Source organism: Salvelinus fontinalis, chromosome 17 (assembly GCF_029448725.1).
Source record: "Salvelinus fontinalis isolate EN_2023a chromosome 17, ASM2944872v1, whole genome shotgun sequence".
Taxonomy (NCBI): Eukaryota; Metazoa; Chordata; class Actinopteri; order Salmoniformes; family Salmonidae; genus Salvelinus; species Salvelinus fontinalis.
Window position 1 is genome coordinate 12018721 of NC_074681.1, and position 72089 is coordinate 12090809.

Sequence of the window (72089 nt, forward strand, 5' to 3'; positions counted from 1 at the left end):
AGGAAGCTTTGTCATATGCTAAGCTTACTGTGCACATAAAAGGGTGATGCATACTCCTACAAATACATGTATGTGTGAAACCCTACAGTGTTGCTATGGTCCTAGTAGAACAAAAGCTTGTCAATTCTCTGACAAAGTAGGCTGGATCTGATTACCTAATTCTGACCACACGTTTACTGTAGCATTTGTTACAGGCTAGGCTAAGGATTGTGTAGTGATACAATAGAGAGCCTTTTGTCATATTGTTGCAGTGGCCTACTACACTGAGACAGCGTGTGCACGCACAACCATTCAGATACATGGATGCCACCTAGTGGTTTAAAACATCCACTGGCAAAACCAGATGTGTTGGGGAAATTACATACTGCTTACACACGTTTGTATAGAAATGACATTCTGTATCAGTAACAATGAATAAAACCTCTTGCATTAAGAAATAAGATTGTTCTTTGCATACAGAAAAGGGCATGTTCTATCCCTTCCTGTGAATACACCAGAATAAATAGGATCTTTGTACCTTATCAAATGTAATAACAAGCAATTCAATATTAGTAATTGGATGTCAATGAGTCTATACACCACATATCTTCTTTGAGTTTATTAAAAATGCAGGTCAAGGGCAGGCAGAGGTCAGTAATCCAGAAAGGTGGGGCAAAGGTACAGGCCGGCAGGCAGGCTCAGGGTCAGGGCAGGCAGAATGGTAAACACCGGTGTCGTGTCTTTGGCATCATTAAAACTGAAGACTTATTTATCAAATAACTCTCTGTAATTATTATTACGCGATTAAACTGATTAATCATGTAACTGTAATTAACTAGGATGTCGGGTCACCATGGAAAATATTGAGATTAAAAAGTTATAATTTTCCTAATATAACTTTCCAATATTTTAATATCTGATCAATTAGTCTTCGAATTAATTAATTATTATTTACCTCACGTTAGTCTCTTTCGAAACGTCGTAAACTGTTGGTTATCTGCACGAACCCAGTCTTCACTATGAGTCATCCATACATCAGTTGTCTTAAAATCATTTATTTACTAACTATGTAATTCACAGAAATGCATAACACAAACAAACAAAGTAGATGGTTACAAAGAAATGATAGTGGATGTGCCCTAGTGGGCTAAACCGGCATGGCGGCTTGTTAGACAAAAGGGGAGTGGGGGTCAGCTGAGAAGTCACTACAGAGTTGATAATTATAACAATTGAAATGCTAAGTCTTTGCACATGAACGCTCACTCATTCAGGAACAATTGCAATCAATATATATATTTACGCTCAGTGTGTCGTCATCTCTGTTGAAAAGTTTGTTTCTGTTGGAGAGTTTGTCCGCTCTCTCTCTCTGTCGTGGTTAGAGTGGATTGTTCAGAGTGACATTCATTCATGTCGTTATAGGATAGATGTTTCGGCGGTTGTCGGTCTTCACGTTCAATGATACCGAACTCCTAGCTGCAGACTAGTAATTAATATCAAAGACTTGTTCTTATTCTGTCGGTATCGATAGTCTAAGAGTTTAACCACGTGGTATGGTTAAAAGATTCAGCCATCTACTCAAACCTTAGGTTTATGGTCTCTACTCAAACCTTGGCCCTCTCGTGGTAAGCGAGAGGGCCAAGATTCAACACATAGCTCCCCACAGATTCAACACATAGCTCCCCAACAGCTAAACTAGTAAGCTAGATAGAAGGAAGCTTTGTGATATGCTAAGCTTTCTGTGCACATAAAAGGGTGATGCATACTCCCACAAGTGTCCTAGGGCACCCAGTGGACACAAAGGGCAAATGTGGAAATCAGTCTAAGGTTACTAAAGTTGATCCAATGGACTACTCAGGAGAAAAGTATTGGTTAATAAGGTTGTAGAGTATATTCTCCCTTTAGTTTAACATTATGGCCTTTAATCATAATAATAAAATAAAAAACATAAAAAACATCAAGCCTCAAATTCAGATTGAATTCATTGTATTTCTGAAAATAGACCAATATTAGCCTGGGATTGCTTCTAACAGACCCCACAACAGACCAGTAACAGGGTTAGACTGAGCAGTCACCTTGAATTAGGCTTATTATTAATGCTGGGCAGCCCAACATGGCAGGGAAATATACCGAACTTCAGCCTCCATAGTGCTGCCTGCCTTGTGTTCAACAATATGGGCCATGATTCCTGAATACTGCATATAGTGTGATTGTACTGTAATGCCTGGGGCAAGATTATCATCAGTTCCAACAGAGAATATTTACTCCTGTTTTTTCATTGGCAATTTACAACTGAGCACTGGGAACTAGGCCTGGTACTGAAGACCTGTTTACAACAGTAAACAGCTTGAATTTGTATTGTGCTAGCAATAATAACGCACAATATGATCATCTTTGAAGCTTGTTGTGCCCTTTATTCCAGTTTGATTACCTTCATTCTTGATAAATCCACACTATGACATGTTCAATAGTTGAATCTTTCTGACAGCCTTGTCTAAACCATAAGAAACAAAAAGGTTCTATTGGTCTGTATTCTACCTTTGATAAGGCGTACATTTGATGTAATATTAACAAATTGTCTTATGGCCAAACTACATGATGTACTCTTATGTTAAGTTTATAATGTACATTGATAATTACAGAAAATGTAGAAACTACATTGGGAAAAAAGAGGAAAAATACTGTTCATATAATTGAAATAGGACTTCTTCATTTGTATTTGACAATGGGTGTAAATCCACCTTTCACGTTTGTCCACATTAATACATTATTTTGCTCTACATATTTAGAGAAAACTGTAGTGGTTACTCTCTCCATCTGAGTTGCTGCCGTGAAACACACACATACACACACTGTTAGTTAAGTCACAAGGCTCTGTAGCTCTGGAGGTTCATAGCAGCATCAGTGAAAACTTTCTGGGTGAATAAACGGCTGTAACAGAACAAGTCATCCTGGATGAAATAAACAAATAGTCGAACTACAGTAGTAGAGCAAGAGCACCAGTCATGGAGGAGACCGACTGACCAAGCCTGGGAACAATGGGGCCATTGGCAGGAGTCCTGAGTGTCTTGCCTGTACTTGGTGGTGAGGGGTTTTGAAGAAAAATGAGCCATTGTCTCTTTCTCTCTCTCATCCTGCTTCCGAACCTCAGCAAAGCTGAGCAATGTCTCTGGAAGCTGTCCCAGGATGCTCCACTGTGAAGAATACTAGTCTGGTCAAACCTAGCTGGCCCCATGGAGAGGTAGGTGTGCCTTCTTTATTTGTTATCCATTTGTGATGCTCTTGTTTTACCTCAGGGCTCTTCTGATGTATTTTTATGTAATGCTATGTACTGTAGTTAGGTTTGATATGTATTCTAATTATGAGGGCACCAGGCTGATCAGGCAGCTGGTCTCTGGTTAGTGGTCACACCGGTACATTTTTGCATATTATTTCCAAAGAAGCTTTCTTGGATTCTTATAGACCATATCATTTACAGTATTTACAATCAAAGGAGAAGAACAGCTGAGTGTTGTTACTGTTTCTGTAGGTCAGTTACCTTCAAACTGCAGACTACAATCAATCAATGTTGCCCTGGAGGCTGCTCTGCACGGTGGTCAAGAGCTGGCACAGCCATAACATCTGTTTTAAACCTAACCCTAACTTTAACCTTAACCACAATGCTAACTCTAATGCCTAAGACCAAAAAAACACATGTTTGTTTTCCTGAATTTTTTACATATTGACAATTTTGACGTTGCAGCTGGCCCATCTAGCGGAAACTACTCAAATCAATTTTCACTTGTCACATGCTTTGTAAACAACAGGTGTAGACTAACATTGAAATGGTTACTTACGGTTCCTTCCCAACTCTGCATCAAGGAACAAGATTGTTATTTGTATACAGCACAGTGTGTATTCTCTCCCTTCCCGTGAGTACACCAGAATAAATAGGATTTTTGTACCCTATCAAATTTAATAACCACCAATTCAATATTAGTAATTGAATGTCAATGAGTTCATATCCCACGAATCGTCCTTGAGTTATTGTATTATCATTATTGCATTGTGTTATCATGTATTTTATGGCCTATTATCTGTATCAAAGTGACTTTTTTTGAATGAAATCAGCATAATCTTTTTAGAAATTAGTATTATATTGTTATCAAACATACTCTACATAAAACCATAAATCAGCACTAACACACTGACGTCAACACCTTGATCTCGTTATTACAGTTTGTTCTGCCTCTAGGGCAAGACTCTTGTCAATAAATGTCAACCTGAGTTAAAGGGTGACTTGTGTCATCAGCCCGTTAAAGGGTACCTCAGGTCATCCTCCAGTTATCTGTTGGCACACTACTAAAGTGGATTAGCAACAAGGTCATCGACCTTGTCACCCTGAATCACTTTTGAACGAGAAAGAAAGTTCAAATAAATGCTTTTTCATTGTAAAGAGACTACTATCCAAATACTTTTCGGCCAGACATTGCTGCAATATTAGGGTATTTCAATAATATCATGCTCCTGTTCAATGACTTCATTGATAGTTGGTATGTAATAAACATTCTCAGTATGGCCAACCCCTAGACATGTGCTGTGTGTTGACAGAGTAATAGTTACTCAATGGCAACAAAACCTATTCAGATTCATTTTTGTTATTCTGCTGGCATTCCTACAGTGACTATTGCATGTTACTAGGCCACCAGCCTTACTCAAAGTTTTACATGCGCTGTCAAACTGGGCTGAAGATGATCAGTGTAGGCTCACCTCAAGCCAAACACCTGACGCCTTCTGTAAATCTGAACCAACAAGTCATAAAATACCGATCCCATATTTAAAAAAGGAATGGGCTGCTATACAGAGGGGTCATGCACCTACTTTCTTTTGGGGGGACACTGATGGCCAAATTTGATATCTTTGAATTCATTATGCATAAAATATACAATGCATTTTATATGCTCAGCTTACAAATGGGAAAATAAGGTGGTTTCTGCTATGTAAGAACAAAAGAGTGTCATGTCCTGACCGTAGTTCCTTTTTTATGTCTCTATTTTGGTTTGGTCAGGGAGTGAGTTGGGGTGGGCATTCTATGTTCATTCTATGTTTTTCATTCTATGTTTTCTATTTCTATGTGTTTGGCCTGGTATGGTTCCCAATCAGAGGCAGCTGTTTATCGTTGTCTCTGATTGAGAACCATACTTAGGTAGCCTTTTCCCACCTGGTGTTTGTGGGTAGTTGTTTCCTGTTTTGTGTTGTGTCACTTTTCAGGACTGTTTCGATTTTCGTTGTTTCACTTTTGTTATTTTGTATTTAGTGTTCAGTTATAATAAATTTAACATGGACACGTACCACGCTGCATTTTGGTCTGATCTTTCCTGTTCTTCAGATTAAGAAGATCGTTACAAGGAGGCTCTGACTGTGTGATAGATGCACCATAGGCTAAGCTATCAGATTCAACACATTATTTAAGAATATCTAATGTGTTACCCTGTCTGTTTGCATCCACTTCTGATGTAAATGTGTAATTAGTGAAATAAAAATGATTGTGTCCAATGAATCTCAACGACATGTATGTGTGAAATCCTACAGTGTTACTACGGTCCTAGTAGAACATAAGCTTGTCAATTCTCTGACAAAGTAGGCTGGATCTGATTACCTAATTCTGACCACACGTTTACTGTAGCATTTGTTACAGGCTAGGCTAAGGATTGTGTAGTGATACAATAGAGAGCCTTTTGTCATATTGTTGCAGTGGCCTACTACCCTGAGACAGCGTGTGCACGCACAACCATTCTGATACATGGATGCCACCTAGTGGTTTAAAACATCCACTGGCAAAACCAGATGTGGTGTGGAAATTACATACTGCTTACACACGTTTGTATAGAAATTACATTCTGTATCAGTAACAATGAATATGACCTCTTGCATTAAGAAATAAGATTGTTCTTTGCATACAGAAAAGGGCATATTCTATCCCTTCCTGTGAATACACCAGAATAAATAGGATCTTTGTACCCTATCAAATTTAATAACAAGCAATTCAATATTAGTAATTGGATGTCAATGAATCTATACACCACATATCTTCTTTGAGTTTATTAAGACCCAGATGCAGATGACGTCGAAGTAACAACAGTTTATTAATCGAACAGGGGCAGGCAAAAGGCAGGTCAAGGGCAGGCAGAGGTCAGTAATCCAGATAGGTGGGGCAAAGGTACAGGATGGCAGATAGGCTCAGGGCAGGCAAAGGTCAGTAATCCAGAAAGGTGGGGCAAAGGTACAGGCCGGCAGGCAGACTCAGGGTCAGGGCAGGCAGAATGGTCAACACCAGGAAAAATAGGAAACATGACCAATCGAGAGATAGGAGCAGAGGGAAAACCACTGGTAGGCTTAACGAAATGAATGAACCTGGCAACAGACAAACAGAGAACACAGGTATAAATACACAGGGGCTAATGGGGACACCTGGAGGGAGGTGGAGACAATCACAAAGACAGGTGAAACAGATCAGGGTGTGACAGAGTTGTTGTATTATCATTATTGTGTTGTATTTTCTGGCCTAATATCTGTATCAGTGATATTTTTTATGAAATCAGCATTATCTTTTTAAAACTGAGTATTATCTTATTATCAAACAGTCTACATAAAACCATAAATCAGCACTAACGAGCTGACTTGAACACCTTGATCTCATTATTACAGTGTTAGTCATGAAATATCACTTAGACGGTGGCAGGAGCAAGAGCCATAAATATGCAGTTCTGGTGTCAGCTATTGTTGCATGAGACAACACTGCATGGCAAAGCTACAGCTGGGAAGTGTTGGCTGATATGATATTAGGCCTGCAGTAGCACTGCCAGTGGCCGAAGTTCACTAAGTTACTGGTTCTCCCTCTTACACTGCAGTAAAAGGTTGTTAGAGTACTACGAGCTCTGGGGGTGGTGCTTTACTGAGCATTTCTCTGCTACTGAAATACAAATGACCCTGAATAAGTCTGCTACTCTTTGGGCCTGGCCTGGGTCCACTCCATGACATGGCAGTTATGACAAGATAATGTCAAAGATTACGGACCTCCAGCAATCCAAAGCAGTTTTGTTATTTGTTGCTTGGTTAGGTTTAAGGGGAAGTTGTGTAGAGTGATTCTTCTGGTGACCTGATAAACAAGCAGTCTATTTTAGAGCACATCGATGAAATATATCAGGGATTATTGAAAGTCTGGACAATCTACTTTTTTCCCCACAAAATGTTTTCTTAATATTTTTTAATTTTTTATATATAGACCAAAGTATCAGCTAACAGACCATGTAAAGCAGGGGTGTCAAAGTCAAATGGACGGAGGGCCAAATAAAAAATTTAGCTACAAGCCGAGGGCCGGACTGTTCGAATGTTCATTGAAAATTTTTTAAATGACGCATATAGTCTAGTGAACCTAATTGAACCTACTGAAAACCTAACAAATATATTCCAATATGATCAGATAAATAAAGCAATATTTTCTTATGGCTCTGTCAGTAATCTTTAATTTTCAACAGACACAAAAGACAAATTTCCTTTATATAAAAATCCCCATAACATGAACATTAAATGAAAGAAACCGGTATTCAAGGCACCATCAGTAGCCTATATTTTCTATTTTAGCAAAAGTGGGCTAAATTTACTTCAAAGAAAAAAACAATAATAGCAATTTTCTATCATCCACTCAACTGAAATATTTTTAAAATATAATTGGATTGAAATACAATAAAATAAAGTGCAAAAATCTATTAATCAAAAACAACACTTTGTTTAAGGAGAAGTAACATGCAGTGAAAACAAATATTAAACTTTAACTTTTAAACTTGAACTGAGTAAAAACTCTAAATATGTGATTGCACAGTAATGTTCACTTGTTTGAGGTTGAGGGTGATACTTGGTGGTGTCCCATCTTTTCCACAAGTTCATCAATGTTCGGGGTAAGGCTCTGAGCTGAGGAAATCCTCAGAATTGAGTGGAGGTGTTCAGCAGTAAGTTGACTTCTGTGTGATGTTTTGTTCAGGTTCATCAAAGAAAACAGTTGTTCACACAGGTATGTGCTGCCAAACATAGACAACGTTTGAGCAGCCTGGATGCGCAGCTGGGGCATTGTGTCGGGGAGGAAACGGGCGAACTCCGCAGCACCCACTGCCGCATATTTTGCCCTCAGTGCATCATTGCATTGGAGGTCAATCAACTCCATTTGGAGGTTTGGTGGTGAGCTTTCCACGTCAACAGCAAATGGGTTACCGAGCAGTTCCAACCTGCTTTTTTGTGCTTCAAAGTCAGCAAATCGGCGTCGAAAGTCAGCGGCAAGCATACCTATTTTATCAGCCAACTGTGCGCTCGGGAACGCACTGGTAGAGAGCTTCTCTTTCATGGTCTGGCAGCTGGGAAAGTGGCTCAAATTTTCTTTCCGCATCTGCGTCTCCCACAGAGTCAGTTTGGTTTTAAATGCCTTCACTGTACTGTACATATCAGAGATGACATGATCCCGACCCTGCAGCTGCAAGTTCATTGCATTCAGATGACTCGTAATGTCACACAGAAAAGCCATTTCACACAGAAACATTTCGTCTCGGAGTTGTGTTGTGTCTTTCCCTTTGCTGTCCAAGAACAGACAAATCTCCTCACGAAGCTCGAAACATCTTTGAAGCACCTTTCCCTGGCTTAGCCATCGCACCTCTGTGTGATAAGGCAAATCACCATGCTCCGTTTCTAACTCCGTCAGAAATGCCTTGAACTGGCGGTGATTCAAACCTTTGGCTCTGATAAAGTTAACTGTGCGCGTGATGATGCTCATTACATGCTCCATTTTCAAGGCTTTACCGCACAACGCTTCCTGGTGTATGATACAATGATAAGCTGTCAGCTCACCTGTCGCGTTTTCCTCTTGCATCTTTTCCCGTATCTTCGCCACCAGTCCGCTCCTGTGTCCACACATCGCAGGTGCTCCGTCGGTTGTCAAACCCACGAGTTTTTCCCAAGGCAGCTCCATCTCATTTACACATCTTGACACCTCTTCATACAAATCATGCCCCGTAGTTGTGCCATGCATAGGACGTAAAGCCAAAAACTCCTCTGTCACGCTTAGGCTGGAGTCCACTCCGCGGATGAAAATTGACAACTGGGCAATGTCAGAAATGTCGGTGCTCTCATCCACAGACAAGGAATATGCAATGAAATCTTTTCCCTTTTTCACAAGCTGCTCTTTTAGATTGATGGACAACTGGTCTACTCTCTCGGCAATGGTGTTTCTGCTCAGACTCACATTTAAAAAGAGTTGCCTTTTTTCTGGGCAAACTTCGTCACAAACTTTAATCATGCAGTTTTTGATGAAATCCCCCTCCGTAAATGGCCGGGCTGATTTAGCGATCTCTTCTGCCAAAATAAAACTGGCCTTGACAGCAGCCTGGCCTTGTGATTTGGCTTTTTTGAACAGAGCCTGTCGAGATTTGAGGCCTCGTTTTAATTCCTCTGCCTTTTGTAGCCTTTGTTCCATGTCCATATTCTTGTTTTTGTCCGCGTGTTTCGTTTCATAATGTCGTCTCAGATTATACTCGTTCAGTACCGCCACACTTTCTCCACACAGAAGACACACAGGTTTTCCAGCTACCTCCGTGAACATATACTCCGACTCCCACCTTGTTTGAAACCCCCGGTTCTCAGTGTCCACCTTCCGTTTTGCCATTTTTGATGGGTATCTGAAAGTTAATTTTACTGTGATGCTGACGACTGCTGTGCCAATAAATATTGAAATGAAGCAGCCTACTGCTCGGTGCGTCACCGTTGCATTGTGGGAAATGTAGTATTGGTGCGTGTAAAAGATCTGCGGGCTGCCGGCTTGCTGCGGTCTGCGGGCCGGTTCTAATAATAAATCAAGATCATCCCAGGGGCCGTAAAAAACCTTCTCGTGGGCCGGATGTGGCCCGCGGGCCTTGACTCTGACATATGTGATGTAAAGGAACAACCTCCTAATTCTTTTTTTTTTCTTCTTCATGAAATATTAAAAATTGATTTATCAACTCTGTCAGACACCATAAAAGGCTTTTCATTCTTAAATGTATTGTACAACAAGTGTTTGAAACCTTGATTGTTTAATTATATTATTAGATTATTCAAAAATGAAATACGAATCTCCAAATGTTGTTTTGTTTTATATATAATGTTATATAATGTTCCAGGTCGAATGTCGTTAGCATTTGGCATGTTCTCCTAGATTTAGAACATGTTTTACGGAGTTGATAAAAAGGGCACTTTTCTAAGTAGCAATTTAGTTTTTCCTCAGTTTCTTTGACTCTAAAAACCGCAAAGGTTGTGATGTGTACCATATGTCTCACATAAAGATGACTGATGGTCGGCTAGTAATGTTACAAACATCTCTAATCATCTAATCATATATTCTAGACAGATCACATCTTAAAGTTGAGATTAAAAAGGATAACTTTTTTTCAAATGCAAAAATATTGCATGAAAATCTGTTTAGATATCAGCAAAGCATTTTTCTTGCTGCCTCGTTGAAGCTATACTAGAATGTCTCAGAATAAATTGACTGGTGCTTTCATCTCAGAACCCAGGTGAATGGAAAATTGGGTGCTCTTCTGGCATTTTTCATGCATTTTTACATGACGCAGCTTAGAGTGTGTTTTAATCAATCGAGAGACATGGTCCGTACCAAGCAGACAGTACTAAGCACTTGTTAGAACATACAGTCAGGTCCATAAATATTTGGACATTGACCAAGTTATTATTATTTTAGCTGTCTACCACAGCATATTGGAGTTGAAATGAAATAGTGCAGACTTTCAGCTTTTATTTGAGGGTATTTACATCCAAATCAGGTGAACGGTGTAGGAATTACAGCACATTTTATATGTGGTCCACCCTTTTAAGGGACCAAAAGTAATTGGACAACTGGCTGCTCAGCTGTTCCATGGCCAGGTGTGTAACGGCTTTCTTCCTGGGATGAAGGAGAGGACCAAAATGCAGCGCAGTTAGTGTTCAACATGTTTAATTACACAATAAACGATGAACATTAACAAATAACAAAATAACAAACGTGAAAGCCGAGACAGTCCTATCTGGTGCAGACCACAAACACAGAGACAGGAAACAACCACCCACAATCCCCAACGCAAAACAAGCCACCTATATATGATTCTCAATCAGGGACAACGATTGACAGCTGTCTCTGATTGAGAACCATATTAGGCTGAACACAGAAACAGACGAACTAGACACACAACATAGAATAGCCACCCCAACTCACGCCCTGACCAACTAAACACATACAAAACAACAGAAAACAGGTCAGGAACGTGACAAGGTGTGTGTTATTCCCTCATTAGTTCATTTACAAGTAAGCAGAAAAACAGTCTAGAGTTGATTTCAAGGGTGGCAAAGAGCTGTCACTGCCAGTGAAGCAAGAAATTATTAGTTTGAAAAACCTAAACAAACCCATCAGAGAGATAGCAAAAACATTAGGTGTGGCCAAGTCAACTATTTGGTACATTCTTAAAAAGAAAGAACGCACTGGTGAGCTCAGGAACACCAAAAGGCCTGGAAGACAATGGAAAACAACTGTGGTGTATGACAGAAGAATTCTTTCCCTGCTGAAGAAAAACCCCTTCACAACAGTTGGCCAGATAAAGAACGCCCTCCAGGAGGTAGGCATATCTGTGTTAAAGTCAACATTCAAGAGAAGACTTCATTAGAGTAAATACAGACGGTGTACCACAAGATGTAAACCATTGGTAAGCCTCAAACCGGAAGACCAGATTAGAGTTTGCAAAACAACATCTAAAAAAGCCTGTACAGTTGTGGAACAACATCCTATGGACAGATGAGACAAATATCAACTTGTACCAGAATAATTACATTTACATTTAAGTCATTTAGCAGACGCTCTTATCCAGAGCGACTTACAAGTACATACATCCATACTTTTTTTTTGTACTGGCCCCCCGTGGGAATCGAACCCACAACCCTGGCATTGCAAGCGCCATGCTCTACCAACTGAGCCACACATGGGAAGAGAAGAGTATGGAGAAAGGAAGGAACTGCTCACAATCTGAAGCTTACCACCTCATCTGTGAATCATGGTGGAGGTAGCGTTATGGCGTGGGCATGTGTTGCTGCCAATGGACTGGTTCTCTTGTATTTGTTGATGATGTGACTGCTAACAAAAGCAGCAGGATGAATTCTGAAGTGTTTAGGGTTATATTATCTACTCAGATTCAGCCAAATGCTTCAAAACTCATTGGACGTCGCGTCACAGTGCAGATGGACAACGACCCAAAGCACACTGTGAAAGCAACCCAATACTTTTTTAAGGCAACGAAGTGGAATGTTCTGCAATGGCCAAGTCAATCACCTGACCTGAATCCAATTGAGCATGCATTTCACTTGCTGAAGGTAAAACTGAAAGCAAAATGCCCCAAGAACAAGCAGGACCTGAAGACAGCTGCAGTAAAGACCTGGCAGAGCATCACCAGGGAAGAAACCCAGCAGTTGATGTCTATGGATTCCAGACTTCAGGCTATCATTGACTGCAAAGGATTTGCAACCAAGTATAAAAACTCACAATTTAATTTATTAATATGTAAGTTTGTACAATTACTTTTGAGCTCCTAAAATTGGGACGATGACATAAAAGTGCTGTAATTTCTACGCCATTCACCCAATTTGGATGTAAGTATCCTCAAATTGCTCATCTTTATTGTTCCCTTTCAAATCCATTGTGGTGGCATACAGAGACATAATGATAATAACAAAAAATATTTATGGACCTGACTGTATGTGGGTTAGGTAATACATGCTTTCTAGATACTACCTACCAAACGTGCAGAAAATAGGATTGGTGTAGCTCAGGTAATACTAATTACATTTTTGGGATCATCCATTAAATGAACAAACAAATCACTTTTAATCTGCAGAAACTGAATTTAATAAGACAGTCCTTAGGCTTACATCTCACTCACTCCAAGTGCAACATCTGCCTGAAAGACAGAGCACTGATACATCACTTCCTACTGACCCCAGAATAGACACAGCAGCATATGCTTTTCCACTATTTCTCTCAACTTGCATAAACATTAACGGGACATGGATGTCTGCTCATCATGTCAACCCTACAGGCAATGCCAGTCTTCAGCCGAGAGGTTCTGACTCAATATACATTAGTACAGAATGTCTGCATAGAGAAGACTTAATTCTTAGTGTGTTAATACTATCTGAACACAATACAACCAAAACCTCCAGTTAGATATTTAGCAGGCCCAATGTTCTATTGGAACATCCTTGTTGGCTGTAGCTGTAGAAATGTCCTCTTTGTCCGTGTTTGTTCTAAGAAATTGTATGGAGTTACAGCGTATGCATAGTTCTTACGTAATGATAAGCAAGGGTTTCATTGGAGGAAGAGTACTTCAACCATTCCAATTCATTCTCAAATTGTTTGGGGCAGTCAAAGTTTACTATTATATAAATGTACAGCCAAATGTCAGGGATCTTGTGCAGTATGTTACCACGTCCTACACAACTATTCTGCAATGCCTTGTTGACTAAGAGTAGACATCCAAGCTCAGCTGAAGTAAGTTTTTCTGGGATAATGTTGGCATTCACCTCCAGGCTCTTTATACCCAGTCGCTTCAGTGGACTGGAGCCTCCATCAAACTGGCACGGGACGCACAGAGCCAGGGGGTAGGATAGAATAGGCTTTGATGAAAAACGGAAAGAAAAGTGAACAAATGAGAGAGGACTGCCACCACTCTCAGGAAGCCTATAGGATATACCCCACTCTGCTCTGCGCTGCCTGGGAAGAGCAGTTGGATGGTGTGGGGGAAAAGAGAGGGGGGGGGGGGCAAGCACCGGCAGAGTTGCATGCTTTTCTCTGGTGTCTTGTGTCACTCTTTTCTCTGGGGGGCCCCGTCCAAGTCACATGGCTGTGCTTGATCTGTTACATAAACAGAGACCTCTGTGACCCCCAGTCGGCTCCCATTAACTTAGTTCTGCAGAGAGAAAAAACTCTCTGTGTCTGGGTGACATTGGCAAAGGGCTGAGGAGAGGAAAGCTGTCGAGATGTTCACTTCTTGTTGTCCTTGTTGTTGCATCATTTAAACTCCACTGCATACAGACGACAGAACTCTCAATGACCTCTTGAAGGTGATAACTGATTGACATTGAGCATTAGGGTCTCACAAATACATTGTATATTTGTGCGCTTATCAAATGCTTGTGTAAAGGGTTGTTTGAACAGCATGCACCATTTGTGCAGCAAAATATGACACAATAAAATGAATCTGTTTGTCAACTCAACAAATAATTTTGTACTTGATACCATTTTAAAGGAAACACTTTGACGTTTGTGGAAATGTGAAAAGAATGTAGGAGAATAACACATTAGATCTAGTAAAAGATAATACAAACAAAAAAACATGTGTTTTCAAAAAAAATGGTTCCGTTATCTTTGAAATGCAAGAGAAAGGTCATACATTAAGGTAGGATCCTAGGTGTAATATAGATTTTGTCCACAAGATGGCAGCAGTGTGTGTGCAACGTCTCAGACTGATCCAGTGAAGAATTAAATCACTACACAATATTTTGCTTCAAGTCTGCCAGGAGTTTGCCCAAATGTGCCGAATTGGTCAATTTAAACATTTTCAAGTACATAACCATACAGAACATACGAAAATTGCTATGATAATAAAAAAAATCAGTTTACACACTCCCAGGAATGTCAAATATGATGGATCATTAGCTTGCCTACAGAAAATACACTAATCTTCACACATCTAGCCGGGAGGGGGGAGTCAGAGACAGTAGTGGGGTCAAACTGTGGAAGCCAGATCCTACATTTAAATATAAAATTGATTTTATCAAACAAATCTATGCTACATTTTATCTCTGGGACCCTCAGGATGACAAATCAGAGCAAGATTACTGAACGTAAGTACATTCATTTACCTTCAGAGGGGAATGTATCAAACCAATTGTCGTAATAAAAGTGTTTCGTTGTCGTGCACTATCCTCAAACAATAGCATGGTATTTTATTTCTGTAATAGCTACTGTAAATTGGACACTGCAGAATGTTTCTGCCCATATAAGACATGTCCCGGAAAGTTGGCTGTTGTATTCAACATTTTCTAGTCACATTATTGCATATTGAGCAACAACCGTCCCGGTTTAGGGACACAGTAGAGGTTAAATTGAGTGGGATTTTTTGTAATTGGAGATTACATTAAATGCCGAGCTTGAACAGAAAGTTTCATACACTGTCTTAGTTATTAACTGAGTGAGCACCACTTAATATATAATGACTAACTTATAACAACCAGAACATGCATATAAATAGGCTAGTTACTGGACCATCTGTGTCTTTGGATGGCAGCAAGATTTTGGAGCTGTGCATGTGATCTGACTTGGAGAAGAAGCCACGTGATGGTCTGACTGTGTTGCTTCCCCCGGGGACAGCACAGCACATGGCTGGCTAGATGAACTCCTAATGCTCCAGTCATTCCAGCAGCATCCCCTTTTCTCCTCTAGATCTCCTCAGTCAGATTGGGGGAGGGAGGGATGGTTGGAGGAGGGGATGTTTGGAAGCAAGGCCTCTGGAGGATGGGTCCTTCAGGCCCAGCTGGCTTCGTTTCAGAGCCAGCACCCCACTCTGTCCACTCACTCACACAGCCTCACGTCTCAACCACTAAAATGGCCAAGATTCTCTTCTTGAGCACTCTCACCCAACTCTCCACTCTCTCACCCAGCTCTCCACACTCTCACCCAGCTTTCCACTCTCTCACCCAGCTCTCCACTCTCTCACCCAGCTCTCTGCTCTCTCATCCAGCTCTTCACACTCTCAGCCAGCTCTCCACACTCTCAGCCAGCTCTCCACACTCTCAGCCAGCTCTCCACTCTCTCACCCAGCTCCCTACTCTCTCACCCAGCTCTCCACACTCTCACCCAGCTCTCCACACTCTCACCCAGCTCTCCACACTCTCACTCAGCTCTCCACTCTCTCACTCAGCTCTCCACTCTCTCACTCAGCTTTCCACTCTCTCACTCAGCTCTCCACACTCTCACTCAGCTCTCCCCTCTCTCACCCAGCCCTCCACACTCTCAGACAGCTCTCCACACTCTCAGCCAGCTCTCCACACTCTCAGCCAGCTCTCCACACTCTCACCCAGCTCTCCACACTCTCACCAGCTCTCTACTCTCTCACACAGCTCTCCACTCTCTCACCCAGCTCTCCACTCTCTCACCCAGCTCTCCACTCTCTCACTCAGCTCTCCACTCTCTCACTCAGCTCTCCACTCTCTCACTCAGCTCTCCACTCTCTCACTCAGCTCTCCACACTCACCCAGCTCTCCACACTCTCACCCAGCTCTCCACACTCTCACCCAGCTCTCCACACTCTCACCCAGCTCTCCACACTCTCACCCAGCTCTCCACACTCTCACCCAGCTCTCCACACTCTCACCCAGCTCTCCACACTCTCACCCAGCTCTCCACACTCTCACCCAGCTCTCCACACTCTCACCCAGCTCTCCACACTCTCACTCAGCTCTCTACTCTCTCACCCAGCTCTCCATACTCTCAGCCAGCTCTCCACACTCTCAGCCAGCTCTCCACACTCTCACAAAGCTCTCCACACAGTTCTCCACACTCTCACACAGCTCTCCACTCTCTCTTAAGTTGGATCACTTTCACCGGACTCCCATATCATACTCTCATGCTTGAATTTAAAAAAATGGGCCTCTTTTTGTCTTCTATTGTTCCTGTTAGCCAGGGGGGAGGCCAATGCCATCACATCAGATCAACTCCTTGAATAGCCTTCTCCGTGAACTTTGCAGTTGTGTAAACATATGTTGTTCCCCTTAAGTGTGTGTACATTACTGTATTTATACATGGGATATTGTTTTTCAACAGGAAGTTCAAAAATAGCCCACGTTTGTCTTTAAGAAGTGTTGAATAATTACTTTTTTCTGAAAATACTTGTCCCCAGATGAAAAATATGACCAGTAACCCTAATCCTGCGTCAGAGGTTTCCAGTGATGTTTGAGCAGAAATAAAACATTGATGTGAAACATCAAAATACAGTTGATACAAATGACAAATCTGTTACCCACACACCCCAGTATACTAATGAAAGAGATGGATAAGGCTTGCATCTGCTTTGTATCCAGATATATTTCATTTAATTATGATTATTGGTGTCATTGAGGTATCTTTCGGAGGAAGACTGTAAGTCACTACACAACACAGCTATATGTTCATTGTAACACTGGCCAGATACATTTATTTTAACATTAGCCAGATACTGTTTTCTTCATACTGTTGTGCACCAAAGGTATTTGAGTTTAGCTCAAGGTCACTTACAGTATTAAATAGCATACAGTACAATGGCTAGCACATTGGGGAATGATTTTTCCAATTACAACTTATGTATATGAACTATGATTTCTCCTTGGATACAAATATTTCAGCCTGGCCTTAAAGACTGGGCGTAACATAGTAAATGTAAATCTGTGACAATCAAATTATTCTCAAAAGTATGATATGTTGCATTTGGTATGTTTACACAAGACAGAAGGTTACTTAAGCCCAAAAAATGTATACATACCATACAAAGTGTAACATATCTTGATACATGGAGGGAGACAGATTTAGGTTTACTATATTAGGTCTACCCCAGAGTTCAGGTTGAATAGTTATGAAGTAGGGATATATAATATGTTCAGAGAACAATACAATATGAATAAGGCATGGTTTGCTTCCACTGTACACATAGATGCTATTTTAGTCATGTGAAAAAAGCTGGCACATGCACTAAGTAACATTGTGTGCTATTGCGTTCCAGTTCTATGGCCTGACAAAAAGCCTTGAGTGTAAACACCATGTCTGAAAAGACGCGGAGCGTAGCGCAGAGTGGGACCTGTCCACCAGTCCCATCTTTGGCCATCCGCCTGGATGGAACGTCTAAATATTTGGACATCTGATATGACTGAGCGTACCTGTTGGATACATTCAAACAAATTTGGTGTAAGGCAATGTGGTTTTTATCTCTGGGTGGCACTTTGGAGAGTGGATATCCCAGCAGGCGCTCCCTCTCACTCACTCTCTTTCTCCATTGTTGATTGTTACAATTGAGGACACCTGTTATAATTATGACATATAATTAGAAGTACAGTTGTTCCGTGTGTGTGTGTGTGTGTGTGTGTGTGTGTGTGTGTGTGTGTGTGTGTGTGTGTGTGTGTGAGAGAGAGAGAATGAGAGAGAGAGTGAGAGCACTCACACCCATGACTAGCCATATGCCAACTACTATGAAGATGCGGCTACTTTACACATTGTGCATTTTCAAGGCAAGCTATCACATACACAACTATAGATGTACAGGTAGCCTAGGCATGGGGAGGTGAGGAGAGGCAGTTGTGTAGAGATAACCATGTGTTGCTGAGATCAGAGAAGTGGCAGAGAGATGGAGAGCTGGCATGTGTGTTACTTACTGAGTGTTGAGCTATAGGGGGTAGGTGTTGAGCAGTGTTGAGCAATAGGGGGTGGGTGTTGAGCAGTGTTGAGCAATAGGGGGTGGGTGTTGAGCAGTGTTGAGCTATAGGGGCTGGGTATTGAGCAGTGTTGAGCTATAGGGGCTGGGTATTGAGCAATGGTGAGCCATAGGGGCTGGGTATTGAGCAGTGTTGAGCTATAGGGGCTGGGTATTGAGCAGTGTTGAGCTATAGGGTGTGGGTGTTGAGCAGTGTTGAGCAATAGGGGCTGGGTATTGAGCAGTGTTGAGCAATAGGGGCTGGGTATTGAGCAATGTTGAGGTAAATGGGCTGGGTATTGAGCAGTGTTGAGCTATAGGGGCTGGGTATTGAGCAATGTTGAGCTATAGGGGGTGGTTGTTGAGCAGTGTTGAGCTATAGGGGCTGGGTATTGAGCAGTGTTGAGCTATAGGGTGTGGGTGTTGAGCAGTGTTGAGCAATGGGGGCTGGGTATTGAGCAGTGTTGAGCTATAGGGACTGGGTACTGAGCAATGTTGAGTTATAGGGACTGGGTATTGAGCAGTGTTGAGCAATAGGGGTTGGGTATTGAGCAGTGTGGAGCTATAGGGGCTGGGTATTGAGCAATGTTGAGTTATAGGGACTGGGTATTGAGCAGTATTGAGCTATAGGGGCTGGGTATTGAGCAGTGTTGAGCTATAGGGGCTAGGTGTTGAGCAGTGTTGAGCTATAGGGGCTGGGTATTGAGCAGTGTTGAGCTATAGGGGGTGGGTGTTGAGCAGTGTTGAGCTATAGGGGGTGGGTGTTGAGCAGTGTTGAGCTATAGGGGCTGGGTATTGAGCAGTGTTGAGCTATAGGGGGTAGGTGTTGAGCAGTGTTGAGCTATAGGGGTTGGGTATTGAGCAGTGTTGAGCTGTAGGGGGTAGGTGTTGAGCATTATTGAGCTATAGGGGCTGGGTATTGAGCAGTGTTGAGCTATAGGGGGTGGGTGTTGAGCAGTGTTGCGCTATAGGGGCTAGGTATTGAGTAGTGTTGAGCTATAGGGGGTAGGTGTTGAGCAGTATTGAGCTATAGGGGGTGGGTATTGAGCAGTGTTGAGCTATAAGGGGTGGGTGTTCAGCAGTGTTGATCTATAGGGGCTGGGTATTGAGCAGTGTTGAGCTATAGGGGGTGGGTGTTGAGCAGTGTTGAGCTATAGGGGCTGGGTATTGAGCAGTGTTGAGCTATAGGGGGTGGGTGCTGAGCAGTGTTGAGCTATAGGGGCTAGGTATTGAGCAGTGTTGAGCTATAGGGGGTAGGTGTTGAGCAGTATTGAGCTATAGGGGCTGGGTATTGAGCAGTGTTGAGCTATAGGGGCTGGGTATTGTTGAGTGTTGAGCTATAGGGGGTGGGTGTTTGACTAGTGTTGAGCTATAGGGGGTGGGTGTTGAGCAGTGTTGAGCTATATGGGGTGGGTGGGGAAGAGAAGGGTGGGGATATTGCAACTAACAAGCCTCTCTCAGCTGGGTGGGTGTTAATTTCAAACTGCAGTCAGATGTTTTTAAGTTTGACCCCTCCGATGAGGGTCACTTGCCAGGGGAGGGAGGGAGGGATTTTTTCCTTCTCTTTTTTTTTTACTTCCTTCTTGGGCAGAAGGCTGGCGTAATAGAAACCAGACACGAGTCAGAATGTGAGGCATTCACAGGAGAAAGAGTTCAGTTCCGTCCTCACTCTGATAAACAGACAAGAGAAAGGATAGACAGAAAATGCTCTAATAACATATAGTCTTAGTATAAGATGTTTGTTGATTTTACTATGTGGGGAAGATAATGTTGTTGTTAGCTAGTGGGGGTCACGGCATCAGATCAGGATCAGGATGGACCCTCCATTTCATTGCTGTTGTGGAGACTATGCACGGGAGCTCTGGAGATGGCCGTGGAAATGTGGACAAAGTTATGTTTGAACATAGCGTGCGGTGCAACTTCTTCTCCAGGTGGGTTTTGTCAGTTCTCCGTCAACATTTTCTCCAAACCCTAGGATGCCTATCTCTGCAGAGTTACCGTATTTTCCACTGTCATACTGTAGGTGTTGTATTTGGGAAATAGAAAGTTGACTTCAACCCATAAAGAACTTGTCTCTGATTGCCAATGATTGAATTTGAATGGTAGGTTTTTTTATAGACTGAAAATGCAATATGAAATTCCAAGAAATGTGTCTGGGTAAAAAGGCTAAATGCAAAAGTAGAATGTAAAATGAAACTGTTATGCCAGGTGTACCACAGTTTTAAATCCACAGGGTAAAAGTATAGCTTAGAAATAACATTGAGATAAGTGTCTATTAGAAATATCAAGGGTTTTGATCCATATGCTCAACTAGGGCTGGGAATTGCTAGGGACCTCACCATGCAATATTATCACGATACTTAGGTGCCGATAAGATATGTATTGCGATTCTCACGATTCTATATGTATTGCGATTCGATGTTCCAAGCATATTGCTCACCATGTGTCTTCTGCAGAGGGACAAGAGACAGCCATGAGAACAAGTTTTGATCAGTCAGGGAAATAAAAGTGCTGAAAACAAATTGGCTCACTATTTAAAAATAAGATTGAGAACAATCTATGAAGGGCAACAATTAACAATTAAGGCCTAGCGATTAATTAAGAGCTTTTGGCCAGTAACTGAAAGGTCACTGGTTCAAATCCCTGAGCCAACTCGGCGAAAAAGTCTGACGATGTGCCCTTGAGCAAGGCACTTAACCCTAATTGATCCTGTAAGTCGCTCTGGATAAGAGCATCTGCTAACTGACTAAAACGTAAATGAATGAAAAATACTGGAGTTTTGGTGCAGCCAACAAGCACAAAAATTATAATGCGATATTGTCAAAACGATATTCAAAAATATCAAATATCAAAAATATTCTTATATGTAACTGTATCAATCTTTTTCGCCATCACTATGCTCATCACCTTAAAGCCCAATATGCCTCCTCTCTCTGACAGCAATTTAATCTCAAACATCTGCATCCTTTAGTCCCGCTGTGTAAAATGTATTTTGCAGGAAAAAAAAGTAGTTAAACTTGACATACACCTCTGACCAGGGGCACAACTTTCAGTGGGACGGATGGACGGGGGGATCCTTATACAGATTTGTACGATTTGGAATATATTTGACGTGTTCAAAATATTGGCTTAGATCATGTTCAATGATGAATAAAAGTGATAGACTACAACTTTTCATTAGTTATTCATAATAGGACACAGGTCAAAGGTCAAGGTCAAGATCTTGAGGGCAAGTCAAGTTGCACTCCTCAGGTGCGATTTCCTTCAATGGGAGAACAAGGCTGGGGTCAATTCAAACTGAAGGCAGTCAGTTCAGGAAGTAAACTTAACTAAGAATGTATCTATTTTCAATAACTTCTCAATAAACTGAGGAGTAAAAGCTATTTATTTCAAAGATCCCCCCCCCCCCCCCAAAAAAAAATGTATACATTAAAATCACTTTCTGAATTGACTGCCTTCAATTGTTATTGACCCCAGGCCTATGGAAGACCAAAGCGTCTGTTGTAATAGAGAAATGGAAAGAGAGCCTTCATAATAACAGAGCATCTTTTTGGTCATGTCACTCTGTTGTTTTTCCTTCAGCTAACAGGAAGCAGGAAGCAAGCTAGGAAAAATAGGAAGAATTAGGAAGCAAGCTACACAAAAATATATTCCCTTTTCAAGTTCAACTGTAGGAAATTCTAACTGAATAAAATTATGTTGCAAACTACCAACAAACGACTGAATTGCTGTATACAGTCCCACCTCTAAAGCACTATTCATAATAAAGACAAGCCATAATCCTCGATTGGGCTTCAGTTAAACAAACCTGCCTTACCTCAAGATCTAGGCAGTGATGTACTTTAGTGAAGTGTAATTTTACAGATACGGTTTACTAACTTATTACACTAGGTGTGTTTCAAATAAGGGTTCACCCACCTATTTTTTACACCCCTGGTCCTGGGGCAGATGAAGAGTTACCCACAGTAGCTGCCATCTGTGGCCTGGCCATGTGGTGCTAGCTGATCCTCCCTCCCTCCTCAGTGTGAGATTGAAGCAGCAGCACTGGGTCTGGAGGGCAGGCCTCGTGGCAGCTAGACAGACGAACAAGTCTCTCCTGTTCATTGTGTTCACTCAGATGGCAGCGAAGGGAGATCAGGGGAGATGGCACGTCCCACGCCAGGGAAAACAGTGCTGCTATATAGTCATGATACTATCAACTCACAAAGCGGGCAGTCAGCCTGCTCTGTGTGTGAGGGGAGTAGTAACACTAGTGGGACAACATCCTGGGGTATAGATGGTTTACTTTTGTTCAGCTAGAATTTGAATTTTTATTAGGATCCCATTAACTAACGCCATAGCGTCAGCTAGTCTTCATGGGGTCCATAGAACTTAAAAGAGATTGCAAAAAATGACATTTACATTAAGACATTACAAACATTTAACAGGTAGACGTCTCTAGACTAAGATTCAGCAGTCGATCTGAGAGACCCAGTTCAACGTTCAAGGGAACCTATAGGGATTCTCTCTCAGAATACCGAGACCAGCACACAGAGACACCTTCACATATGTGTTCTCTCTCTCCTCCTCCATATGCCTCCTATCTTCATATCACCCAGCTGCATCACTCAGTACACTCCTTTAACCTGGGGAGAATTCATCTAGTTATCCCTTCATTCAGTTATCAGAAGCTGCATCATTAAATCATATGAGAATAGTAGAAGCTTTTGAGTAATCTTTACAGTAAGTTAGGTACCCCTCACTATGTAGGTATATGTTTGACTAGTCTAAGGTATAGCCTATGCAATGGATTACAATTTAAATGAATTATATCATTGTCACACTGGTAGGAATTTGTGTGATATGTCATAAAACATTTTTGTGTTTTTAGCGAAATTGAATTGATCATTAACATTATTTAAAAAAGAATGCACTCCAATAGTTTTGTGCGTTTGATAATTATAGTGTATAAGAAAGGATATACAAGAAAGCCAAATTAGGACATAGTTTTTTTGCACATGGAAGTGAGTGGGAACAGTCTATTAATCATTTGATTAATTTCAAACGGGGCCCAGGGATTATCTTCATAGTTGTTGCTTTTAATTAACATTAGTCTGTTGTGTTGTGTCCCTCTGAGGTCTTGCATGTCCAACGCCTTGGTTGACACTGTAGTGTGAATTTAATTGGATTATCTTGACTGCTGATGGGCTGAGGATCATGCCTCAGCTTGCCTTACAAAGAAACTTTGGCATCATGTACTATTTATTATAGCAAAAGTTGTGTGAAAATATATAATTTTAATGCATTTATTTTGTGTTCATGTTGGGATTATCTCAATATCAAATAATTTCTGGGTAACCCTGAATTACCTTACTATGATTATTTTCAATTAAAATGCTTATAAAGAAACAACAATAGTTTCTTTGCAAAGAGCAATTTCTCAAGCAGAATTTTGCTATGACTGTCAGAGTGGAGTGAGTGGGGAGGGGAAAACCAAAAACTAGTTGTTATTGGCAGAGAGCTTTGGAACCCTCTTTCTTATTGGTCTGTTAACTAATTGACCACCTGTTGACTTAACAGTATTATTCCAACTTCATAGTGTGAAAACATGTATAAAACACAGAAAATCACGTTTTTGACTGCACCTTTAAAAGAAAAGCAGGTTTTAATGAACCAAACCCCTAATTATACTTATTCTGTGTTCCCAGATTTTAGTTGAAAAGCCTCTATGACCACCATGAGCTGGAGCTTTCTAACTCGTCTTCTGGAAGAGATCCACAACCATTCCACCTTTGTGGGGAAAGTGTGGCTCACAGTGCTCATCATCTTCCGCATCGTGCTGACTGCCGTGGGGGGCGAGTCCATCTACTCGGACGAGCAGACCAAGTTTACCTGCAACACCAAGCAGCCCGGCTGTGACAACGTGTGCTATGATGCCTTCGCCCCGCTTTCGCATGTCCGCTTCTGGGTCTTCCAGATCATCATGATCTCCACCCCCTCGGTCATGTACCTGGGCTACGCCATACACAAGATAGCCCGCGCTTCCGAGGTGGAGCGCCGGAAGTTCCACCACCGGAAGAAGCCCATTCAGGCCCACAGGTGGAGGGAGAGCCACCCGCTTGAGGAGGTGCTGGAGAATGAGGACGATGATGCAGAGCCCATGATCTACCAGGAGGACGTGGTGGAAGTCCAGGAGGTCAAGCTGGAGCCGGCCAAGCCTCAGAAACATGACGGCCGCCGGCGGATCATGCAAGAGGGCCTGATGAGGATCTACGTCCTGCAGCTTCTGTCCCGGGCCGTATTTGAGATTGGCTTCCTGGTGGGCCAGTATCTTCTCTATGGCTTCCGTGTTAATCCGTCCTTTGTGTGCAATAAGGTGCCCTGTCCACACAAGGTAGACTGCTTCATCTCTCGGCCCACAGAGAAGACCATATTCTTGCTCATCATGTACGTGGTCAGCTGCCTCTGCCTGCTCCTTAATGTTTGCGAGATGTTCCACTTGGGTATCGGAAAGTTCCGGGACACTCTCCGCAAGAGGAGGAACCAGGGGGGGCGACGGCCCTCGTACAGCTACCCGTATTCTCGTAACATCCCCACCTCTCCCCCCATGTACAATCTGGTCATGAAATCAGACAAGCCCAACAGGATCATCCCCAATAGTCTTGTCACCCACCATGAGAAGAACATGGCCAACGATGCCCTGGAACATCACCAGGAGTGCACCAGTCCAGACGAGAACATCCCCTCGGACCTGGCCAGCCTGCACCGCCACCTACGGGTGGCCCAAGAGCAGCTTGACATGGCTTTCCAGACCTACGATACTAACAAGAACCAGCCCACTTCCAGGACAAGTAGTCCAGTGTCTGGGGGTACCATGGCAGAGCAGAACAGGGTCAACACAGCCCAGGAGAACCAAGGAGCCAGGCCAAAATCAGCTACTACAGAGAAAGCTGCGACCATTATAAAAAACGGAAAGACTTCTGTATGGATTTAAGAATGATTGACTTCACGTGGTACAGTAATCATACTGAAAAGCCATTTTTCAATTTCCAGGACCATATTCTGCGGATACTGGAAGATGTGTGAGATGAGACAAGATATTAAAGGCTTTGGAGCATGAATTGATTGCACTGCCCGAATCACTGTAAAAAGTACAATTTCGTTCAACATAGAATTGTAAGGCAACCAGCTGCAATAGGATTGTGAGTTTGCTCAACAACATGTTTGTTGAGCAAACTCACAATCCTACTGCAAACTCACAATCCTACTGTACGTTGAATCAACATCTTTCTTTTTACAGTGTAGATTTAACTTTTGTCACCAGCAGAAACCAGCAGTGTGACATGTCGGATCAGGAGCACACAAAATAGGCACATCAGAACAATAGTAAACACTTTCTTTTAAACAAACAAACAAACAAATACAGTAGCATGGATCCTATTATTAGTATGTTATTGTGTGCTTTAAATGCCATAGCCTGAACATAATTAATATATGCATATGTTGCTTAGTCAAATTTTTATAATTTTAGTGATTTATAGGGAGATATAAAATAAACCATGCTGGCAATATAATTTTACCCTAGCTATTGAACTGGATTAATTTGACAAAATATATTTATAATGGCTTTAACTATAACAATTGTGGCCTCGTTAGCCTAGTTAAAAGCAATGCAGTGGTAAGCACTGTTTAATGGTACTATGCTTGAATCATGATGTTTGATAAATGGACAGTCAACCAAATGTGAAGATTTTTTGTTGTTGAGAAATTCAGAACTGTTCAGATTTGCACTTGTAACTTTTTAACTCATTTTGAGTTGTATTATGACATTTAGAGAAATGATGCATGAATAATGTATTTGTTTAAGAAATTTTGGATGTAGTTAGTATAGGTTTTGTTGAAAGAAGAGATGTGACATGTTATAGGACAAATGGTGTTCCATCAGCAGCAAACATTTGAGCTACACTGTTCTCCATAAAGTCATATTTTAATTCACTCCACTTCTCAAAGCTTTGTCGTGTTAAGCATTGTCGGAATAAATTAGTTAAAGAAGAAAAAGGTAAGTTGTTGTATTGGAAACTTACCGTAAACCAATTTCTGATCATTTCTGATGTTTTTGTGGGGCACATAATGCATGCTTTAACTTTAAAACATTGCTACATTTTTACACATATGACATATACAATACAATGTACATAGTCAAAAATCTATCCTCATAAAGTTGACTCCATATTTTCCTATATTTAGGAATCTGTCTTGAATCAAGTAGTTTTCTGCATTGTTTTCATAGTAGAGACATACTGTAATTCTGCCTTTAGCATTATGATACTCCAGTCCAAAGTGCCTCAAACGGTTAAGATTGTTCCTGTGTTTTATTCCCCCAAAAATAAACCTAGATTATAATGATTGGTGTGTCTCTAATTATATGTCATTGTATATTGTATGTGAAAGGGAATACCTAGTCAAATAACATGTTATTTGTCACATGCGCTGAATACAACAGGTAGACCTTACAGTGAAATGTTTACTTACAAACCCTTAACCAACAATGCTTTAAGAAGTTAAGAAGAAAAACGTGTTAAGTAAAAAATGTATAAGTAATTTTTTTTAAATAAAAGTAACAAATAATTAAATAGCAGCAGTAAAATAACAATAGCGAGGCTATATACAGGGGGTACCGGTACAGAGTCAATGTGCAGGGGCACCAGTTAGTCGAGGTAATTGCGGTAATATGTACATGTAGGTAGAGTTAAAGTGACCATGCATAGATAATAAACAGAGAGTAAATAATAAACAGATAGTAGCAGCAGCATAAAAGAGGGGTCTGGGTAGCCCTTTGATTAGCTGTTCAGGAGTCTTAAGGCTTGGGGGAAGAAGCTGTTAAGAAGCCTTTTGGACCTAGATTTGGCGCTTCGGTACCGCTTGCCGTGCGGTAGCAGAAAGAACAGTCTATGACTAGGGTGACTGGAGTCTCTGACAATTTTTAGGGCCTTCCTCTGACACCGCCTGAAATAGGTATTGTGATTATACTAGCAGAATAGCTTACTGAACATGTGACTAATGGCTGATAACATCAACTGGGATTCTCTGCCTCTAACCCTGTTACTGGGGCTGAGTCACTGGCTTGCTGGTGCTCTTTCATGCCGTCCCTAGGAGGGGTGCGTCACTTGAGTGGGTTGAGTTACTGACGTGAACTTCCTGTCTGGGTTGGCGCCCCCCCTTGGTTGTGCTGTGGTGGAGACCTTTGTGGGCTATACTCGGCCTTGTCTCAGGATTGTAAGTTGGTGGTTGAGGATATCCCTCTAGTGGTGTGGGGGCTGTGCTTTGGCAGAGTGGGTGGGGTTATATCCTTCCTGTTTGGCCCTGTCCGGGGGTTTCTTCGGATGGGGCCACAGTGTCTCCTGACCGCTCCTGTCTCAGCCTCCAGTATTTATGCTGCAGTAGTTTATGTGTCGGGGGGCTGGGGTCAGTTGGTTATACCTGGAATACTTCTCCTGTCTTATCCAGTGTCCTGTGTGAATTTAAGTATGCTCTCTCTAATTCTCTCGTTCTCTCTTTCTCTCTGAGAACCTGAGCCCTAGGACCATACGTCAGGACTACCGGGCATGCTGACACCTTGCTGTCCCCAGTCCGCCCGGCCTTGCTGCTATTCCAGTTTCAACTGTTTCTGCCTGCGGTTACGAAACCCCTACCTGTCCCAGACCTGCTGTTTTCAACTCTTAATGATCGGCTATGAAAAGCCAACTGAGATTTATTCCTGATTATTATTTGACCATGCTTGTCATTTATGAACATTTTGAAAATCTTGGCTCTCTCTAATTTTCTCCTTCTCTCTTTCTCTCGGAGGACCTGAGCCCTAGGACCATACGTCGGGACTACCGGCCGTGGTGACTCCTTGCTGCCCCCAGTCCGCCTGGCCTTGCTGCTATTCCAGTTTCAACTCTTCTGCCTGCGGTTATGGAACCCCTACCTGTCCCAGACCTGCTGTTTTCAACTCTTAATGATCGGCTATGAAAAGCCAACTGAGATTTATTCCTGATTATTATTTGACCATGCTTGTCATTTATGAACATTTTGAAAATCTTGGCTCTCTCTAATTTTCTCCTTCTCTCTTTCTTTCTCTCGGAGGACCTGGGCCCTAGGACCATGCGTCGGGACTGCCGCCCGTGGTGACTCCTTGCTGTCCCCAGTCCGCCTGGCCTTGCTGCTATTCCAGTTTCAGCTGTTCTGCCTGCGGTTATGGAACCGCCACCTGTCCCAGACCTGTTGTTTTTCAACTCTTAATGATCAGCTATGAAAAGCCAACTGAAAATTATTCATGATTATTATTTGACCATGCTTGTCACTTATGAACATTTTTGAACATCTTGGCATAGTTCTGTTATAATCTCCACCCGGCACAGCCAGAAGAGGACTGGCCACCCCTCATAGCCTGGTTCCTCTCTAGGTTTCTTCCTAGGTTTTGGCCTTTCTAGGGAGTTTTTCCTAGCCACCGTGCTTCTACACCTGCATTCTAGCTGTTTGGGGTTTTAGGCTGGGTTTCTGTACAGCACTTCGAGATATTATCTGATGTACGAAGGGCTATATAAAATAAAATTGATTGATTGATTGATTGATAACATAATGGCACTGTAAAGGTCCTGGATAGCAGGCAGCTTAGCACCAGTGATGCCGAGGCCGAGCAGTTACCATACCAGGCAGTGATGCAACCAGTCAGGATGCTCTTGATGGTGTAGCTGTAGAACCTTTTGAGGATCTGAGGACCCATGCCAAATCCTTTTAGTTTCCTGAGGAGGAATAGGCGTTGTTGTGCCCTCTTCACTACTGTCTTGGTGTATTTGAACCATTCTAGTTTGTTGATGTGGACACCAAGGAACTTGAAGCTCTCAACCTGCTCCACTACAGCCCCACCGATGAGAATGGGGGCGTGCTTGGTCCTTCTTTTCCTGTAGTCCACAATCATCTCCTTTGTCTTGATTACGTTGAGGGATAGGTTGTTATTCTGGCACCATCCGGTCAGGTCTCTGACCACCTCCCAATAGGCTGTCTCGTTGTTGTCGGTGATCAGGACTACTACCACTGTTGTGACGTCTGCAAACTTGATGATGGTGTGAGTCGTGCCTGGCCATGCAGTCGTGGGTGAACAGGGAGTACAGTAGGGGGCTGAGCATGCAGCCCTGAGGGGCCCCCGTGTTGAGGATCAGCGTGGCGGATGTGTTGTTACCTATCCTTACCACCTGGGGGTGGCCCGTCAGGAAGTCCAGTTAGTCCCAGGGTCCTTAGCTTAGTGATGAGCTTTGAGGGCACTATGGTGTTGAATGCTAAACTGTAGTCAATGAATAGCATTCTCACGTAGGTGTTCCTTTTGTCCAGGTGGGAAAGGGCAGTGTGGAGTGCCATAGAGATTGCATCATCTGTCGATCTGTTTTGGCGGTATGCAAATTGGAGATGGTCTAGGGTTTCTGGGATAATGGTGTTAATGTGAGTCATTACCAACCTTTCAAAGCACTTCATTGTAATTATTGTGATTATACTAGCAGAATAGCTTATTGAACATGTGACTAATGGCTGATAACATAATGGCACTGTAAAATTGTCTGAACACAGTTCAGCAACAATGGATAAGTCTGCCCTTCTCTTTCTCACCGGTACAGTTAGAAATATTAGTAGTATTATTGGCGACGAAGTGATACTCCTCCTCGGCTTCTCTCAGCTATGAAGACAGGTTATCAGTCAGAATTGCCTGTGAAAAAGCAGCTAAATTATGCAAAATGTTTAACATGGGGGGGAAACATAAAACAAATAAACAATAGCTAGGCTTCCATCCAATTTGCAACAGATTTTCACGTGAATATCGTAAAATCTGAATAAACAATACGTGCATTTTCCCACCAGAGATGTGTTTCCATCAAAATTACTTTTTGAGGGAAAAAGGTTGTGCGTGATGATGTTGTGCACATAAAAAAAAGTTGACGTTAAATTCTCATGTACAAAATGAAAAATACAAGTGAAATGGGTTTCCATCACATTTTCAACTCTATTGATGGTGTTGTCCCAAAATATTTTGCATTATATAGCAAATGTGCCCACTCTGATCTCGACACATGCGCTCTAGCCTAGCCAACATCTTGCATATACAGTGCAGATAGGCTAACTACATTATGAGATTATTATGGATAAGAGAGATATTATTTGTATTTGTCAAACAGCAGCCAAGCATCGATCATCATATCACCAGAATAAGATCCTCAATATTTATTGGAAAGGAGCATCAACCTCATCACCACACAACATATCATCACGTGACTCTAAGTTTATTTCAATATGATGGTTATTATATCAATATTTGTGTATAAAGGCGTTTCCGCCGTCATTTCTCAAATAATTAATTTTACCCACACAAAAAGTTCCCACTATGTCAAACGAACAAATTGTCTGTCAGCATTTATAAGATTGTACTGGCATTTCATGTTTCCATCAGCCGGTTGTGACTTTTTTTCATGCATCAAATAATTAATCCACATTAAATGGTTTGATGGAAACATTGTTAATGTAAAAGGAACTAATAAGTGCACAAGATACAATTCAATAACTCTTTTTTTATTGTTCACGAGAACTACAGTGCATTCGGAAAGTATTCAGACCCTTTGACTTTTTACACATTGTTACATTACAGCCTTATTCTAAAATGGATTAATTAAATAAACATCCTCATCAGTCTACACACAATAACCCCACAATGGTGAAACAAAAACAGTTTTTTTGATACTTCTGTGAATTTATAAAATATATATATATATATATAATTATTTACATAAGTATTCAGACCCTTTGCTATGAGACTCGAAATTGAGCTCATGTGCATCCTGTTTCCATTGATCATCCTTAAGATGTATCTACAACGTGATTGGAGTCCACCTGTGGTAAATTCAATTGATTGAACATGATTTGGAAAGGCACACACCTGTCTATATAAGGTCCCACAGTTGACAGTGCATGTCAGAGCAAAAACCAAGCCACGAGGTCGAAGGAATTGTCCGTAGAGCTCCGAAACAGGATTGTGTCGAGGCACAGATCTGGGGAAGGGTACCAAAATATTTCTGCAGCATTGAAGGTCCACAAGAACACAGTGACCTCCATCATTCCCGAAACGGAAGAGGTTTGGAACCACCAAGACTCTTCGTAGAGCTGGCTGCCCGGCCAAACTGAGCAATCGGAGGAGAAGGGCCTTGATCAGGGCGGTGACCAAGAAGCCAATGGTCATTCTGACAGAGCTCTAGAGTTACTCTGTGGAAATTGGGAGAACCTTCCAGAAGGACAACCCTATCTTCAGCACTCCACCAATCAGGCCTTTATGGTAGAGTGGCCAGACAGAAGCCAATCCTCAATAAAAGGCACATGACAGTCCGCTTGGAGTTTGCCAAAAAGCACCTAAAGACTCTCAGACCATGAGAAACAAGATTCTCTGGTCTGATGAAACCAAGATTGAACACTTTGGCCTGAATGCCAAGCGTCCCGTCTGGAGGAAACCTGGAATCATCCCTACGGGGAAGCATGGTGGTGGAAGCATCATGCTGTGGGGATGTTTTTCAGAGGCAGGGATTGGGAGACTAGTCAGGTTCGAGGCAAAGATGAAAGGAGCAAAGTACAGAGAGATCATTGATGAAAACCTGCTCCAGAGCACTCAGGACCTCAGCCAGGGGCGAAGGGTCACCTTCCAACAGGACAATGACCCTAAGCACACAGCCAAGACAACGCAGGATTGGCTTTGGGACAAGTCTCTGAATGTCCTTGAGTGGCCCAGCCAGAGCCCGGACTTGAACCCGATCGAACATCTCTGGAGAGACCTGAAAATAGCTGTGCAGCAACGCTCCCCATCCAATCTGACAGAGATTGAGAGGATCTGCAGAGAAGAATGGGAGAAACTCCACAAATACAGGTGTATCAAGCTTGTAGCATCATACCCAATAAGACTCGAGCCTGTAATTGCTGCCAAAGGTGATTCAACAAAGTACTGAGTAAAGGGTGTGAATACTTATGTAAATGTGATATTTCAGTTATATATTTATAAATTTGCAAAAATGTCTAAACCTGTTTTGCTTTGTCATTATGGGGTATTGTGCGTAGATTGATGAGGGTAAAAAACGATTTAATCAATTTTACAATATGGATATAACGGCTTGGGGGTAGAAGCTGTTCAGAGTCCTGTTGGTTCCAGACTTGGTGCATCAGTACCGCTTGCCATGCGGTAGCAGAGAGAACAGTCTATGACTTAGGTGGCTGGAGTCGGACAATTTTTAGGGCCTTCTCCTCTGACACAGCCTTGTATAGAGGTCCTGGATGACAGGGAGCTTGGCCCCAGTGATGTACTGGGCTGTACTCACTAACCCCTGTAGCGCCTTGCAGTCGGATGAAAAGCAGTTGCTATACCCAGTGGTGATGCAGCCAGTCAAGATGCTCTCAATGCTGCAGCTGTAGAACTTTGAGGATCTGATGTCCGGTTGCAAATCTTTTCAGCCTCCTGAGGAGGAATAGGCTTTGCCGTGCCCTCTTCATGACTGTGACTGGACCATGATAGATCCTTAGTGATGTGGACACCGAGGAACTTGAAGCTCTCGACCAGCTACACCGAGGAACTTGAAGCTCTCGACCAGCTACACTACAGCCCTGTCGACATGAATGGGGGAGTGCTCAGGCCTCCGTTTCCCATAGTCCACAATCAGCTCCTTTGTCTTGCTGACGTTGAGGTTGTTGTCCAGGCACCACACTGCCAGGTCTCTGACCTCTTCCCTATAGGCTGTCTCATCATCATCTGTGATAAGTCCAACCACTGTCGTGACGTCAGCAAACTTAATGATGGTGTGCGGCGACGCATTCATGGTTGAACAGGGAACTTAACACGCACTGCTGAGGGTCCCCCGTGTTGAGGGTCAGCGTGGCAGATGTGTTATTGCCTACACTCACCAACTGGGGACGGCCCGTCAGGAAGTCCAGGATCCAGTTGCAGAGGGAGGCGTTCAGTCCCAGGTTCCCAGGGTCCTTAGCTTAGTAATGAGCTTGGAGGGCACTATGGTGTGCTGTAGTCAATGAACAGCATCCTCACATAGGTGTTTCTCTTGTCTAGGTGGGAAAGGGCAGCATGGAGTGCAATAGATATTGAGTCATCTGTGGATCTGTTGGGGCAGCATGCAAATTGGAGTAGGTCCAGGTTGTCTGGGATAATGGTGTTGATGTGAGCCATGGCCAGCCTTTCAAAAGCATGTCATGGCTACAGATGTGAGTGCTACGGGGCGATAGTCATTTAGACAGGTTACCTTGGCATTCTTAGACACAGGGACTATGGTGGTCTGTTTGAAACATGTAGGCATTACAGACTGGATCAGGGAGAGGTTAAAAATGTCAATGAAGACACTTGCCAGCTGGTCAGCACATTCTTTGAGTACAATTCCAGATAATCCTTCTTGCCTTGTAAATGTCAACCTGTTTATAGGTCTTTCTCACATCGGCTATGGAGAGCTTGATCACACAGTAATCTGGAACAGCTGGTGCTCTCATGCATGGTTCAGTGTTGCTTGCCTCGAAGCGAGCATTTAAGGCATTTAACTCGTCTGGTAGGCTTGTATCACTGGGCAGCTTGCGGCTGGGTTTCCCTTTGTAATCCGTGATAGTTTGCAAGCCCTGCCACATCTGACGAGCTTCAGAGCTGGTCTAGTAGAATGTGATCTTAGTTCTGTATTGATGTTTTGCCTGTTTGATTGTTCATTAGAGGGCATTGCGGGATTTCTTATTGGCACCCGGATTAGTGTCTCGCTCTTTGAAAGCGGCAGCTCTAGCCATCCATGCCTTCTTGTAATCCATGGGATATGTATGTATGGTCACTGAGGGGATGATGTCGTCGACGCACTTATTAATGAAGCCGGTGACTGACTTGGTAAACTCCTCAATGCCATCGGATGAATCCCGGAACAAATTCCAGTCTTTGCTAGCGAAACAGTCCTGTAGCTTAGCATGCACTTCATCAAACCAGTTCCTTATTGAGTGCGTCATTGGTACTTCCTGTTTGAGTTTTTGCTTGTAAGCAGGAATATGGAGGATAGAGTCATGGTGAGATTTCCCAAATTTGTGTGTGTGGAGTAAAGGAGTAAAGGCAACCTCTAGTTGCACAGGTAAAAAGCATAATATGTTCGGCGCTGAGGAGGGTGCGCATCTTTCCAGTTCCTGCTCGACTTAGATTTTTTCTTTTATTTTTGCGTTATTGCTTTGTTAGCTCAGAATGTTCGTGCAATTATTTTCTATGACCGACAAACACTTCTGGATTTGTTCCCCGCGCAGCGGGCTTACCTGTTGCTCTTGGCCAAGATGACCTAAGGCAACGGCGGCAACGAAGAAGAGGAAGGAAAGGGGGACTCCAAGCTAGGCTATATGGCCTCCTCTTCTTAGTATCCTGATGGCCAATGTCCAATCGCTGGAAAATAAACTGTGAACTCAGAGAAAGGCTTCAATTGCAAAGGGACATTAGGTACTGGTGTGTCTTTGTTTATACTGAGACGTGGCTTACAGACAATATACTCGACTCTGCTATTCAACCAGATGGCTTCTCCATATTCCAAATAGATCGATCAGCGGCTCCTGGTAAGAGTCAGGGGGAGGGGTATGTTTCCTCGTAAACAATTTCTAGTGTACTGAAGTTGAAAACATCGCAAGCTGTTCACCTGACCTGGAGTTTCTGATATTAAAATGCCGACCCCACTATATGCCGAGGGAATTCACTTGTGTTATTATCACAGCATCTACCGCCACAAGCAAACACCAAGGCGGAACTCAGTGAACTGTACAGGATCATTAGCCAACAAGAATCCTCTCACCTGGAAGCAGTCCTCATTGTTGCGGGTGGATTTAACCAAGCCTGTCTAAAACACATTTTCACAAAATATCACCAACATGTGTCCTTCCCCAGAAAAGGATCCGCTGTGCATGAACATGAATACACAAACATCTGTGATGCGTACAAGGCCATCCCCCGCCCCCACTTTGGCCAATCAGATTACATCTCTCTGTTCCTACTTCCCGCCTACAATCAGCAACTCAAGAGGGAGCCACCAACACAGAGAATAGTGAGGTGCTGGACAGAGGCAGACTCAATGCTGCTGGATTGTTTTGAGAATACTGATTGGAATATGTTCAAAGATTCAACCACCCTGGACTCATCCATAAACATTGAGTAATATACAGTGCCTTCAGAAAGTATTTACACCCGTTGACTTACTACCGTGTCTGAATTCTGGCTTCGGAAGGCCACCAAAAATTCTGAAATTTCCATTCCCAACTTCAACATTTTCCACCAAGATAGAACTGACAAAGGGGGTGTAGATGCAATCTACTGCAGAGATAGTCTGCAGAGTTCTGTCATGCTATCCAGGTCTGTGCCCAAACAGTGCGAGCTTCTACTTTTAAAAATCCACCTTTCTAGAAAAAAGTCTCTCACTGTTGCCACTTGTTATAGACCCCCCCCCCCCCAGCCCCCAGCTGTACCCTGGACACCCTATGTGAATTAATTGCCCCCCATCTATCTTCAGAGTTCGTACTGTTAGGTGACCTAAACTGGGATATGCTGAACACACTACAATCTAAACTAGATGCCCTCAATCTCACACAAATTATCATGGAACCTACCAGGTAAAACCCTAAATCCGTAAACACGGGCACCCTCATAGATATCATCCTGACCAATTTGCCCTCCAAATACACTTCTGCTGTCTTCAACCAGGATCTCAGAGATCACTACCTCATTGCCTGCATCCGTAATGGGTCTGCGGTCAAACGAACACCCCTCACCACTGTCAAACGCTCCCTAAAACACTTCAGTGAGCAGGCCTTTCTAATTGACCTGGCCCGGGTATCCTGGAATGATATTAACCTCATTCCGTCAGTAGAGGATGCCTGGTTATTCTTTAAAAGTGCTTTCCTCACCATCTGAAATAAGCATGCCCCATTCAAAAAATGTAGAACTAAGAACAGATATAGCCCTTGGTTCACTTCAGACTTGTCTGCCCTTGACCAACACAAAAACATCTTGTGGCATACTGCATTAGCATCGAATAGCCCCCGCGATATGCAACTTTTCAGGGAAGTTAGGAACCAATATACGCAGGCAATTAGGAAAGCAGAGGCTAGCTTTTTCAAACAGAAATTTGCACCCTGTAGCACAAACTCCAAAAAGTTCTGGGACACTGTAAAGTCCATGAAGAATAAGAGCACCTCCTCCCAGCTGACCACTACACAGAGGCTAGGAAACACTGTCACCACCGATAAATCTACAATAATCGAGAATTTAAATAAGCATTTTTCTACGGCTGGCCATGCTTTCCACCTGGCTACCACCACTACCACTACCACCTGGTCAACAGCTCTGCACCCTCCACAGCAACTTGCCCAAGCCTCCCCACTTCTTCTTCACCCAAATCCAGATAGCTGATGTTCTGAAAGAGCTGCAAAATCTGGACCCCTACAAATCAGCTGGGATAAACAATCTGGACCCTCTCCTTCTAAAACTATCCACCGCAATTGTTGCAACCCCTATTACTAGCCTGTTCAACCTCTCTTTCGTATCGTCTGAGATCGCTAAAGATCGGAAAGCTGCCGCAGTCATCCCCCTCTTCAAAGGGGGAGACAGTCTAGACCCATACTGTTACAGACCTATATCTATCCTAACCTGCCTTTCTAAAGTCTTTGAAAGCCAAGTTAACTAACAGATTACCGACCATTTCAAATCCCACCGTACCTTTTCCGCAATGCAATCTGGTTTCCGAGCTGGTCATGGGAGTACCTCAGCTACGCTCAAGGTCGTAAACGATATCATAACCGCCAATGATAAAAGACAATAATGTGCAGCCGTCTTCATCGACCTGGCCAAGGCTTTCGACTCTGTCAATCACCGTATTCTTATCAGCAGACTCAATAGCCTTGGTTTCTCAAATGACTGCCTCGTCTGGTTCACCAACTACTTCTCAGATAGAGTTCATTGTGTCAAATCGGAGGGCCTGTTGTCTGGACCTCTGGCAGTCTCTATGGGGGTGCCGCAGGGTTCAATTCTCGGGCTGACTCTTTTCTCTGATTACATCAATGACGTCGCTCTTGCTGCTGGTGATTCTCTGATCCACCGCTACGCAGACAACACCATTCTGTATACTTCTGGCCCTTCTTTGGACAGTGTTAACAAACCTCCAGATGAGCTTCAATACCATACAACACTCCTTTCGTGGCCTCCAACTGCTCTTAAATGCAAGTAAAACTAAATGCATGCTCTTCAACCAATCGCTGCCCGCACCCACCCGCCCGTCTAGCATCACTACTGTGGATGGGACTTAGAATATGTGGACAACTACAAATACCTAGGTGTGTGGTTAGACTGTTAAATCTCCTTCCAGACTCACATAAACCATCTCCAATCCAACATTTATTCTAGAATCGGCTTCCTATTTCGCATCAAAGCATCCTTCACTCATGCTGCCAAACACACCCTCATAAAACTGACTATCCTACCGATCCTTGACTTCGGCGATGTCATTTACAAAATAGCCTCCAACCCTCTACTCAGCAAATTGGATGTAGTCTATCAAAGTGCCATCCATTTTGTTACCAAAGCCTAATATACTACAACCCACAACTGCGACCTGTATGCTCTTGTTGGCTGGCCCTCGCTACATATTCGTCGCCCACTGGCTCCAGGTCATCTATAATTCTTTGCTAGGTAAAGCACCGCCTTATCTCAGCTCACTGGTCACCATAGCAGCACCCACCCGTAGCACGCGCTCCAGCAGGTATATTTCACTGGTCATCCCCAAAGCCAACTCCTCCTTCGGCCGTCTTTCCTTTCAGTTCTCTGCTGCCAATGATTGGAATTAATTGCAAAAATCACTGAAGCTGGTGTCTTATATCTCCCTCACTAACTTTAAGCATCAGGTGTCAGAGCAGATTACTGATCATTGCACCTGTACACAGCCCATCTGTAAATAGCCCACCCAACTACCTCATCCCCATATTGTTATTTATTCTTTGCTCCTTTGAACCCCAGTATCTCTACTTGAACATTAATTTTCTACACATCTATCACATAAGTGTTTAATTGCTAAATTGTAATTATTTCGCCACTATGGCCTATTTATTGCCTTACCTCCCTAATCTTACTACATTTGCATACACTGTAGATATACTTTTCTATTGTGTTATTGACTGTACGTTTGCTTATTCCATGTGTAACTCTGTGTTGATGTTTGTGTCGCACTGCTTTGCTTATCTTGGCCAGGTCGCAGATGTAAATGAGAACTTGTTCTCAACTGGCCTACCTGGTTAAATAAAGGTGAAAAATTTATAAAAAAGTGAAAAATTCATAAATTAATAAACATTTTGTTGTGTTACAGCCTGCATTTAAAATGGATTGAATTGTGATTTTTGGCACTGGCCTACACACAATACCCCATAATGTCAAAGTGGACTTTTGTTTTTAGAAATTTTTACAAATGAATGACAAGCTGAAATGTCTTGAGTCAATAACTATTCAACCCCTTTTGTTATGGCAAGCCTAAATAAGTTCAGGACTTCAAATGTACTTAACAAGTCACATAATAAGTTGCATGGACTCACTGTGTGCAACAATAGTGTTTAACATGATTTTTGAATGACTACTTCACAGAGTTGTGGACTCGAGTCACATGAATGAACCCCAATGACTCGTGATGTGTACAAGGAAAGCAGGTACGAGGTCCGCAAATCCATTAGGGACACAAAAAGACAATACAGACTCAAACTTGAATTGATGTTTGACAACTCAGACATGCATGTGATAAGGACTACAGACTATCACAGACTACAAAGGAAAATCCAGCTGTGCGGTGCCCGCCGAAGCCTCCCTCCCACACGAGCGTAACACATTATATGCTTGCGTCAAGGCAGATAATACTGAGCCATCCTGGAACACGGTCGCTGCTCCGGATGACCAGGTGCTTTTGCTCTCTGAGGCTGACATTAGAAATCTCAAGAGTGAATACTCCCAAAGCCTCTGGCCCAGATTACATCCCTGGCACGTGCTCAGAGTGTGTTGACCAGCTGGCGGGCATCTTCTCAGACATCTTCAACCTGTCCCTCTCCCAGGCTGTAGCCCCCACCCCCACCTGCTTTAAGGAAACCACCATCGTTCCAGTACCCAAGAAAAACAAGGTGACATGCCCAAATGACTATCGTCACGTCGCACTCACCTCAATCATCATGAAGCGCTGGTTTTAGCTCACATCAAGGCCAGCATGCCAGACACACTGGGCCCATTCCAATTTGCCTAAAGCTCCAACAGATCCATGGAAGATGCCATTTCCATTGCTATTCACACGACCGTAACACATCTGGACAAGAGGAACACCTGTGTGAGAATGTTGTTAACTGGCTACAGTTCAGCACTCAACACTATTATTCCCTCCAAAATCGACACTAAGCTCAGAGCCCTTGGTCTGCACACCACCCTCTGCAACTGGATCCTGGACTTCCTGACGGGCAGACCACAGGCTGTGAGGATTGGCAACAATACCTCATCCACACTGACTCTTAACACAGGGCCCCCTCTGGGGTGTTTCCTCAGTCCTCTGCTGTACTCCCTGTTCACCCACGACTGCGTGTCACAGTTGATGTGTTATTTGATTGTTGTTTCCTTAGGTTACCACTTCGAACTGCAGGCATCAACGTTTCCCACCGAGGGTTCCAGAGTGGCATACATTATCTCCTTGCTCTCAGGACGGTCTCTGGCCTGGGCCACGGCCATATGGGAGCAGCAATCAGAACGGACTCAGTGAGGTTCTCAAGGATGAACTGGCTTCCCCTGACACTCTGGATGAGCTTATTGTTCTGGCCATCCGGATTGACAACCGGCTTCGGGAAGGTTGTCGTGAGAAGACGGAGGGGTTCTGAGTTGTTTCCAGTGTTTCGGGTTCAGCGGAGGGAGTCGGTTCTTTGTTTGTTCCACTGCCTTATGCTGTGTCTGCTTGTCCTGTACCCCGTCAGGGACTGTCTGCTTGTCCTGTACCCCAATTCTCCTTCAGAGGAGCCGATGCAATTGGTACGCACAAGACTTTCCGCTCTGGAGAGAAGGTGCAGGATTAACAAGCAACGTTGTCTTTACTATGGACAGTCTGGACATTTACGTGCCTCCTGTCCCGAGCTGATCGGAAACAGGATGACTCGTCAGTAGACGGGAGAATACTGGTGAGTCAGATACAGTCCCCAGCTGCCGACACGGTGTGCACCTTGCTTCTGGCCAACCTACAGTGGGACAATGGGCAGTTGAACATTCCTGCTTTCATAGAATCTGGGGCTACTGGCTGTTTTCTGGATCGTTTTCTGGATACATTAGCTCGCCAACAGGGGCTGCCTCTCACTAAGCTGGACATACCGTTGTCGGCCACTGTGTGCTGGATGGTCAACCCCTAAGGTCTGGGAAGGTGAAGCAACTTACCATGCCTATTCAGCTACGAGTTCTGGATTATCATGTGGAGTTTATCCAGTTACGTTTGGTCTCCTGAGCTTCCCCTGGCTCTTGGACATCCGTGGCTTTCTATCCATAATCCTCAAATTGACTGTCCCTCGGGAAGAGTTCTGGGATGAAATCCTTGCCAGTCCACCCACCAGCAACTCTCTCCACACCTTTCCGGCCCTGCTTGTCTGGAGGCTTCCAATTCTCCTGTTCCCCCGGCTGGGGATGACAAGCCTGATCTTTCCCACGTACCTTGGGAGTACTGGGATCTGGGTCAGGTCTTTAGCAAATGAAGGGCCAACGAACTGCCTCCTTACAGATCCTACAATTGTTCCATCGACATCCAGCCCGGCACCACCTCTCAGAGAGGAGGGCTGTATTCTCTCTCAGGTCCAGAGACTGCAGCCATGAACAGCTACAGTTGAAGTCGGAAGTTTACATACACTTAGGTTGGAGTCATTAAAACTTGTTTTTCAACCACTCCACAAATTTCTTGTTAACAATCTATAGTTTAAAAAAAATAATTTTTCCAACAATTGTTTACAGACAGATTATTTCACTTAAAATTCACTGTATCACAATTCCAGTGGGTGAGAAGTTTACATACACTAAGTTGACTGTGCCTTTAAACAGCTTGGAAAATTCCAGAAAATTATGTCATGGCTTTAGAAGCTTATAATAGACTAATTGACATCATTTGAGTCAATTGGAGGTGTACCTGTGGATGTATTTCAAAGCCTACCTTCAAACTCAGTGCCTCTTTGCTTGACATCATGGGAAAATCAAAAGAAATCAGCCAAGACCTCTGAAAAAAATTGTAGACCTCCACACGTCTGGTTCATCCTTGGGAGCAATTTCCAAACGCCTGAAGGTACCACATTTATCTGTACAAACACTAGTACGCAAGTATAAACACCATGGGACCACGCAGCCGTCATACCGCTCAGGAAGGGGACGCGTTCTGTCTCCTAGAGATGAACGTACTTTGGTGCGAAATGTGCAAATCAATCCCAGAACAACAGCAAAGGACATTGTGAAGATGCTGGAAGAAACAGGTACAAAAGTATCTATATCCACAGTAAAACGAGTCCTATATTGACTTAATCTGAAAAGCCACTGCTCCAAAACCACCATAAAAAAGCCAGACTACAGTTTGCAACTGCACATGGAAACAAAGATCGTACTTTTTAGAAATGTCCTCTGGTCTGATGAAACAAAAATAGAATTGTTTGGCCATAATGACCATCATTATGTTTGGAGGAAAAAGGGGGAGGCATGCAAGCCAAAGAACACCATCCTAGCCGTGAAGCACAGGGGTGCTTTGCTGCAGAAGAGACTGGTGCACTTCACAAAATAGATGTCATCATGAGGGAGGAAAATTCGGTGTATATATTGAAGCAACATCTCAAGACATCAGTCAGGAAGTTAAAGCTTGGTCGCAAATGGGTCTTCCACATAGACAATGACCCCAGGCATACTTCCAAAGTTGTGGCAAAATGGCTTAAGGACAACAAAGACAAGGTATTGTAGTGGCCATCACAAAGCCCTGACCTCAATCCTATAGAACATTTATGGGCAGAACTGAAAAAGCGTGTGCGAGCAAGGAGGCCTTACAAAACTGACTCAGTTACACCAGCTCTGTCAGGATGAATGGGCCATAATTCACCTAACTTATTGTGGGAAGCTTGTGGAGGGCTACCCGAAAAGTTAGACCCAAATTAAACAATTTAAAGGCAATGCTAACAAATAGTAATTGAGCGTATTTAAACTTCTGACCCACTGGGAATGTGATGAAAGAAATTGAAGCTGAAATAAATCATTCTCTCTACTATTATTCGGACATTTCACATTCTTAAAATAAAGTGGTGATCCTAACTGACCTAAAACAGGGAATTTTTACTCTGATTAAATGTCAGGAATTTAGAAAAACTGAGTTTAAATGTATTTGGCTAAGGTGTTTGTAAACTTCTGACTTCAACTGTAAATTAACGAGGCGCTGGCGGCTGGATTTATTTAGCGGGTTTTTTCTTTGTTGGAAAGAGGCATGGGGGACTACGTCCCTGTATCGATTACCGGGGTTTAAATAACATTACCATCAAGAACCATTACCGTCTTCCTCTTATGTTGTCAGCCTTTGAGAGACACCAGGGAACTACGGTTTTCTCAAAATTGGATTTACGGGAACGCATACAATCTGGTGCACATCAGACAGGGAGACGAGTGGAAGATAGCGTTCAACAACCCAAATGGACATTATGAGTACCGTGTCATGCCGTTTGGACTTACAAACGCTTCAGCCGTTTTCCAGGCCCTGGTTAATGATGTGCTGCGTGACTTCCTTCACCAGTTCGTGTTTGTGTACCTTGATGACATCCTCATCTTCTCCAGGTCCATTGTTGAACACATCCAACATGTTCGCCAAGTTCTTCAAAGACTCCTCTCTCACCAATTGTTTGTGAAGGCTGAAAAGGGTGAGTTTCACATTCCTCAGATCTCCTTCCTTGGGTACATCGTGTCTCAGGGCTGTGTACGGATTGACTCCCAAAAGGTAGAAGTGGTGGTCAACTGGCCGCAACCCAGCACAATCAAGAAAGTCCAGCGTTTTTGGGGTTTGCTAATTTCTACCGGAGATTTGTGAGAGACTTTACTTCGGTGGCTGCGTCATTGACAGCACTCACCAAGGGCAATGCTGGGCATGTAAGCTGGACCCCTGTGGCTGAGAAGGCGTTCCAGAACCTGAAACGTTGGTTTTCTTCTGCACCCATTCTAGTTCATGCGGATCCTTCTCTTCCTTTTGTGGTAGAGGTGGATGCCTCTGCCGTTGGCGTGGTTGCGGTTCTGTCTCAGTGCTCGGCTAAAGATCAAAAGCTTCATTCCTGTGTCTTCTTCTCCAGGCGTCTCACTCCAGCAGAGAGGAACTATTATGTCAGCAATCAGGAGCTGTTTACAGTCAAAATGGCTTTGGAAGAGTGGCGGCACTGGTTGGAGGGTTTGGAACATCCATTTACGGTTTGGACTGACCACAAGAACCTGGCCTACATCCAGGAGGCTAAATGCCTCATTCCTCGACAGGCTCGTTGGGCTCTTTTCTTCACTCGGTTCAGATTCACGTTATCTTAATGTCCGGGTTCTAAGAACGTGAAGCCGGATGCCCTTTCTCGCCAGTTCTCCAGCTCCAGTGAGGATTGGCCGCTTGGATCCATCATCCTCAGGTCGCTCATCCTAGCGCCAGTGTCCTGGGGTATAGAGACTGTAGTGAGGGAGGCACAAGGTAGGGAGGCAGTTCCTGACGGCTGTCCATCTAACAAACTTTTTGTTCCTCTTGAGGCACAGTCCAGGGTACTTCAGTGGGCTAACTCATCGAGTCTCACCTCTCATCTGGGATGGCAGCGAACGCTAGAGTTAATGAGGAGGAGGTTTTGGTGGACCTCTGAGGAGGCGGAAACTCGGACCTTTGTGGCTGCCTGTCCGACATGCATAGAAACTATGCTGGCTATGTTGGGTGAACTATGCTATCCCTTTAAAATAGGACCATAGAAAATCCTGCCTCGAGGTAGCTCTCCAAGAGGGTTGGCTACCACTGATCTATGTTTACAAATACTGGGTGTTTCTACAAATTACCACATTCAAATTACCACATACAAGTTTCTACAAATTACCACATTCATGATAAGTCTAATGAATATCAATCTTCAGGTGGTTGAGACTGATTTGTAAAACATTTCCATCATCTTACTCTAAGCACTGGGCTATATTGTCATATGCTGTCAAAAGTAAGCATTCTGTGACTAATTCATTTATTGACAATTATGTGTACAAAACAGAGCTACAAGTTGCCTTACTACTCTTTTGACAGTTGAGTTCATCAACTTAGTTCAGAAGATAACAAACATGCCTGTCCAGTCTGCCAGTGGCTGTCTGCTTGACTCTAATCATGAGGGGTCTTTCATTACATTTATAAACTGGGTGGTTTGAGCCCTGAATGCTGATTTGCTGACAGCCATGGAATATCAGACTATATACCATGGGTATGACAAAACATGTATTTTTACTGCTCCGATTACATTGGTAACCAGTTTATAATAGCAATAAGGCACCTTGGGGGTTTGTGGTATATGGCAATATACCACGGCTGAGGGCTGTGTCCAGGCACTCCGCGATGTGTCGTGCATAAGAACAGCCCTTAGCCGTGGTATATTGGCCATATACCACACCCCCTCGTGCCTTATTACTTAAACGCACACCTACTAAACGAAATCACAAGATTCAATATGTTGCTTTTCACAGTGCGGTGGCAGGAAAATGAATAAGAAAATAGAGGAAGTACTTTTTTCAATGCCTGAGAAATAAGAGGTGTGGTGTGTGAAGAGGGTCAAATGGGTGAGAGTTGGCAGCACTGAATCAATATTTCAGTTGTATGAAGGCTTAAAAATCCTTCTTCAGCCTATCTCCTCCCCATCATCTAAATTGATTGAAGTGGAAGTAAATGACATCAATAAGGGATCATTGTATTCATCTGGATTCACCTGGTTAGTCTGCCATGGAAAAAACAGGTCTTCCTAATGCTTTGTACACTTTGTAGTAGACGGTTCATGAATCAGCGTACGTGAACGTGAGTGGATTACCTTGAAAACAACAGGTGGGCGGACATCTTGGAAGCAGTCTTATTAACGTAAACTCACTCACTTTTGTACATCGCCTTGGTCCATACAATTGACCTTATTTTAGCGCCCCAAAAACGTAATACTTCCAGATCAACTGTAATGTCAATACCATTGTAAAGCACAATTTCTCCCCTTTCCAACAGAACCAATTACATGACCCCACGCTGCCCGTTTCTGCATGATTCAAGAAGGCAATGAGCCCCGTCGGGTCTTTTTAAAAATGGCCGGTGGGGAAACGAAACTAATGCGTGATAGTGAGAAGGAGAGATGTTGTGTGGGAAAATTGCTTTTTTTCACTCGATCTGTCCAACTTATCACCTTATCGCCTCTAAAATGTAAATAAAACACTATAAAGTTTATATAATGTGTCATTACATACCTATTTGAAGGTTTGTGTCTAATTTGAATCGGGTTTTTAGGGCGGTGCTAAAGTGATCTTAGAATTAAACAGCGGCTTTGAGAATGATGATCGCAATGATGACGCAAAAAATGACTAGGTATCCATCCCTCTTACCCCGTCACTGTCCATTTCTTGTTTTTAAAGGATGAGAGAAGTGCTACACCTGGTGGAGAGAGATTGTAAGACAGAAATATTTGCTTTATGCGTGCTGTATGTTATGTCATGACACGTCACGATGTAACGGAGGGTCCGTTTTTTCAACTTTTCTCCAATACTATAGAGCCATTACCATGTTGATCAACGCTTGAATAGCAACGTAGTTCACACCCCCGATTTTGAAGTCAACACAGTCGCTACAGTCCCATTTGTTTTCTTTGGAGCCTCATTTGAATGTTGCGGTTGCGCACATATGTACGGAATGGGTGAGTTTACGGTTAACTCAGTGCTCTGAACACACGAATCTTCTGGAACGCACCCATCGTCGTGACGTAAACGCCCGCAGTGCATTGTTGGATTCAAAATGGAGTTTGTTATCAAGATTTCAGCTGAAACGTCCCGTCTCGGACTTATTTAACGCATTTTATTTAAATGTCCAGTTGCTGTTTTTCGCACACGTACCAAACAATGCACCGTATGGGATTGGTTTGTTTCGCTAGGGCCGCGGTTGGTCCAAACTCTTTACTTCGACTCTACTCACGCAATTTCAATGCTAGAAAATGTTCCGAACCCCGGTACCAGTGGGCAGGTGCTTGGTGCCAAGCAGGATTGACCAACATCAATAATTACAGTCAGGAAGCACGTAAGAATGAATTGGGACAGTATGTTTGCTATCATCTTCCACACAGGACCTTACTGAAAGTTCAAGGGCAAGATACAAGATCGTTTCTTCAAGGTATTGTAACCAATGACATGGAGCTCTTTGCAAAAGAGGAACAGAACGTTTTGTATGCGCACATGCTGAACGTTCAAGGAAGGACACTGTATGACATTATCATATACAGGTAATGCCTTATTGTAACAGCTACATCTTGTTTACAGTCAGGCTAGCCATAACCTCCATTGTGGGCGTGGCTTGCTTATCTAACTACTAAGTTTCACATGGAAGTTACTGTGCATCAGTTAAGACCGTTTCAATTAGTTACTAGAAACCCAGGCATGATATACATTTGAAGCACTCCCACATGATGGCTGACATGTTCTTTCTTTTATTGTTATTTAGGTTGAAAGTAGCAGAAGCGGGTTGTGGTGTTCTGGTCGAGTGTGACACCACCATAAAGGATGTAATTTTGAAACATTTGAAGGTGTACAAAATCCGCCGGCAGGTGAAGATCAGCACCTGTCCAGAGCTTTCTCTATGGGCTGTGTTGCCTCAGGGAACAGCCCCAGGCCACGAGAGGCCTAAGCCAGATCTCACTGCCCCAGAAAAAGCTCTGATGTGGGAGGAAGATCCGAGAACTGAAGCCATGGGCTGGAGGTTGGTGGTGGACAACAAAGTCGATCCTCTTGAAATTATTCCATGGAGTCAGCAAGGCGACTCAGAAGAGTACCACAGGCACCGCTATGCAATAGGTAGGATCAGCCAACTAGAGGTTTAAGTGGTGGAAATGGTTTGCTTGCCTCATCTAATACTATGTGGTGTAGCCAACTCTATGGTTGTATATTGTCAACTACTGGGTTGTTGTTATGCCATATACAATAGAACAGTTGGTTGCAGCATACGGTATGGGGTGGCAGGTAGCTTAGTGGTTAGAACGTTGGACTAGTAACCGAAAGGTTGCAAGATCAAGTCCCAGAGCTGACAAGGAAAACATCTGTCGTTCTGCCGCTGGACAAGGCAGTTAACCCACGGTTCCTAGGCCGCCATTGAAAATATGAATTTGTTCTTAACTGACTTGCCTAGTTAAATAAAGGTAAAATAAAAAATATGGCTAGCAGGGCTGTTGTATTGAAATTATTCCTGTAATCACCCTATGTTTCTATCTACCTGTTTCTCTTAGGACTTCCTGAGGGGGTGAAGGACCTTCCTCCTGGGGTGGCTCTTCCTCTGGAGTCCAACCTGGTCTACATGCAGGGCATCAGCTTCAGTAAAGGCTGTTACATTGGCCAGGAGTTGACCGCCAGGACTCATCACACCGGGGTGGTGCGGAAGCGTCTGATGCCTGTACGCATGTCAGCACCAGCCGAAGGCTTGGAGGAAGGAGTATCGCTACAGACCCAGTCTGGCAAGCCAGCCGGGAAGCACAGGGCCGGGGTTAGAGAGCTGGGCCTGAGCCTGATCCGCCTGGCTCACGCTAAAGAGCCACTGACACTCAAGGCGTCAGAGGACACCACAGTGACTCTAGAGGCCTCCGTGCCAGACTGGTGGCCCAAAGAGACTAAAGCAAAATGAGGATAGAGGTATTTATTGACCCCAACAATATGAAACAATATGAATATGAAACAAACAAAAGAGCCAAAAGAGAGTCAAAAGAGCCATATAATTTCTACATGGATAGGGTCCATAGTTACATCTTCTCATTCCAAATTAATCTAATACAGTATTTAACTGGTACCACTAGCAGCCATATCTGACAATAGTTTTACTTTGTTTGCAGTATTGAAATTGCTTTAGATAGACTTTCTGAAATTATAATTTTCCTATCTTCCTTGAAACTATGCTGTTTGCCAGTTGTGCACCACCATTTACTAGCTATTGTCAGAAATATTACTATGCATCTCTGGTGTAATAAACATACAAGGACACAAAGTATGGATGTTTCTCATTTTCTCAACATCTCATTCACACAAAACATTCATAAACATATGTATTTCAAGACATCAGGCAAGTTATTTGGGCTACCTATCTCTGAAACCAAAGCCTTATCAACCAAATGTATTGATAAAGATGCTCAGAAAGGGATACAGTGGCCAACTCCCGGCAAAGGGAGTGCTGCCCCCTAGTGGAGTGTATGGTTTCTTTAATCTGCTGCAGTAAAATTTCATTTATTTTTTTATTATTTTTATTTCACCTTTATTTAACCAGGTAGGCTAGTTGAGAACAAGTTCTCATTTACAACTGCGACCTGGCCAAGATAAAGCAAAGCAGTTTGACACATACAACAACACAGAGTTACACATGGAATAAACAAAAATAGTCAATAATACAGTAGAAAAAGTCTATATACAGTGTGTGCAAATGAGGTAGGATAAGAGAGGTAAGGCAATAAATAGGCCATGGTGGCGAAGTAATTACAATATAGCAATTAAACACTGGAATGGTAGATGTGCAGAAGATGAATGTGCAAGTAGAGATACTGGGGTGCAAAGGAGCAAAATAAATAAATACAGTATGGGGAGCTGTGAGCTGCTCTGACAGCTGGTGCTTAAAGCTAGTGAGGGAGATATGGGTCTCCAGCTTCAGTGATTTTTGCAGTTCGTTCCAATCATTGGCAGCAGAGAACTGGAAGGAAAGGCGGCCAAAGGAAGAATTGGCTTTGGGGGTGACCAGTGAGATATACCTGCTGGAGCGCGAGCTACGGGTGGGTGCTGTGTGAGCTCAGAGTTGAATGGTCCAGTTTCTTAGTCTTTGCAGAGCATGCATTCTAGAATATGAGCCACCCTCTGTAGGTCACAGGCAGCGCGGTCAGGGTATCTGAAAGATGCAGGGGGTAATTTGAGGAGGCGTTTCCAGAGCAAGAGCTCAAGAAAGACATGCGGTTGTCAGCGACGATCTTTAGGAAAGAGGCAAACTCCCTGTAGTCAATCCCAGAGAAAGACTTCATGATGACCTGGAAAACAAAACCAGTTACTACAGACCACACAGCTTTTTAAAAATAAGTCTGCTTTTGACATACAGTATCTCCAAGTGTTACTCCACTATCTCCCTCTGGACAGCAGACAGCTCGTTCTGAAGAAACTGCCACATAATGTACACATTGCAGCCATTCAACCAGTTATGGTTGATAGAGATGGTGTCTTCCTGCAGGATTATGAAACAAAAATGGGGTTATTACAGTTCAAAATTAGCCAGATGAGCTTATATGTGCTTAACTGGCAATGATTTACAAATAAGCTCTTGCACCACATCCAAACAGTAGCACTTACCAAATTATAAACCTGATGGTGCCAACCACTGAGCACAAGAATGATCTCCCCTGGCTTCCTGAATGATCTCTAGTGGTTGGCAGGCCTCATCAGAGTGTGGGAACTGACCCTTGTCTTGAAGCTCGGGGGCAGTGACGTCATAAGCAAGGTTGCCATGGCTGTCTCGTAGAAACTCTTCTTGGCCCGGGGGATATAGAAGCCATTTTTTCCTGCCACAGATATTCACTGACCAGCTGTAGGAGCAAAACGCATCAGTGTAGAATGGCGTCCTATAGTGATGAGAGAAACAAGCATATGATGTTAAGGGAGAGTGAGATAAGATGATCTCCATATTAGGGTCTATAATGAAATATGTTTTGTTATACCATGAGTCTTTGGGTCCCATGTAGACGAAGCGGTAGTCGTCCACCTCCAAGGTATCCCAATACTCATTGAGCCAGTCAGAAGAAAAGAAGACTGGGGTGGTGTAAACGTGTTCAGGAAAATCCCTGTGGCAGAAAGGAAGGAACAGTTGAGCAATGTCTAAATCGAATCAAATTTAACATCAAATCAAATTTTATTGGTCACATACACATGGTTAGCAGATGTTAATGCGAGTGTAGCGAAATGCTTGTGCTTCTAGTTCCGACCATGCAGTAATATCTAACAAGTAATCTAACAATTTCACAACAACTACCTTATACATACAAGTGTAAAGGAATGAATAAGAATATGTACATATAAATATATGGATGAGCGATGGCCGAACGGCATAGGCAAGATGCAGTAGATGGTATAGAGTACAGTATATACAGTGGGGAGAACAAGTATTTGATACGCAAGGTCCCCCTGCTCAAGCCAGCGCATGTCCAGGCCCGTCTGAAGTTTGCCAATGACCATCTGGATGATCCAGAGGAGGAATGGGAGAAGGTCATGTGGTCTGATGAGACAAAAATAGAGCTTTTTGGTCTAAACTCCACTCGCTGTGTTTGGAAGAAGACGAAGGATGAGTACAACCCCAAGAACACCATCCCAACCGTGAAGCATGGAGGTGGAAACATCATTCTTTCGGGATGCTTTTCTGCAAAGAGGACAGGACGACTGCACCATATTGAGGGGAGGATGGATGGGGCATTGAAGATGGGTCGTGGCTGGGTCTTCCAGCATGACAATGACCCGAAACACACAGCCAGGGCAACTAAGAAGTGGCTCCGTAAGAAGCATCTCAAGGTCCTGGAGTGGCCTAGCCAGTCTCCAGACCTGAACCCAATAGAAAATCTTTGGAGGGAGCTGAAAGTCCGTATTGCCCAGCGACAGCCCCGAAACCTGAAGGATCTGGAGAAGGTCTGTATGGAGGAGTGGGCCAAAATCCCTGCTGCAGTGTGTGCAAACCTGGTCAAGAACTACAGGAAACGTATGATCTCTGTAATTGCAAACAAAGGTTTCTGCACCAAAACAACTTATAAATGGGTTATTTGTTCATCATAACTGCAGCACAAATTATATCAGATAATTCCACAGACGATGACATATGGCTGTCAAATCACAGATCAGAACAGCCCTTGCATAGGTTAATCAAACTCGTTCATTTCACACCAACATCATGAATACAAAAGTTACTGGGCATTGTAATAGATCTGTAACAACATTTATTTACCAAATTGCTGCAGCAGTTTCTGGAAGGTTGGTTTCCCCACTTCAGTGACCCACTGTTTTCTGCATGTCCAGTCTAATGAATTTCCTCGAGAACATGCATGGGTGGTTGGAAAGTAAGTACTTTTTAAAGAATTTGGAATAGCTCAACTCCTTCTCTATGTAATCCACAAAGTGCGATGACCAGAATTGTTCATAGGATTGCCTTGGTATTTTGACAAGGCTGCAGCAGTTATAGTAAGACTCCTTTTCCATGATATTCAATAATGTAAACAAATCCTGGATATAGCTAACTAGTTAGCAAGCAATTAAAACTGGCGACGTACCTACGATATAACTATATAATGTCATGATATGTCACGTCAATCCCTCTGCCACAATTTTTGGATTTACATTACAAAGATATGTCGAAAATTTGGAGGGTCTGGTTCGTTTATTCGAACCTAAAAATAGCTTTCTATTTGACATGCTATGGCTATGATATTCAGTTTGCATTGCAGGGAACGCATGTATCGATGCACAAGCCCAATATTAATTACAAAGCTACATTTGTTAAAACAATTTGCACCTTATTGTTTCCGTACATCTTGAACATTGTCTGCTAATTCAACGTTGTCTTAAAAATACAATTTATGTTGTACATATAAGCAACGAAATTAGACAATCATGTTAATCTACACATTTAAGGTAGCAGGATCATTGTTTCTAGACGGACTGTAAACATGTCTGTACTGAGAACCTGCAGTTGTTCCACTTCCTTAACAAACAGTCGCCTTCAAACAGGTGTTTTTATTTAATTTTACGAATTATTAAACTGATAGATTGAAATATATATATTCACAGGACAACTGTACTTGAATAAAAATAACTTTTGCACAATCGATAATATTAGCGCCTTGCCCAACATTGCAGAATTGTTGCCATTGATTTCCTGGAATAGTCATAACCCTGCAGGAGCTCACGTGCCAGGTTTCTAAAAAGTAAACAAAAACATGAACGTTGAATGGTCGCTAGCTATTTTGTTTGGTTACAGCTATTCTTTAGTTTGCACACGAATGTAATTTAATGCAAAATACATTTTATTTTAATTTAGAGGTAAGCTTATGATGATGACTGCTGGCTGGATAACTAGCTAACGTTAGATAGCTTCCTGGCGTATTATGATTATGCATGTTTTTCTTGCAAGCTAGCAATCTTAGCATATACACAGTGGCCCTATCAAAGTAACGTTAACTAGTGCACGGTAACGTATTTTTCTAGCTGTAACGTTACTGCCCTACCATAGGTCTAAATAGCTAGTCCAAAATTCATTGATTACCATGATGACATCTAGCTAGCTACTTGAAATACCTAGCTAGTAGTTCCAAAGGTTTAGGGTCTAATCTTTAATCTTGATTAACATCTTGACCTTGATTCAAATACTCTGTTATTTCTAATATGACATCTGAACTTATGTTCACCCCTCTTTACCTAAGTGAGCATCTGAAGCCAAGTCAAGATGACAAGCCCAAACCGAGACATCCCCATCCACAGCTGGCCAGGCTCCTACTACATCAACAGCGAGAAGCGCTGGGAGGCCGGGACCCTGTCCCTGACCCGCACCATATTGCGCTTCACCTCAGACCAGAGCAAAGAGAACCTGGTTGGCTTCTGCCTCACCAGGATCATGGAGATCAAGATGGAGTCGTCCAGCTTCATCTTCAGCACTCTGACTGTGTTGGAGCATGGGAATCTCAAGCATTGGTTCGGCTCACTGAGGCCCAACCGGTTGGTGGTCTACAATGTCCTGGAGCATTTCTGGAGGGAGAGGTTGTTGTCCCCCTCTACTGAGGTCCAGGGGGCCGAGGCACAGCCCACCAAGGGGAGGGGGCTGATTAATCTGGTGGCGGGGGCTCAAAGACGGCTAGAGGACACAGGGAATGTCCTCCACCACCAGGGAGAGCAGTTTGATAACGTCATGCAGGGCCTGGACAAGATCGACTCTGATATGGGCGTGGCAGACAAGTAAGGAGGATTTTGATATTGTATTCTACCTCGGTGCCTTGTCATGTAACTGTTTTTATGTTTTTAAATATTGTAGCTTGCCATGGATATTGTCTGACGTTTTGATGCCTTTCTATTTACATATAGTAGTAAAGAATTGAGATTGGATAGCGATAATCCAGAAGATGTTTACCTTTTTTGATTTGTGTGAACCGTCACTGAATTAGATGGATTCCTCTAACTTCTGTCACCATTCACTCCGCAGGCTACTGTCTGAACTGCAGTCTCCCCCTTGGTGGCCTTTTGGCAAATTACCCTGGAAGAGTCAGCAGGATGCCAATGCTGAGCATGCTGCCAGAGAGGCCACTTGTAAGGGAAGAGCAACAGTCAAGCACAGAGTGATCACCAGCATACCAGCCATCGTTTCCAGAGGTGGAGACTTGGACCTGAAGCCTGGCTGCTTGATGGTGATGGTCTCCTCTTTAGAAGTCCGAGACACAAACTATGTGCTCCTCCACCACTTTGAGAGGGACGAGGTGGATGACATCCAGGTGCACAACCCTTATGAGATCAGTGTGAGGCAGAGGTTCATTGGGAAGCCAGACATATGCTTCAGACTCCTGTCGGCTAAAATGCCAGAGGCCATGTCTGTGCTAGAGATGCAGTATAAGAAGAAGGTGGAGTACACGAGTGAGTACTCTGCCTTTAAGACGACCCCAGCCACAACCCCAGGTGACCAGGATCAAGGTTCAATATGGAATGCAGGTAAGAACTGCAGATTTCACCTCTGAAGTCACAGGCAGGTGTTCTTTGTTTATTTTGTATTGCACATTGGTTTGTATTTGACCACCAAGTGGCAGTAAAGGTCTGTATTTTAGCATTTGTTTAATGTACATCTTTGAAATTGCTTTACGCTCTCTTGAGGCTCAAATGTCATGATGCACTCTAGATCAGGGTTCCCGAATAGGCGGCCCGTGGGCCAAATTCGACCTGTGGTTGATTTTATTTGGCACCCCAAGTTTTCTGATTAAAAACATATATCATTTTTGTTGTTTGACATAAGACTGTAAAATCCCCAGGATATCAGCTCAAAGTGTATTTTAATTTCGGAAATCTGTTCCCAAGTGCTCCCACACATAACTGGTCGTATTCCAATGTAGTCAAGGTTTTAAAGGATTCTGTGTTTGTCAAATACTATATCTGTTTGGGATTCTTGCAGTAAATTTTGCTGTATACAAATTATTTATTACTATGTTGACCTCTGCTCTAGATTATTGATTTATTACACAATTCTGCCTTTTATGTTATGAGCTTTCCCCCATACATTATCATGGGGATACTGTGACGCTCATAGGATGATAATTTGTTTGTTTGAGTTGCCTTCTCATTGTATCTCTGTCCTCCTTCCGGGGCAGCAGGCTTGCAGCAGTACCAGGAGACAGAGGTCCCCAGTACGGTCCCAGCAGGAGAGCTTTCCCAGGTGCATTTACATGTCCTTAAGCCAGAGGTTACTCAGGCTGAGGTTCAGGAGCTCCGACAGGTGAGAGATCTCTCCTTCTGTAAACTAAAGCATGTGATCCTATGGAAGCCTAACCCTATAACAGTCTAAAGTTATACTGCCCTTACATTTTCTCTCTTTCTACTTAATACCTGTCCTGTAGACACCTGTTTTGTATGTAGAGGAAATGCATAATTGAATAACCATGTTAAGATTCAGTTAAAGTATTCCATTTCAATAGCAGGTTTTAAAGAACAAGCATAACTTTGCCTATGGAAATCATGGGAAGATAAATGCTCTATTTCCATTCCAAACAGAGATTCACTGTAATGATTTAGATTTGTCAAATTATATTTTATATGTAAGTCGGTGAGACCACAAACCAAACTCCAATGGGTTTAAGAGAGAGAGAGGAGAGAGGGAAAGAAACATGGCCAGCTATTTGGTCAACTTTTCTGGTCAGACAGTGTATAAAGTATTTCCATTCAAAGCCATAATGTTGAACAGGGTGAGCTCCATACATGGTCTATGGTCGCGAGACATAAACAGTGACGCAAATGCAGTCAATTATTTTTTATTTAACACATTATTATAAGTTGCTCAGAATGCTGTATTCCATATTAAACCTCTTCAAAACACAACATTTTGTGTATATCTAAGACCACATATGTAATTGGTTGGTGAACCGTTACAGGTATGTTGTCATTTTCATAATCCTCCTGAAACATAGGCTACAGTCTCTCCAGACATGGATGTTTCTTACTGTCCCATAAGCAATTCTATAAAGCTGAATGAAGCTAAGATTGAATGAGCCTTTTGTGGAAACTGCGTTTACAACGGAATAGTTAGTTAGGTATTACAAGTTAAGTATTGAACACTTCAGAATGGTCTCAATACGATTGTATCTCAATATAGTTTTATATATAATCATTTTACAAACAAATCGATCATGTAAGTGACGTTTTTCTCAATTAGTCTGTGTACAATTCAGGGATGTGTATTCTTTCTTTATCAATGGATTATTATGTTGTGCTGATAAGTCTTAATGGTTCTTTTGAACTACAAAGCCTGCCACTTTCTCAAGTGATACAATAGTACACTTTTTGACACACCCAACCCTTCTCTTGAAGTCATTCATATCATGATTAGAACCTATAGTGAGAGCCCCTCGTTGAGAGCCACTTTCAACCTTATTTCCTACCCAAGTGTATAGCAAATAGACCCTTTTGTCAAAAGATATTTGATACAGATTATCAATAGGTTTATTGTTCAAATCAGTTAAATATTTACAGTTCTTTATGTCCTAAACAAATTCCTACGAGTCGAGTCACCTCACCTCACCTTTCATCAGTTTACTGAGGTTATTAGCCAGTTTTTTTTAAACTTGTGTGTATTTTACTAACATATCTGACTAAGTTAATACACCCAAACAAACCAAATTTTCAAGCAGTGGTGTGATGATATTGAACTTGAGCAGTAGGACTGAGTTAAAGGTCCTGTGCACATTGTTTCTGTGTCACTTACTGGCAGTTGAAAACGTACATAATGTCAATGGGTGTGTGTGTGAGCATGTGTAGGATAACATAATATTAGTTCAGAAACCACGATGGTGGGGTTTGGAGTGAATGTTTATTAGGTTTTGCTTGGCACAACGCAGTTTATTTTAGATGTTCCATTGACTATTACATACACAGTTGTTGGAGCTTGGAGACGGAGTTGCAGAATTCCCTGAACACATGGAAAGTTGAAATAACATTTAATTTGACTTGTTTGTTATTGATGACCAGAGGAGTACCTCGGTCAAACCACCATGTGCTTGAGTATCATATACTAGTCACATGAATATTGTTTCACATGGAGATTGTGTCTTCAACTAGCGATGTAAATTCAGTTATTATACATTGTTTTCTTTCTGTCTCCTTGGCCCCGGCAGGCAGTGGAAGAAGAATTATGACTGAGAAGAAAGTGTTATTCCTCCTCTCTGCTCATCTCCCCCGTCTTTTCCACTGACTGACTCACTCCCTCTCCTCTCAGGACATAACGCCTAGACAAGACACTTTTCCCCCCACATCAAGAAACAGAATTACTCCCACAGACCTAGGTCAAATACATATGTCAAATACTTGAGCTGCACTTGATTTACTTTGCCCTGTAAAGTGAAACAGAAGAAATGGATCCAAAAGTGCGAACCACTAGCTAAATCAAGCGTGTGTGTGTGCCTATATGTTTCTCTCCCTGTTCTCTCAGATGCTAATGCAGCTGAAAAATCTTGCTCTGGAGGCTGAGACTGAGCTGGAGAGGCAAGACGAGGCCCTGGATGTTCTGACCACCTCTACGGACCAGGCCACCATGCACATAGACAAACACACCTCCCGCATGAAAAGGCTGCTGTAACTAACTCACTTACAACACAATGCAGAAATGCACTGTGAGCTTCTGTTGCCTTACGACAAATGTATTCTGTTAGAAAGTTGTTGTACTGTACCTCTATATTTGAGGTTCCATAACCATTGAAACCATATTTTACCATCTGCTTCGTTGTAACACATCAAGTTATGTCTTAGCCTCAGGTGTAATCATACACCCATACCTCATTGTAACATGTAAAATATAGAAATTGATGTTCCTCTCAATGTGGTAATTACTGACCAGTCCACTAGATGTTATTTACACCAAGGTGAGGAAGCATTCACTCTCATCAGCACTTTGTGGAGATATCGTCCTCTTAGCATTGACAAACCATGAATAGATCCAAACTTGGTTGTTGTTGACGGGAGGTTGGACAGACAGAATGGTCTGTCACACATGTAATCCATGGTTTCTGATGCTGTATTTAAATCACAGTGAGGAATGATTGTCACACGTGTTTTTTCCTTCTTCTTTTTCAGTTGCAGGTGTCAGTAAAGCCATCCCCCTCCCTCCATGCACATGGTTTCCCTCCAGCTCCAAGTGTTGCATGTTCCCATGTTTCTGCTGAGTAAAGTGATGCATCGAGTGGGATCTGTAGAACTGTAAGGTTTGCAGTGGGTATGTAACATGTAGCAACGTCCGTTGAAACGGTGTCCCTTGAAATACACGGAATACTGTACAGAGCCCCTACCCTAAGTCAATTCCTATTCCATAATGTTCCGTACTAGAGAAAGCAGGGAGTAACTCACAATAGGTTGTCTCTCTAACATTATCATTGGAATTAGGAATATCTGTATGATCTTGTGTATATGAATGACTTGCATATTTCTATGCTGTAGTATACTCGATGTTCTACTGAAATGTAATTATTGTCTCGCTATCATATGTGAACTTGCGATAAACTGTTATTTAAACTCAATATCTGGTAAATAATGCTTTTCTCCGTAAAAATGATGCCCAAGGCTCCCCATGCTACTGTACTGTAGAGAGCAGAGGAAGTATTTGAGTGGCGTGTAATTATACAATTAAACACATTTACATAAAATACAGAAGAATGTCTTTAAGTAGTACAGTACAACCCGCCCAGTTCATAAAAGGCAATTGACACTGAAACAAAATATAAATGCAACATGTTAACTGTTGGTTTCATGAGTTGAAATAAAAGATCCCAGAAATATTCCATGCGCGCAAAAAGCTTATTTCTCTCAAATTTTGTTCACAAATTTGTTTACATCCCTGTTAGTGAGCATTTCTCCTTTTCCAAGATAATCCATCCACCTGGCAGGTGTGTTATATCAAAAAGATGATTTAACAGCGTGATCATTACATAGGTGCACTTTGTGCTGGGGACAATAAAAGGTCACTATAAAATGTGCAGTTTTGTCACAACACAATGCCACAGATGTTTTGAGGGGGCGTGCAATTGGCATGCTGACTACAGGAATGTCCACCATAGCTGTTGCCAGAGAATTTAATGTTAATTTCTCTACCATAAGCCGCCTCCAACATCGTTTTAGATTATTTGGCAGTACGTCTAACTGGTCTCACAACCGCAGACCAGGGGTATTCACGCCAGCCCAGGATCTCCATATCCGTCTTTTTCACCTGCGGTATTGTCTGAGAGAAGCCACCTGGGACAGCTGATGAAACTGTGGGTTTGCACAACCAAAGAATTTCTGCACAAACTGTCAGAAACCGTCTCGGGAAGCACATCTGCGCGCTCGTTGTCCTCACCAGGGTCTTGACCTGACTGCAGTTCGTCATTGTAACTGACTTCAGTCGGCAAATGCTCAAATGCTTTTCACGAATGAATCACGGTTTCAACTGTACCGGGCAGATGGCAGACAGCGTAGCGTGTATGATGTTGCGTGGGCGAGCGGTTTGCTGATGTCAATGTTGTGAAGAGAGTGCCCCATGGTGGCTGTGGGGTTAAGGTATGGGCAAGCAAAAGCTACAGACAATGAGCACAATTGCATTTTATCAATGGCAATTTGAATGCACAGAGATACTGTGACAAGATCCTGAGGCCCATTGTCATGCCATTCATCCGCTGCCATCACCTCATGTTTCAGCATGATAATGCACGTCCCCATGTCGCAAGGATCTGTACACAATTTCTGGAAGCTGAAAATGTCCCAGTTCTTCCATGGTCTGCATACTCACCAGACATGTCACCCATTGAACATGTTTGGGATGCTCTATCTACGTGTACAACAGCGTGTTCCTGTTCCCGCCAATATCCATCAACTTCACACAGACTTTGAAGAGGAGTGGGACAACATTCCACAGGTCACAATCAACAGCCTGATCAACTCTATGCGAATGAAATGTGTCGCACTGCACGAGGCAAATTATGGTTACACCAGATACTGACCGGCTTTCTGATCCACGCCCCTACTTAAAAAAAATTATAGTTTGTTAACAAGACATTTGTGGAGTGGTTGAAAAACGAGTTTTAATGACTCCAACCTAAGTGTATGTAAACTTCTGACTTCAACTGTAGGTTGGAGTCATTAAAACTCATTTTTCAACCACTCCACAAATTTCTTGTTAACAAACTAGTTTTGGCAAGTTGGTTAGGACATCTACTTTGTGCATGACACAAGTAATTTTTCCAACAATTGTTTACAGACAGATTATTTAATTTATAATTCACTGTATCACAATTCCAGTGGGTCAGAAGTTTACATACACTAAGTTGACTGTGCCTTTAAACAGCTTGAAAAATTCAAGAAAATTATGACATGGCTTCAGAAGCTTCTGATAGGCTAGTTGACATAATTTGAGTCAATTGGAGGTGTACCTGTGGATGTACACTGCTCAAAAAAATAAAGGGAACACTTAAACAACACAATGTAACTCCAAGTCAATCACACTTCTGTGAAATCAAACTGTCCACTTAGGAAGCAACACTGATTGACAATAAATTTCACATGCTGTTGTGCAAATGGAATAGACAAAAGGTGGAAATTATAGGCAATTAGCAAGACACCCCCCAAAACAGGAGTGATTCTGCAGGTGGTGACCACAGACCAATTCTCAGTTCCTATGCTTCCTGGCTGATGTTTTGGTCACTTTTGAATGCTGGCGGTGCTCTCACTCTAGTGGTAGCATGAGACGGAGTCTACAACCCACACAAGTGGCTCAGGTAGTGCAGTTCATCCAGGATGGCACATCAATGCGAACTGTGGCAAAAAGGTTTGCTGTGTCTGTCAGCGTAGTGTCCAGAGCATGCAGGCGCTACCAGGAGACAGGCCAGTACATCAGGAGGCGTGGAGGAGGCCGTAGGAGGGCAACAACCCAGCAGCATGACCGCTACCTCCGCCTTTGTGCAAGGAGGTGCACTGCCAGCGCCCTGCAAAATGACCTCCAGCAGGCCACAAATGTGCATGTGTCAGCATATGGTCTCACAAGGGGTCTGAGGATCTCATCTCGGTACCTAATGGCAGTCAGGCTACCTCTGGCGAGCACATGGAGGGCTGTGCGGCCCCACAAAGAAATGCCACCCCACACCGTGACTGACCCATCGCCAAACCGGTCATGCTGGAGGATGTTGCAGGCAGCAGAACGTTCTCCACGGCGTCTCCAGACTCTGTCACGTCTGTCACATGTGCTCATGTGCTCAGTGTGAACCTGCTTTCATCTGTGAAGAGCACAGGGCGCCAGTGGCGAATTTGCCAATCTTGGTGTTCTCTGGCAAATGCCAAACGTCCTGCACGGTGTTGGGCTGTAAGCATAACCCCCACCTGTGGACGTCGGGCCCTCATACCACCCTCATGGAGTCTGTTTCTGACCGTTTGAGCAGACACATGCACATTTGTGGCCTGCTGGAGGTCATTTTGCAGGGCGCTGGCAGTGCACCTCCTTGCACAAATGCGGAGGTAGCGGTCATGCTGCTGGGTTGTTGCCCTCCTACGGCCTCCTCCACGCCTCCTGATGTACTGGCCTGTCTCCTGGTAACGCCTGCATGCTCTGGACACTACGCTGACAGACACAGCAAACCTTTTTGCCACAGTTCGCATTGATGTGCAATCCTGGATGAACTGCACTACCTGAGCCACTTGTGTGGGTTGTAGACTCCGTCTCATGCTACCACTAGAGTGAGAGCACCGCCAGCATTCAAAAGTGACCAAAACATCAGCCAGGAAGCATAGGAACTGAGAAGTGGTCTGTGGTCACCACCTGCAGAATCACTTCTGTTTTGGGGGGTGTCTTGCTAATTGCCTATAATTTCCACCTTTTGTCTATTCCATTTGCACAACAGCATGTGAAATTTATTGTCAATCAGTGTTGCTTCCTAAGTGGACAGTTTGATTTCACAGAAGTGTGATTGACTTGGAGTTACATTGTGTTGTTTAAGTGTTCCCTTTATTTTTTTGAGCAGTGTATTTTAAGTCCTACCTTCAAACTCAGTGCCTCTTTGCTTGACATCATGGGAAAATCCAAGGAAATCAGCCAAGACCTCAGAAGAAGAATTGTAGACCTCCACAAGTCTGGTTCATCCTTGGGAGCAATTTCCAAATGCATGAAGGTACCACGTTCATCTGTACAAACAATAGTACGCAAGTATAAACACCATGGGACCACGCAGCCGTCATACCGCTCAGGAAGGAGATGCGTTCTGTCTCCTAGAGATGAACGTACTTTGGTGTGAAAAGTGCAAATCAATCCCAGAACAACAGCAAAGGACCTTGTGAAGATGCTGGATGAAACAAGTACAAAAGTATCTAAATCCACAGTAAAACGAGTCCTATATCGACATAACCTGAAAGGCCGCTCAGCAAGGAAGAAGCCACTGCTCCAAAACCACCATAAAAAAAGCCAGACTACGGTTTGCAACTGCACATGGAGACGAAGATCGTACTTTTTGGAGAAATGTCCTCTGGTCTGATGAAACAAAAATAGAACTGTTTGGCCATAATGACCATCGTTATGTTTGGAGGAAAAAGGGGGAGGCTTGAAAGCCGAGGAACACAATCCCAACCGTGAATCACATGGGTGTAAGCATCATGTTGTGGAGGTGCTTTGCTGCAGGATGGAATGGTGCACAAAATAGATGGCATCATGAGGCAGGAAAATTATGTGGATATATTGAAGCAACATCTCAAGACATCAGTCAGGAAGTTAAAGCTTGGTCGCAAATGGGTCTTCCAAATGGACAATGACTCCAAGCATACTTACAGAGTGGTGGCAAAATGGCTTAAGGACAACAAAGTCAAGGTATTGGAATGGCCATCACAAAGCCCTGACCTCAATCCTATAGAACATTTGTGGGCAGAACTGAAAAAGCGTGTGCGAACAAGGACGCCTACAAACCTGACTCAGCTACACCAGCTCTGTCAGGAGGAATGGGTGAATTGTGGGAAGCTTGTGGAAGGCTACTCGAAACGTTTGACCCAAGTTAAGCAATTTAAAGGCAATGCTACCAAATACTAATTGAGTGTATGTAAACTTCTGACCCACTGGGAATGTGATGAAAGAAATTGAAGCTGAAATAAATCATTCTCTCTACTATTATTCTGACATTTCACTTCTTTTTTTTTTTTTTTTCCTTTTCTCCCCAATTTCGTGGTATCCAATTGTTAGTAGTTACTATCTTGTCTCATCGCTACAACTCCCGTACGGGCTCGGGAGAGACGAAGGTCGAAAGCCATGCGTCCTCCGAAACACAATCCAACCAAGCCGCACTGCTTCTTAACACAGCGCGCATCCAACCTGGAAGCCAGCCGCACCAATGTGTCGGAGGAAACACCGTGCACCTGGCAACCTGGTTAGCGCGCACTGCGCCCGGCCCGCCACAGGAGTTGCTAGTGCGCGATGAGACTAGGATATCCCTACCGGCCAAACCCTCCCTAACCCGGACGACGCTAGGCCAATTGTGCGTCGCTCCACGGACCTCCCGGTCCAGAGTGTCTGGTGGCACAGCTAGCACTGCGATGCAGTGCCCTAGACCACTGCGCCACCCGGGTTTGTGGTGATCCTAGCTGACCTAAGACAAAGTGGTGATCCTAGCTGACCTAAGACAGGGAATTTTTACTAGGATTAAATGTCAGGAATTGTGAAAAACTGAGTTTAAATGTATTTGGCAAAGGTGTATGTAAACTTCTGACTTCAACTGTAAATATCTGTATTCCCAGTCATGTGAAATTCATAGTATAGGGCCTAATGATTTGATTTAAGTTGACTGATTTACTGATATGAACTATAACTAAGTAAAATCTTTGAAATTGTTGCATGTTGCGTTTATTTTGGTTCAGTGTAGTTCCCTTTATTAATTTAAGAATGATAATGAATAGAAAACAAAACGGGCAACATAACAACACTCGGAGAAAGGCAAAGCAAGGCAACACCCAATAATAACAAGGTTCACATGTGACAAATTGGCATGGAGATTGTCAAAACTATGGCAAACGAGATGGAAGTGGAAGCTATTTACTATTGAAAGGTCTCCATGCGTGTCGGTCCCTGGCCTGTTGAATGAAAGTGAGTGCAGAGTAAACAGGCCTGTTGTTATTACATCCTGTTGGCACCAGGAGTTGGTTTGGTATCTGCTCACCGCCCCTGCTCACACACACATACGCACACCACCCAAGTTGTGGCCACGGGTAGGGGCCACTAGCTTTCACGAGAGAGGGGACCACCAGGAGCCAAAAGCCCAGATTAACCAGATTTGGTAGCATGCGATGGGGTGGCGGTACTCTCAATAATGACTCAGGAAGAAGATAAACTAGTTTGCAAAGAAGACTGACCACCTCTCAAATGTCTCAGCCCGGGTCCATCACTGGGATGTGATCCTACACTAAAGATGTAATAAATTGAGAATGAACACTTGTCATGAGTTACAGTGCCTTCGAAAAAGATTCAGACCCCTTGACTTTTTCCACATTTTGGTACGGTACAGCCTTATTCTAAAATGTATTAAAAAAATAATAATTAGCATCAGTCCACACACAATACCCCATAATGGCAAAGCAAAAACAGGATTTTAGAAATGTTTGCTAATAAAAAAAAATAATGAAATACCACATTTACAAAAGTATTCAGACCCTTTACTCAGTACTTTGTTCAAGCACCTTTGGCAGCTATTACAGCCTCGAGACTTCTTGGGTATGACGCTACAAGCTTGGCACACCTGTATTTGGGGAGAGTTTTTTCAATTCTTCTCTGCAGATCCTCTCAAGCTCTGTCAGGGTGGATGGGGTGCGTCGCTGCACATCTGTTTTCAGGTCTCTCCAGAGGTGTTCGATCGGGTTTCCTTGAGTGGCTCTGGCTTTGCCACTCAAGGACATTCAGAGACTTGTCCCGAAGCCACTGCTGCGTTGTCTTGGCTGTATGCTTAGGGTCGTTGTCCTGTTGGAAGGTGAACCTTCACCCCAGTCTGAGGTCCTGAGCGGTCTGGAGCAGGTTTTCATCAAGGATCTCACTGTACTTTTTTCCATTCATCTTTGACTCGATCCTGACTAGTCTTCCAGTCCCTGCCGCTGAAAAACATCCCACAGCATGATGTTGCCACCACCATGCTTCACCGTAGAAATGGTGCCAGGTTTCCTCCAGACGGGACACTTGGCATTCAGGCCAAAGAGTTCAATCTTGGTTTCATCAGACCAGAGAATCTTGTTTCTCATGGTGTTTCTCACGGGGCGGCAGGGTAGCCTAGTGGTTAGAGCGTTGGACTAGTAACCGGAAGGTTGCAAGTTCAAATCCCCGAGCTGACAAGGTACAAATCTGTCGTTCTGCCCCTGAACAGGCAGTTAACCCACTGTTCCTAGGCCGTCATTGAAAATAAGAATTTGTTCTTAACTGACTTGCCTAGTTAAATAAAGGTAAAAAAAAAAAAAAAAAAAAAATGGTCTGAGAGTCTTTAGGTGCTTTTTGGGAAACTTCAAGCGGGCTGTCATGTGCCTTTTACTGAGGATTGACTTCCGTCTTTCCTCTCTACCATAAAGGCCTGATTGGTGGCGTGCTGCAGATAGGATTGTCCTTCTGGAAGGTTCTCTCAATTTCCACAGAGTTACTCTGGAGCTCTGTCAGAGTGATCATCGGCTTCTTGGTCACCTCCCTGACCAAGGCCCTTGTCCTCCGATTGCTCAGTTTGGTCTGGCAGCCAGCTCTACCAAGAGTCTTGGTGATTAAAAACTTCTTCCATTTAAGAATGATGGAGGCCGCTGTGTTCTTGGGGACCTTCAATGCTGCAGAAATGTTTTGGTACCCTTCCCCAGATCTGTGCCTCGACACAATCCTGTCTCGGAGCTCTACGTACAATTCCTTTGACTTCATGGCTTGGTTTTTAACTCTGACATGCACCTGTCAACTGTGGGACCTTTTATAGACAGGTGTGTGCCTTTCCAAATCATTGTCCAATCAATTGAATTTACCACAGGTGGACTCCAATGAAGTTGTAGAAACATCTCAAGGATGATCACTGGAAACAGGATGCACCTGAGCTCCATTAAGAGTCTCATAGCAAAGGGTCTGAATACTTATGTAAGTCAGGTATTTGTTTTTTATTTTTAATACATTTGCATACATTTAAAAAAAAAAACTGTTTTTGCTTCGTCATTATGGGGTATTGTGTGTAGTTTGCTGAGGATTGTTTTATTTATTTAATCAATTTTAGAATAAGGCTGTAACGTAACAAAATGTGTGAAAAGTCAAGGGGTCTGAATACTTTCCGAATGCACTGTATATGACAAGAAAATTGTTGCCAGGAAGAGGGGGTTATACCAAACACTTCTTCTAGTCTGATCAAAGATGGTAAACTGGAGAGCGTTTCTTCCGTTGTTGATTTGAGCGATAAACAGTTCCATTCATTTGGGAGACCCAGTGTCCCGAACTCCAGAAGCATACCACATGGTTATGTGCATTCTTAGCCTCTAAAAAAAGGCGAGGAAGGGAGAGAGTGAACACATACTGCCGTGGTTTCAAAGCAGCCCTGCTATAGAAGGAAGTGGTGTCGGTCTGGTCTGACCACAGATGCATGAGATCCGGCGTTGCCTTCCTAGCGGATGGTATGGAGACACCATGCAGGCCTGGACTTCCAAGTCTGTTTACTAGATTGTCCCTGTGGTGAGGTCGTTCTTTCCAACAAGGAGCATGTCTCAATTGAAAGCCAATCAATCAAGTTGTGCTTGGAAAGAGCTTCACAAAGGCTGTGGGATTCTGTCAGGGCACATGTGGGTTGCTCTCTGCTCTCGAAAATAAGGAGCCATGTGATTGTTATACCAAGTCAGAGTTGTCATTTCCCCAAGGGCTTTGAGGTGGATGTTGTTTTTGCTTTCTGTAAAAATAGTGCTCAAGACATCTCTCATGACATCCTTTGTTATTTATTTACCATGGTTTTGTCTTTAGGTTACCTTGGCAATATTACCACAGATTGCATCAGTAAAATAATAGATGTTTTCAGTGTTGGTAAATGTAAAATATTTAACTGACAATTTTTCAGTTTATCATGCAAATTAAACTCTGTTAATGTTGGTAAGGATTTTGATGTTTATATTCATCAATGTGATTCATTTTGAGAATGGATTCCAAGGTCTCTAATTGGAAATGAGAGAAATACACAATATTATTTTATTCCTGTGTAGCACTATACTATTAAAGTATGTCTGTGTGTCTGTAATGGTTGGACTCTTGACTCACGTCCTGGCTGGTCTCCTACTGGTGCAGGTGTTGCTGCTGCTGTGTTCGTTTCACCACGCAGAGGGAGGCTCCAGTTTCAGGAAATTAGGCCTGTTGGTTAATGTTAGAACTGGGAGGAAAAGTTCCTGGAAGGTGGTTGAGTGCAACCGGGGGGGGGGGGGGGGGCTGAATTGGTTCCCTTTCTATTAGAGAGAAGATATGACACCCACTTCTTATAGAAGGCTTTGGTTGAAAGGCAATTGTGGTATACACGTTTTACAATACATTTGCTGTAAACTTACAGTACATGAATTGCATTTTATGTGTTTTCAATCCATTTTTATAACATTCCTCCATAGCCAAGTTGACTTCAATGATTGATGTGATAAAAGTAGTTTGGGTTCTGTTTGTGTACCTGTTGTTGTTAATGAGGATTTGGCTTCAAATTAATTTAACTTCCCATTGCAGAAGATGCCCTATGCCCTATGTTTTACTATTAATGTGGTACTTTCCCAGATGCTGAGAGACAGAATGATATCATATGCCTCTTGCACTTGTTATTGTTATCTTTTCTTTGGTCTTCAGACGGAGGTGCACTTTGTTGGATTTCCGTTTCTCTTTATTCAGAGAGTGACTCTCATCTCTGCTAGAGGGAGTTAACTGCGAGTCGCCCTGGCCAAAGTAAACTCCAACCATGGTCTGGTCTTTCTGAAGCAACTCAAATGAAGGTCTACCACTCCATAAGCATGGGTGTGTGAACAGCACCGGCCTACTGTATTGAACAGCTGAAATAATTGTGTGATCACTATTTTTTGACATATTTCAACTTAAATTGACTTGTAGGGACTTGTATGTAGTGACAGGTAGGTTTTAGCTGAAAAAGTAAACCAATGTGGGATTGTTACCCATTATTTAATATTTACACAGTAAACATCTTAAAATATTCAAGATTCTAATTGTTCTCAAGGAGCTGTGCCACTGTTCATGGTTAAATATAGGGAAATGTAATCATTGTTGTTGAAGGACTGATAATGGGTACATTTCCTTTGAAACAGTATCCTGATGAGTGGTGTCTCAGTTATGTATGATCATGACACTTGTTAGATGTAGATTCAGAAGAGGGCAGCAGTGAGTTGCTTATTCAAGGGAATGTTGGGCTGCAGTTAATTGATAGCCAATTATTAGACCTCCTGAAGTTTCAGTACTTGGGTCTGGTGTCTTGTTTCTATTGAAGCTGTATGTAAAGTTTTCACTATTTTGTTGTGATCGATTTGTTTTACTTTACATTCTAGATATGTTAACTGATGCTTCACTCTGAACTGGATTTGTCAATGGGCTTCTTATTGAGCAAACCTAATATTGTAAGCTAAAAAAATCAACCCCCAATTTGACAGTCACTGTTCTTTCTCTATTTCATTCCAATTTTGGGTTCCTTATTTTCCTCTTCGTAATGATATAAAATTGTAAAAAATCTGCCCCATCCTCATTTCTACTCTTTCATATTATGGAACAGTTACAGGGAATTGGAAACCATTTCCCAAATAAACATCTTCTTGTTTTCTTTCTGAAACCTACCCCAAAAACGCCTCACACTTCTCTTGTGTCTGCTGAATGAAAACACAATGGTCAGGAGTGTAGCCTACCTTTGGCAAAGAGTTAGGAGCTAGGGACGGGGTCTTTTTGTGATGACTGGATTATGTATTCATTAAAATCACATCTATACTGCTCCCCAAACAGGTTGTCAGGCTGGGAGCCATCTCACACCGCATCAGTACTTTTACGAGTGGGCCCCCCAGAAACCTTCAGCGAGACTGTTTTTAGTGGCTCTTGCTGCAAATGGAAACACTTAGCTCCCACAATAAATTACCCTGCAGCCAGAGATGGTGATGCCACACTGCACAGACCCCCAGCCCTGCCACTCAGCCCTGCCACTCTGCCCGGTCAGAGAGATACTTGCACACGTAGCAGCAGAAGTGTTTGGATTGAGCAAAAGTATAAGTTATGGATAGTGGAATGATGATGGCAGACAGTGAACGGACATAAACAAGAACAAGGAATGGGGTAATTAGAGTAGGGTGTAGTGTCCTCTGGTGAGGAGTGATAAAGGCAGGAGATATCATAGTCCCCCCCCCCCCCCCGGGGTTGAGATTGGGTTCGTGTCAGAATAGAGTCGAGTGTCTTGCTCTTCATTTTTTGGAGGGAAATAGATAAACAACCATTAGTGTTGTTGGAGGTCAGTGCTCTCCAGAGTAATACCCCCATCTCACCAAAGTACTACTATTCAATATAGCTACAATTATTTTGAATATGCTTTGTATGATTAATAGATACATTATAAAAGCTCTATAGGCTATTGTCAAATCAAGTAGCACTTTCTCGGCCAATCAATGACATACTCTCTTTCTACCAGACTCAGATGTGGTCAAGTTCAAACATTACAACAACACACTTACAGGTACTTTACTTAGCAGATGTTAATGCGAGTGTAGCGAAATGCTTGTGCTTCTAGTTCCGACAATGCAGTAATAACCAACGAGTAATCTAACCTAACAATTCCACAACTACTACCTTATACACACAAGTGTAAAGGGATAAAGAATATGTACATAAAGATATATGAATGAGTGATGGTACAGAACGGCATAGGCAAGATGCAGTAGATGGTATTGAGTACAGTATATACATATGAGATGAGTAATGTAGGGTATGTAAACATAAAAGTGCACTGTTTAAAGTGTCTAGTGATACATGTATTACATAAAGATGGTAAGATGCAGTAGATGATAGAGTACAGTATATACATATACATTATATTAAGTGGCATTGTTTAAAGTGGCTAATGATACATTTTTGATCAATTTCCATCAATTCCATTATTAAAGTGAGCTGGAGTTGAGTCAGTATGTTGGCAGCAGCCACTCGATGTTAGTGGTGGCTGTTTAACAATCTGATGGCCTTGAGATAGAAGCTGTTTTTCAGTCTCTCGGTTCCTGCTTTGATGCACCTGTACTGACCTCGCCTTCTGGATGATAGCGGGGTGAACAGGCACTAGCTCGGGTGGTTGTTGTCCTTGATGATCTTCATGGCCTTCCTGTGACATCGGGTGGTGTAGGTGTCCTGGAGGGCAGGTAGTTTGCCCCCAGTGATGCGTTGTGCAGACCTCACTACCATCTGGAGAGCCTTACGGTTGTGGGCGGAGCAGTTGCCGTACCAGGAGGTGATACAGCTTGACAGGATGCTCTCGATTGTGCATCTGTAGAAGTTTGTGAGTGCTTTTGGTGACAAGCCGAACTTCTTCAGCCTCCTGAGGTTGAAGAGGCGCTGCTGCGCCTTCTTCACAATGCTGTCTGTGTGGGTGGACCAATTCAGTTTGTCCGTGATGTGTACGCCGAGGAACTTAAAACTTACTACCCTCTCCACTACTGTCCCGTCGATGTGGATAGGGGGGTGCTCCCTCTGCTGTTTCCTGAAGTCAACAATCCTCTCCTTTGTTTTGTTGACGTTGAGTGTGAGGTTATTTTCCTGACACCACACTCCGAGGGCCCTCACCTCCTCCCTGTAGGCCGTCTCGTCGCTGTTGGTAATCAAGCCTACCACTGTAGTGTCGTCCGCAAACTTGATGATTGAGTTGGAGGCATGCATGGCCACGCAGTCGTGGGTGAACAGGGAGTACAGGAGAGGGCTCAGAACGCACCCTTGTGGGGCCCCAGTGTTGAGGATCAGCGGGGTGGAGATGTTGTTACCTACCCTCACCACCTGGGGGCAGCCCGTCAGGAAGTCCAGTACCCAGTTGCACAGGGCGGGGTCGAGACCCATGGTCTCGAGCTTGATGACGAGTTTGGAGGGTACTATGGTGTTAAATGCTGAGCTGTAGTCGATGAACAGCATTCTCACATAGGTATTCCACTTGTCCAGATGGGTTAGGGCAGTGTGCAGTGTGGTTGCGATTGCGTCGTCTGTGGATCTATTGGGGCGGTAAGCAAATTGGAGTGGGTCTAGGGTGTCAGGTAGGGTGGAGGTGATATGGTCCTTGACTAGTCTCTCAAAGCACTTCATGATGACGGAAGTGAGTGCTACGGGGCGGTAGTCATTTTGCTCAATTACCTTAGCTTTCTTGGGAACAGGAACAATGGTGGCCCTCTTGAAGCATGTGGGAACAGCAGAGCCCTGACAGTACAACCCACCTGTGAAGTCATTGTAAATATGCACTTAAACATTTCCAATTGCAAGTTATACATAAAGAGACGGACAAAATCAGTTACAGGTTGTGCACAACAGAATGAATGCAGGGACTGCAGGAGCATGTTTGACAAAGTAAAGCTGTGCCAGATTAAAGGGTTGCGCCTTTAATGAGGGTGTGGACCAAGAAGGTCAGGTCAGAGAGACTGACGTAGGGTGAGGTTGAAATTGTATTAGTTTTCATTCAAACACTCCCAGTGTTTGATCGAAAATTCCTGGAGCGCCTGATGGGCAGGATTTTGCACTCATGAGACTATTCCATTGATTCTAGTGCGCCAGGCAAACTCAAGTAAGCACAGCTAAAGTATAAACACAAATAACATATAGACACTTCCGTTCAAAGGTTTGGGGTCACTTAGAAAAGTCCTTATTTTTTAAAGATTTTTTTTTTTTGTCCATTAAAATAACATAAAATTGATCAGAAATACAGTGTAGACATTGTTAATGTTGTAAATGATTATTGTAGCTGGAAGCGGCAATTTTGGGGGGGAATATCTACATAGGTGTACAGAGGCCCATTAGCAGCAACCATCACTCCTGTGTTCCAATGGCACGTTGT

The 72089-nt window shown here is 43.1% G+C and overlaps 4 protein-coding genes across 14 annotated transcripts; 3 read left to right on the plus strand and 1 right to left on the minus strand.

Annotated features, from left to right (window-relative positions):
* Positions 1-2886: 2886 nt before the first annotated feature.
* On the plus strand, positions 2887-26894 carry gjc2 (gap junction protein gamma 2). Of its 3 annotated transcripts, none has more exons than XR_008753186.1 (2): positions 2887-3217; positions 3506-5500. XR_008753186.1 is itself a non-coding variant. In XM_055866126.1 (2 exons), exon 2 carries the CDS (start codon positions 24217-24219, stop codon positions 25480-25482), a length of 1266 nt encoding a protein of 421 aa, XP_055722101.1. In that variant the 5' UTR covers positions 3054-3217; positions 24197-24216; the 3' UTR covers positions 25483-26894. The 3 variants fall into 3 exon arrangements, 2 of the variants coding, with proteins under 2 accessions (XP_055722101.1, XP_055722102.1); XM_055866126.1 differs by lacking the exon at positions 3506-5500 and adding an exon at positions 24197-26894 and having other exon boundaries at positions 3054-3217; XM_055866127.1 differs by lacking the exons at positions 2887-3217; positions 3506-5500 and adding exons at positions 20123-20440; positions 24197-26894.
* A 19629-nt stretch (positions 26895-46523) lies between these two features.
* Positions 46524-48814, plus strand: iba57 (iron-sulfur cluster assembly factor IBA57). The gene is made up of 3 exons (XM_055866138.1): positions 46524-47069; positions 47288-47637; positions 48066-48814. The coding sequence occupies exons 1-3, from the start codon at positions 46657-46659 to the stop codon at positions 48455-48457; spliced, it is 1155 nt and encodes a 384-aa protein (XP_055722113.1). The 5' UTR covers positions 46524-46656; the 3' UTR covers positions 48458-48814.
* Positions 48455-52378, minus strand: jmjd4 (jumonji domain containing 4). Its single transcript, XM_055867714.1, is given in 5 exon segments — positions 48455-50026; positions 50152-50202; positions 50204-50420; positions 50517-50639; positions 52368-52378. Coding segments are annotated over 5 exon segments (513 nt in total). The 3' UTR covers positions 48455-49915.
* snap47 (synaptosome associated protein 47) lies at positions 51787-58853 on the plus strand. Of its 9 annotated transcripts, none has more exons than XM_055866130.1 (6): positions 51787-51899; positions 53259-53787; positions 54032-54531; positions 55182-55306; positions 57512-57654; positions 58153-58853. In XM_055866130.1, exons 2-6 carry the CDS (start codon positions 53282-53284, stop codon positions 58166-58168), a joined length of 1290 nt encoding a protein of 429 aa, XP_055722105.1. In that variant the 5' UTR covers positions 51787-51899; positions 53259-53281; the 3' UTR covers positions 58169-58853. The 9 variants fall into 9 exon arrangements, with proteins under 9 accessions (XP_055722105.1, XP_055722107.1, XP_055722104.1 ...); XM_055866132.1 differs by lacking the exon at positions 51787-51899 and adding an exon at positions 52505-52566; XM_055866129.1 differs by lacking the exon at positions 51787-51899 and adding an exon at positions 52587-52763.
* Positions 58854-72089: the final 13236 nt, after the last annotated feature.

What these genes read in the sequence shown, in the direction of transcription:
- snap47 (XM_055866130.1), top strand. Translation starts at nt 53,282, where the DNA reads ATGACAAGCCCAAACCGAGACATCCCCATCCACAGCTGGCCAGGCTCC. An exon ending in AGGTTCAATATGGAATGCAG is followed by an intron (nt 54,532 to 55,181) that starts GTAAGAACTGCA and finishes CTTCCGGGGCAG; the next exon opens with CAGGCTTGCAGCAGTACCAG. An exon ending in AGGTTCAGGAGCTCCGACAG is followed by an intron (nt 55,307 to 57,511) that starts GTGAGAGATCTC and finishes CTGTTCTCTCAG; the next exon opens with ATGCTAATGCAGCTGAAAAA.
- iba57 (XM_055866138.1), top strand. Translation starts at nt 46,657, where the DNA reads ATGTCCAGTTGCTGTTTTTCGCACACGTACCAAACAATGCACCGTATG. An exon ending in TATGACATTATCATATACAG is followed by an intron (nt 47,070 to 47,287) that starts GTAATGCCTTAT and finishes ATTGTTATTTAG; the next exon opens with GTTGAAAGTAGCAGAAGCGG. An exon ending in CAGGCACCGCTATGCAATAG is followed by an intron (nt 47,638 to 48,065) that starts GTAGGATCAGCC and finishes TGTTTCTCTTAG; the next exon opens with GACTTCCTGAGGGGGTGAAG.
- gjc2 (XM_055866126.1), top strand. Translation starts at nt 24,217, where the DNA reads ATGACCACCATGAGCTGGAGCTTTCTAACTCGTCTTCTGGAAGAGATC.